Below are 72,089 nucleotides of genomic sequence, written 5' to 3' on the forward strand. Positions count from 1 at the left end.
GTCTTGTGACTGATTCAATACTTTAAAACAGAGGTCTCAAAAAATGTCCCACCACTTAATATCACCTTAAAATCTGCATATTTGTTTCAGCAGAGATTTGCTCTTCTTGACTCAACACCCTCCCATTTATCCAGGCTTGTGACCGGCACACGGAGTACACTGGATGTGCAGCGCCCCCTATGGCTGGGGTCAATTTAAAGTGTCCAATTAACAATGAGCAAAGGCGACCGGGTACCTGACTCAGGGGTTCCCCAGCCCTTGACCTGGCTTTGAGCTGTCCCTATGGATATTGCATCCATCTTCTATTGCTTTATCCTCCACATGAGGGTTGAGGGGGGCGCTGTGCCAATCTGAGCCGACATAGGGCGATAGGTGGGGTACACCCTGTTGAGATCGCCAGTCTTCAGGGCCACATAGAGACAAACAATCAATTTAGAGTGTGTGGGAGGAAGCTGGAGATCCCAGAGAAAACCCACGCACACACAGGGAGAACATGCAAACTCCATGCAGAAAGGCCCTTGTTCCGCCCGGGTCGCAAACCCCAGGTCTTCTTGCTGTAAATGCAAGAGCGCAAACCACTAACACCAAGGCCCACGATGGAATATCATGATATCATTTCAATATTCCCTCATTTGAATGTGAGACCCCTGCTTTAAAACCATTAATGCCGCACTGCTTACTTACAAACACATCACCAATCTGACTCAAAACCATTTTACTCTTTGAGAATACTCTGAACGACTGTCCGCACGCAGCTAAACACACCCAGACCCATCAAGCCGCGAGAACTTGACGAAACCAGTAACAGACATGACGAAGAACCGCGCGAAAAACGCCAACAGTCTGCCGCGTTGGGAGCCGTTTACCCAGCCGTGTCCACCCACAGACCACACCCACAACCCGAGACCGCCTTTCATACACAGTCTATACCAAGACCTACACCTAATGTACAGTCCAGAGAGAAATACCGTAGGACCGTGGCAGGAAACAGTACTACACTGCTTGAGCAACAACAATAATCATTTAAAATAAAAAAAAAGACAAAAAAACTTTCCTATGGAACAGTAAGTGCAATGTGCTTTGTTTTTATATATTGACTGAGAACAAATGATATATATTTTTAAAAAAAGAAACTAAACGTCACACTGAAAAGGTTTGCGGAACGAGCGAAAGGAGCAAAAGTTGAAAAAGATTTCAAAAAAAAAAAAACCATGAGCAGATTCATTCAGAAAATCCAAACAAGCATCGAGAGCTCTGATCTAGAAAATTTCCACGATCACTTCCTCAGCCCCGAATTCGTGCTCTGACCATGCAAGCTCAAACAAAGTGCATATTTGATGACTCAACCGAAAATTTGACGACCTCGAAAGGAATACTGTCTAATATATCATCAGTTTTAGCCCATGTCAACTTCAGATATCATTTTGCTTTCCTGTAATTTATTGATTTTATTTACATATCAAGACTCACTTGTTAAATTAGCGTATTTGTGTTGTTGATGTTGCCATAGAGAACACACATGGGTCAAAGATTATGTTTGGTTGCATTGATTGGGTACAGTTTGTTACTTTTCTTCCATTATTTAATTAGTTGCGGTTTTTACAGTGTATGCAGATTTTAGACTTAGTTAGACTCTTTTATTTTCAATCAAACTGTGTTCAATTGTGTTTGTAAAAGTCTGTGGTAGCTTTTGTTGCAACATAAAAATAATTTAAACAGAAAAAATTTCAAAATAGCGCCAACAAACTTGTATTATTTGGGCGACTTTAAGCTTGTAGTTTTAACTTATTGTTAACTTAAAAACTATTTATTATGATTATTATTATTATTGCCTCGTACAAAGTATGTTTTGTGTATATTTATGGTTTATTTCGTTATATTTGCAAGTTTAAAAGATTTTAAGTTTGCCAAAATTGTGGTTACACCATTTTTGTTTCTTAAAAAAGGGGGACAAATAGAAAAACAGCTTTAGAAGTACGATTTGGAAACGTTCTCCATAGTCAAAAGAATGCACTGCTATATTTAACTAATTGAAGTGTATAAACATACATGCTGTGTGCTAGATGTTATGCCTTTACTGCCTGTGTTCTGTTTGTCTTGTTAAATGAAAATCTTTTAATTATTTAATCTAATCACAGTCTTGTTTTTTCAACCACTCGGTGAACCCCTGACACGTGGGACAGTCTCCATCGCGAGGCACTGGTCCACGTAAAAGGTCCAGTATTCAGCCAGCGACAGAGATGTCCTGGGTTTGAAAATGCTCTCAAGATGCTTTCCTGTTTAAGCTGATGGGTTGAATTATTTAAAACATTTCTAAAAAAAAAAAAAAGGGTTCCGTTTGGGTAAAAGCTTTGCGATACTGACATCATCTGCATTAAAAATCGTTATCAATTTGAGCTCCTGAAACAAAAGATGTTATTGGAAACCCGGCCAAGAGCTCTGGCAAAGCATAACAGAGCTCAGAAAAAAAGAAGCTGCAGGAAGGTTTTCTTGGGAGTCTCTAGGGTAGTAAAGGGGTGAGTGGTCCTTCTGTTTCTCAACCAACTGTATTTTGTGTCTATTTATTTAGAAGAGGGGACGCAGTAACTTAGTGATGTTTTTCTTACATTTTCCTGGAATGGTAGAACAAATCAAAAGGTGAAAATGATCAAATCAGTCCTGCTGACGCCAGTTATCGGCGGGGGGAAAGAAATACAAAATCTCAAACTTCCAAACACGACCAAATGAACAATGTCAAAATTAAGCAAATGAAGAAAAAAAAAAAAAACCTTTCAGTTTAGTCTAGGATATTTATTACTGGGATTTCAGCCGAAGACGCTTGAAGACTTTTTCATGGAATTGTTTAATTATTTGTACTTTACATGCCAGAAAAAAATAAAAGTTACAAATATGAGTGACTGGATTTTTATTGAATGTCAAAGCAATATTACTGACAGTGTTTATCATTTTAATGTAGGCTGGTGTGAGGGCACTGGGTTACATGCAGAAAAGCTGCAACATTATATAATTGTGATTTATTTTCATATGTTTTAGTGTTATAATAATAACATTATACTATTATGAACATTGAATAAAATTATATTCAGTGTTGGAGATCAATAACATGTGCTAAATAATGCTGACTAAAGATGAATATAACTTTGTACAGGTTTGCTTTTGAAAACAGTTATATAAAACAGTTGGACTTAAAGGTGAAGTAAGTAGTTTATAGTGCCATCTAGAGGAGAGGCTGAAATTTACAACAAAGAACTGCTCCTCTGCTCACCCCCTCCCTTCCCTGAGCGATACGGTATCCTCAGCCGGTCAAATGTCGTCCTCGTCGTCTTTCTCCGTGTCAGCAGATGAGGTTCGTGAGGCGAGGGAGAGGGCGAGCTACGAAGCAGACGAAGCGGAGAGAGAGGAGGCGGGACTTCCGCCACAAGTAAAGCGACGCTTGTTTTGTTCTCTCGCGTTTGTCTATACAGGCTCCCGTAGAAACATGGCGTCGTGGCAATGCAACAGCGGCCGGCGACCATGTTATTTTACATGACTTTTTGAAACACCACGAAAATGAAACAAAAACTATTATACAGCGACTAGACAATGCAGGAGCACATATGTATAAAAAAAAGTGGATTTTGGGTCAAACCCATAAATACTACACAGTGTCCCTTTAAGCAATTGACCTGCCCTGAGATTTGAGCTAGCAAGCCCAATTCCTTTCCCCTTTCCCACGGTCTGCCCATTAACTACTTTACTCTTTCCATAATTTCTGCATTTATTCTTGATAAATCCCACACAATCCAAATTCTTGATAAACCTAATGTCTTATTTCACAATGTTAAAGCGCCAACAAACAACACACCTGGCAGTATCAAGACACTGCCAATATACTGTACTAGCAATAAAATACTTTAACGACAAGTATAAGGCGAAAAAGTGTGCAAAAAAAATGTACACGGTTATTTCCCGGGCCACTCCCCAACCTCTGCAAAAGTTACAAGACGGTTGGTTCAGAGGTTTTTTTGGTGTCAACAGACAACTGATAAATTAGTGAAATGAAAAGATATAAATGGTCAATAACTTGGAATATGATAAAAGAGCTTTATTTGAAAACAATGGAATGACAACAATTGACACATCAGGGAATCAACTGAACAGGTACAGCAGTGGAAGAGTTGAAGTGTTAACGCCGCATTGGAATTTCCATCACTTATTCTGGATCGTTAGCAGACACCGAGGTGGCGCCGCTCACATCATGGCAACCTGGCGTTGCTGCAGTGACTGTGTTGGTCCCTCGGGATTGACCTGTGAAAGAGAAAAGCAGGTCACGTAGTCACATTTCAGTGGCTTGTTTGCTCGAGTCGTGACTTACAAGTTGATTAATGTGAAGGACAATTTAGTTAGCGATTAATCCCCGGACGTTTAATGTCTGAAGAATAAGCACCAGTGATGGATTGACAGTCGCTTTTGAGGTCGGTGACAACTATGCTAAACTTCTTTAAATGGTTTTAAGTCAGTAACCGTCAGCGTTTTTCAGTATCACTATCAAACCTAAAAAAAACAAAAAAACCTCTGAAATAAATGAAGATTACATGATGAATACTGAGTTACAGGAGCCTTTGGTAATCTGGGTTGAAACTACATGTAATACAAACACATTCTGCAAAGAGTCTCACAGGAGAATATCAGACATACGCTGCCTCTAGACAAGCAATTTTTTGCATTATATTATGACATAAAGAGAAACATTCAAACATTTAAGATTTCAAAGGGTAAATAACAATTCTGTAATAATTCAACAACAATTTTATGATATACAAGATATACAATTTTATGATACAGTGGTATGCAAAAGTTTGGGCACCCCTGTAAATTTTCATGAGTTTCTTTTATAAACCATTGGTTGTTTGAATAAGACATTTTAGATAAATATATCGGAGACAAACACAGTGATATTTGAGAAGTGAAATAAAGTTTATATGATTTACAGAAAGTGTACAAGAATTATTTAAACAAAATTAGGCATGTGCATAAATTTAGGAAAATAAACATTTTGTGCAGGGGTTCTCAAAGTTTTGATACCCGAGGGCCAATTTAGGAACCCAACATTGGACTGAGGGCCGCCAAAGAAAAAATGACCAGATTGCAGTTCTACAGTTTAGCGTTAAGTAATATAAGCGTTAATATAATGTCATTTAAGCATTAATATAATGACGCTTTCTAATTTACTGGGTAATTACCTAGTATTTTGGCCATTGTTCTTACCTTCTAATTACAGGTTAATACCAAGTAACACATTTCTGTTAGCATATATTTACTGGGTAAATAGCTAGTAATTGGGGGCTGTAGCTACCTGCTTATTACCAGCTTATAACCCAATAATACACTAAAATTCACCATATAGAAACCAGGTAAATACCCAGTATTTTTTGTTTACACTTATTGGTCTGTATCCAGTAATGTCCAATAAACATTTAACAAGCTTAGTAGCTCCTGGATTAAAACTATCAACTGTAATTCATTGCGGGCCGCCAGAAATGTTTCTGCGGGCCACCATTGGCCCCCGGGCCGCACTTTGAGAACCAATGATTTTGTGTATCCTCCTTTTGCAGAAATAACAGCCTCTAAACGCTTCCTATAGCTTCCATTTAGAGTCTGTATTCTGGCTGAAGGTATTTTGGACCATTCTTCTTTACAAAACATCTCCAGTTCAGTCAGGTTTGATGGTTTCTGAACATGGACAGTCCGCTTTAAATCACACCACAAATGTTCAATAATATTCAGGTCTGGGGACTGAGATGGCCATTCCAGAATGTTGTATTTGTTCCTCTGCATCAATGCCTTAGTAGATTTTGAGCAGTGTTTAGGGTCGTTGTCTTGTTGAAAGATCCAGCCGTGATGGTCACGGCTGTGTGGACAGTGATCAAAATGCAGACATTTTTTTGTTTTGTCCTGGTTGACAGTGAGCGATATGTTGTCACTTTTCAGCACCTGTGTGGTGAACAGCGGCTTTTGCGTCTTTACGCACAGGATAAACTCTCTTCTGACTCTACCAACCAGGCTTGTTATCTTGGCTTGTGATGTTTTTGCCAACTCAAATTAAGTATAGAAGTTATGTCCCGGCCCTTTCCTGTGTAAGGCTCCACCATAAAATACCGACACCACACTGTCTGCGAGCTTCTGAAGATGTCTTCAGGCGGCGCAGAGTGGAAATGTTTTCTCTGATGATTACCGTGAGCGAGTCGCTGAAGACATCTCTGCGACAATTTACATTTTGGGGTCAGCTGCAGCACCCCCAGCACCCCTACTTCCCGCGGTACTGGCTATAACAGGTAAAAACAGCAATGAAATGCCAACAGTTTTCTTTTTGTTATTCTATAATTTCATAAATAAAACAAACTGTAGTTTGTTTACAGTGGATGATAAAAAAAACGTATATTGTATGACCTCCTTTTGCATTAAACATTTCCGTCAAACATACTAGAAATAAGCTTTTGGATAGATTCAAATCCCTCTGAATAAAGCATAACTATATATAAAACTATACACTGTGTTATCTTCATTTTAAGAATCAAATAGGTTTTGTGGCTCCATATGAATTTTATTTAGGGGAGAGGGGCCAAAAATGACTCGCTAGTAAAGGTTGCTGACCCCTACCCTAAAGCACAATGTTGAACAATAGTAGTTTTCAGGTCATTTGAGAGTTGTTTTGAGGCTCCCATGTTGCCACTCTTCAGAGAAGATGTAAAGAGGAGAAACACTTACAATTGACCTCCTTAAATACCCTTTCTTATGATTGGATTCACCTGTTTATGGAGGTCAAGGGTCACTGAGGTTACCAAACCAATTGTGAGTTCCATTAATTAGTGCTAAAGGTATTGAAATCAATAAAATGACAAGGGTGCCTACTTGTATGCACATGCCTAATTTTGTTTAAATAATTCTTGCACACTTTCTGTAAATCATATAAACCTTATATCACTTCTCAAATACATATATACGTATATATACACATACATACACACACACACATATAGACACATATATATATACACACACACGATTGGTTTTATAACTGCAGGCGCACCCGCTCGCAACAGCAGCAGCGTCCCGTGGTCTATTTGTGTCTCAGCCGCGAAGCTGCGCTCCTATGTTCAGTCTCGCTCTGTATTCCTCAACAGTTATCGTGCTGATATTACTACTTGACATAATACATTATTTTCAGATATCACGGGCTATAGTATTGCGCAGATGAACGTAATGCAAAACGCTGCAAAACGCTGTCAGAGCCGTCAGACTCGGTTCAACTTCAGCCACGGCTGCGGGTCTTTTCAAATTAAGAGCCGCAGCCGCACAGGTGCTTTGCGGGTGTGGCTCTTTTCAAATTAAAATAGCCGCACTCGCAAAGCACCCCCCCCCCTCCCTATTAGTCGATTTTTAGTCGAAATTTCAGGGCTTTAGTCGACCAAGAGTTTATTTGGTTGATTACAGCCCTACATACAGCCATAGTCATTTAATTTGAAATGTCACCAGTGGGTACCAGGTAATTTTCAATCATTCCAGGTAGAGCTGCAACAACGAATCTTTTAATCAGCCAAATTAACTGATTTTGCATCTTCTTAAATGAGAATATTTTCTGGTTTCTTTGCCCAATATAAATGAAGAAATCATTCAAATTAATTAATTTTTGGTTTGTGGATAAAACGTTGGGAAACATTATTATTGTATTACATTTTAGGGACCGAAACGACCTCACAATTCATTATGATTTTACATAAATTCTTGTTTATCATTTTAAAGTGGTCACTAAAACATGTGCATGAATCCCTAGTAACATTTGTTTTAATGCAAGTAGTGTTTTCTGTGAAGCAAGTAACACTGGATGTCCATATGTGTGCAGATTTCAAGAATACAAACAAATATACAATAATGTTATTAAGTATTGCAATAACATTGTGAATTGCAGTCATTTTTCAGAAAATGTTCATATGGTCCCATGCCTACACTGTTTTGGCGGCTGTTTTTTTCTTCTACATTCAAAAAATGTTGAATTTACTTAGTCAACTTCTGAAAATGTTAATAATGATAATTTTGATCATCCAGCCCTACTGCAAAACCCTTTTCTGATCCAAAGAAAAAAACCCTACAATTTAGAAGAGGCTCACCCATACTGAGTAAAAACTCCTCCATTCATCCATTAAATCTTAATCCTCTTAATTTAACAATTACGACAAACTCACATGAAGCGGTCATTACCTTGCTCTTGCTGCTGCCCTGCTCTTCTAAGTGAAGCTGTGTCTGCACATGGGATTTTCTTCTCAACAAAATGTTGAAACACTAAAGATTCACGTCATACAGCTCTGACTGTCCCCGTTTTCTTTTTCTTTTTTGGAAGTAAGCACCATGTAGAAAGGAAGATCAGGGATAATGGAGATAAACAATCTTGGCTGTTGGACCCATGTGATCATACAGAGTATAGTGTCCTGCAGAAGACATTATCACAGTGATTTGGCATCAAACGGAAGTCAAAGAGTTACTCACAGGAAAAATGGACTTAGAGCTCTTCATGCTCATGAGGACCCGAGTCCAGACTTGGAGGATCGTGACACACAGCAGGAGTGATGAACTCCATCAGGTACTCACAGCGACTGGGCTCTGACGTCGACGTCACAACCGTCTCCTTTCCACATATTAACTTAACCTGAGGGACAGATTATCATTGTTCTCTACAGTGTTGTCAACAGACGAGTGAAGTCGAGCACAGGAAGAGATTAGGTGGGGTGTGAGAGGTTGACACTCACCGTAGTGGACCTGTTTGGACCTTGCCAGCATCCTGTCCCGTGTTCGTACTTCATCAAAGCGTAAACGTCATTTTCGGGACCTGACCATTTCCCCCACAATCTACAGAGAAATGTGGAGAGCAGGATGAGATGCACACAAACATTGGCTCACGAATGACAACACATTTTCGATACTTGATGCAAAACAGTTCATAAATGATTTTCTCTTACCCCAGGTTCGTCTCAGATCCACCGTATTTGGGCTTCTGGGACACTCTGTTGAACGGGCAGAGCTTGTAGATGTATCTGAAAACAAGAGATGGAAATTTAACCTTCAGAAGAAGGAACTTATGCTTTTTAATATTCAGTAAATAACTGGCTGGTGAACACTTACTCGCTGGTAGATAACTCATAGCACTGGCTGTAGAAATAAGCAAATTCCCCACTGGGTCCAAAGTCAAAGGAAATCTCCTTCTCAAGGTTCCTGCAAAACCAAAAGCAAATCCAACATATAATCTATACGATACTGTACATATTTCATAACACACCGATTGTTCAAATGTTCAAAAAATGCATGTATTGTCAATCCAAAGAGATGGACGATTTGGCTACATTAAGATTCTGCCACATTGTATGATCTGATTCATTAGACATCAGATGTGTACATCATTTGTGTTTTTTCCTCTGAACATATACATACATGCATCAGGAGATATGGAAGATAAAATAAGATGTAACTTTAATGATCCCCCATAGGAGAAATTCAGAAATGGCTTACTGAGTGAGATATACTGATATATGTAGACCTTTCATAAGTGAGTTTTTTTTTTTTAATTAAAGGAGCCACGATGATGGGGAACTACCACAGCAGAGAAGGGGGAGGAGAAGGAGAACTGGAACTAAAAAACTTCTGGGCTCTGATATGACTCTTCTTGTTCATGTTTCATGGCCGCATATCGGATGTACTGTATATCTGGTCATATCGAATGTACTGTATATGTGGTCTAGTATACTTAACCAGATATACAGTACGTCCAATCAGTACATCAGTATACTAGACTTAAAATCTTGGTCCGTGATCAGATTTCTTTGTCTTTACAGCTCTAAAATAAACATTGCTCCTACTCACATCAACTGAAAACCCCCCCAAAAAAATCGACATTAAAGAAAATCACAGATGGTTTGTTGAAAATTAAAAGACCATAATTTTTTAGGGCCTTGGCCATTAAAGAAAGTACACACACACACATCAGTGTTTCAGCTCATGCCTTCATCTGGGTGTGAAGACAAAGAATTCAAAAGCAGTCATCAAAGTTGTTTATGCTGAGAGCGAGACAGCATGTGCGGTGACAAATACCAATTCCATTAACGGGAAAGATCCACATCCAGACTGGCTACTTACTTAATCTGATCGTCCACTTCCCGGAGAGCTCTCTCCGCCTCATCAAACTCATCTCTGACTTTTTGAGCAGCTGTAAATGAGATGAACAAAAATTTATTAATTTATGCTTTTATATTTAAAAAGGACAACCTCAGTCATGTAAAGCTATTCAACAAATTACATTTGCAGGCTTTACCGGAGAGAGAGGGGCATTTTTTTTTTAAGATTGTATATCACAGTATGACTCACTCCCTAAGTGCTGAGTCATTCGCTTTTATACACAGACACACACTTACAGTCAATGAGGTTCTGTGTTTCTTGGTTGTAAGGAGGCATAGTTCCCTCATCGTCGTCATCGCTCTTCTTTTCTGGAGTCATCACCGTGGGAGGGGTCTGCATTTAAAACACAGGTAGGAATGACTCACCAACATATACTTAGTCATACAGTGTCACGTTCATTATAAGAGTTACCTTATAGTCTGCGTCATCTTGGTCGTCATCTTCATCCTCTTCATCATCCTCCTCTTCCTCCTCAGGGATGTCGTCTTCAGAAAAGGACTCGGAGTCATTGTCAGAGACCGGTTCCCCCGTCTCCTCCTGTGGAGTCTCCACTGGTGCTGAAGTGTCAGTGGTGGCCTGTTGTTTTTAGGAAAAAAAATAAATAAATCACACAGAAAAGCAGCAAGAACTTACAAAAAATGTATTATAACCATATTCCTACCTCTGATTTGTATTTTTCTTTGATGTTACTCCAAATAGTCTCAAATACTACCGTGTCCACTTTGTCCACACCCCCCAATATCACCTGAAAAACCCAGACAAAAATCACATTGAGTTTTTTTTTTTCTTGTTTTTAAATAAAAGCCCTACCCCCCAAAAAAACAACTGTATTTAGTGTTTGTAGAACAAAACATATTTTACCTGAGCCTCTTCTTCAGTGAATGAACCATCTGAATCTGGATCCAGCTCAGAGTGGGACAGAAGCTCAGACATCGAGACACTGAGACAAATTAAGTTTCAATCACTATGTTATAACCAACTAAGGTATAAATAAGACAAATACAGATATTACAGAAATACAGGATTCCCACACAAATTTAAAAGACTTTTCAAAGACCAATTCCCTCAAATTCAAGATTCAAGGACCAATGTGCGAAGATTGGCAACTTTGTAAGAGCCGCTTCACACTCTGCATCTGGACAAGTGATTATCATTGGGATCTTGGTCAAATTTAGTCTTTGTAATTTTCTTTGGTGAGACTGAGAACTTGAAATTTGCATTTCCCAGGCATCGTGTAATATGCTCTCCCTTGCTTAACGCTACTTGCTCATTGTTCTGCATGGAATCTCAGGTCAACGGCAGAGAGAGAGAGAGAGAGAGAGAGAGAGAGAGAGAGAGAGAGAGAGAGAGAGAGAGAGAGAGAGAGAGAGAGAGAGAGAGAGAGAGAGAGAGAGAGAGAGAGAGAGTGGACAGCGTCCATAACACCTCTAGTAATTATGACTTGGAACAACTTACTTGGCACAAAATCTAAGCACTTTGAATGACCCATGTCTATTTAGGGCAATTTTCAAGGATTTTGAATGTCTTGTGCCAAATTCACAAACTTTCAAGGACCCATGGGAACCCTATTAATATATTAAGTGTCCGACATATTTTGCCTATAATCTTCCGTGAGACAACATTTTTGATTCCTAAAAATAAGTTAAAGCGGACATAGACCGGAAGTTCCAATTTACACTGCTTTTTAGTGTGTATCTGCGTCATTACCTCGTTTACGAAGCCCTGAAGTTTCGAAACGAACAGTTCAGCCATTGCTGAGAACGTTGTGTTTTATTCTAATCTCGGGCTCAGCGTGATCTCTGAAAAAAACCCTTCTGGTTACGTAAACAGCGGTTCTCCTGAACAGCAGATCGTCCTGCTCCGGGCACTAGTCCGGGCACATCCAGTTGCGTACATTGAACCGCAGAAGAATAATGTCCGTTGTGGAGGTGTTTCACGAGCGACAGTGTCTTCTGACTCTGGGTCTGACTCCGGGTCAAAGTCATAAAAGGGACTGCGGCGGGGAGTCGTGACAAAGCTATTTTTAAACATTGTTAAAACAATGTTTTGATAATGAGTAGCAGTGCATCCACCGTTCCAGAGGGGGGAGCTGCGCTTCTGAGAGCTGGTGTGCTGATTATGTCACTTCCAGGTATTGGCCAATCACAAGACAGTTGGGAAGGCTCTACGCTGGCTGGCCAATCACAACACAGTCTGTCTTCTGGGTGTGAGATTTCAGTCTGAAATCGCACGACTGACAACAGCGTCAGAAAAGAGAGTTTTCTATTGGCTCGTTTACAGCAACTAGGAGGTTTTTGACCATAAAAACAAGTCAATGTATGTAAGTAGACCTCCATAACTCACATATATGTGCAAGGGGACCACTCTATGTGAGCTTTAAACAACGGTTCCACAGTTTGAAATTCTGTTTTTTAAGCTTTTTTAATTTGTCTCAAACTGTAAGTTTTCCCCCCCATTATGGATGCTGATTACTCTGAAGGACTGATACTCACAATCCATCTGCGTCATCATCCAGCTCAAGAAACACCTCAGCCATTTTCCCCTTGTCCTTCTCCATACGAATGATAGCTTTTTGGTCTGAAACAAATGAGTCGCCAGTGAACAAACTTCTTAAAGAAAAATTGTAGAGGTTTTGAATTTATATTAGGGTGAATTCCAATTCCTTGATTAATCCTCAATCTTAACCCTCAATCTCAAAAATGCGCTCCCTCTAGTCCAAGTGCTGTCCCGATTCTCAGAAAAATTAAGTTGAGGGGCAAGTTTAAGGGCTGCATCGCCCTCAATATTGAGATTTTCCGACACCACCCTTGGGAGCAAGGGCTACCCAGAATGCATTTCGTTTTCTAACATAAGAAAGATGGCGTCAAAAGCAGCGAAGCGCGTGCGATACAAATTAAGTATTTTCTTTGTTAATGTAGATATAAAAATGATAAAAACCATTGTATTATATTAGTTTAGGCCCATATTATGGATTACTGACGTCATTGTTGCATAACATTTATTTTTATTTTACGATCTTTTGTCAATAGCCGGCCGGTGCGCACACGCGATCGTTCGCTATCGTTTACCCTTGAATAAGTCGGGGTGTGTGGTAACTGTCAGCTGAATATGTCCGTGGTTGTGGTATTTGTATGAGTATCATCTTATATCTAACTGACAACCTAATAACTTGACTGAAATAAAATAATAAATAAATATTCGTGGCGTAAATGTGTTCTTCTTCTTTTTTGGAGTTGACAGACTGGACGCAGCTTTCACGTTATTCTGCCCCCCACATTCTGAAGAGGAATCTACATTTAAGGGGTGTACCATTTCTAAGTGACAAAATAACCCTCAACACTTGGTTTTGAGGGCCAGTTAAGACAAGGGTTGAGCTTGAGGGTTAAGATTGAGGGTTAAGATAGGAATTGGAATTGGCCCTTAGTGTCTAATTAAAAAAAACAAAGACAATACTATCTCGTGTGTGATGCTTTGCACCATGTTTTTGTCATTTTGTAAATGGTGATGTACTTTACCTTCCCAGGCCTGTAGATGGCGGTCTTTAGCTTCCTTCTCTGGCTGCTCTGCAGTCTCTTTTACAATTCTCAGAGCTTCCACTCTGTCCTCCAGGTCCTTCTTACTCACCTGAACCACTTCAAGTTTGGTCTGTTGAGACAAATAAGTAAAAAAAATATAGGTGAACAAATAAACTGGAAAATATCTTTAGTTCTACAAACAATATGTAAAGAAGTATGGGATACAAAAAACAAACGTCAGATCCAAAAACAGCTCAAAATTAACTGTAGTGTACCGAGAATCAAAAAGGCAAGCAGCTGGAATAACAGCCGTGTTCTACCAATAACCTCATTATCAACATGGCAGATTTGTGATTCTATTATTAGCTGTTTTGTCATCTGTTTCTCAACATTTACGAATCTAGATGAGAATCAGGCCCATTTTTTTTAAGAGTGAGTAGGATGACAGAAGTTCATATGTTCACTCAAAAACTGCCTTTCTTTTCTAAACATAGGTGATGCAATACGATATAAAATATTTGAGGTGGATACTTTCACATGTCCTAAATGCCTTTTCTTGGAATTTACTATATACACAGAGCGTCTCTTACAACTCATCGGCCAGACAGTTCACTTCTGGTCAGTTGTCTCTAAAGGCAACTTGGACTTTGTTAGGAAATGTTAAGACTTGCAATCGTGGTTGCATGACCGAAGATGAAAAAGGCATACAGCCTCCACTAGATTCAATTCAGCCAACAGCTGACTCTTGGTAACCCCACAGACATTGACTGTACAACAGCTCTACATCTTTGGGTGGCAGCATTCTGGAAATAGTTAGAATGGTTAGCTAATTAAAAAGTGAGTGATTGTGTGCATGTACTGATTTCTGTTTCAGAGCTCTGGACAATAATTACTACACAAACAAACACCACAGGATTTGTTTTCATCACCTTCTTGTCCTCTATGTCTCTCTTGGATTCGTGGATAAGCTGCTGTTTTAGCAGAAATCCCTCTTTAGCTATCTCTGCCAACTTGCGCAGGCTCTCCTTCTCACTGCGTCCCAGCTCCCTGCAAATTACAATCATTAATAAAGTAAATTACACCACAAACCAACCAAATCCAATTTTCTGGTAAGTTAATGTGTAGCGGATGTTGAGTGTCTAAAGACATTGGAACTTGACTGTAAAATAAATAAATTATTCATTCAAAAACAAGCCCACCTGCATGTGTTCTGACATGCTGCACCGCTGTTGTACTCATCAGTTGTGTCACAGCAGTCTGTACAGCAAAAACAGACGTTACACAAACCCATAAGAGCAAAAACACTATAAAAAAATATAATAAGCAGTTTAAGATACATACCACAGATGCCATCATTAATGCGAGAGGATGGGATGAAGGCCGGTCGGAAACCGGCGTTGGTGCAGTGAAAACTGCCGTTGGGACAAGCAGAAGTGCCTGCAAATAAAAATGATATTAAACATGAAAACATACCTACGTATAAGAGTCCAGTGGTTCACTTGACAGGCTTCAAGCTTGGCAGGCTTCAAGCTAGGCAGGTGATATAAAAAGTCTACACACCCCTGTTCAAATGCCTGTTTTTTTTTCGTGATGTAAAAATATTACAGCAAGACAAATAATTTCACAACTTTTTCCACCTTTAATGTGACCTACAACCTGTACAATGCAATTGAAAAACACACTGAAACCTTTAAAGTTGAAAAATATAAAATAAAAAACTTAAAATGAGCTGGTAGCATAAATATGCACACCCTTAAACTAATGCTTTGTTGCAGCACCTTTGGCTTTTATTACAGCAGTCTTTAGCAGTAGGAGGCTATCAGTGTGGCACATCTTGATGTGGCAATGTTTGCCCACTCCTCTTTGCAAAACTGCTCCAAATCTGACAGATTGCGAGGGCATCTCCTGTGCACAGCCCCATTCAGATCACCCCACAGATGTTCAATGAGATTCGGGTCTGGACTCTGGCTGGGCCATTCCAAAGCCTCAATCTTATTCCGGTGGAGCCACGAAGCTCCTCTTCATCTTCAGCTTTCTAACAGAAGGCCGAAGGTTTTGTGCCAACACTGACTGGTATTTGGAACTGTTCATAATTCCCTCCACCCTGACTAAGGCTCCAGTTCCAGCTGAAGAAAAACCCCCAAAGCATGATGCTGCCACCACCCTGCTTCACTGTAGGTATGGTGTTCTTTTGGTGAAGTGCAGTGTTGTTTTTGCGCCAAATATACCTTTTGGAATTACTGTATGTCCAAAAAGTTCAACCTTTGTTTCATCAGACCAGAACACATTTTCCCACATGCGTTTGAGAGATTACAGATGTCTTTTAGCTTAATTAAGCCAGGCTTGGATGATTTTCTTTGTAAGTTAAGGCTTCCGTCTTGCCACCTTACCCCATAGCCCTGACATATGAAGAAGAAGGGAGATTGTTGTCCCATGTACTACACAGCCAGTACTTGGCAGAAATTCCTCCTTCAGTGTTGCTGTCGGCCTCTTGGCAGCCTCCCTGACTAGTTTTCTTCTCGTCTTATCATCAATTTTTGACGGACATCCTCTTCTTGGTAATGTCACTGTTGTGCCATATCTTATTCACTTGATGATGACGTTCACTTTGTTCCTTGTAATTTCCTTGGAAATTCTTTTGTAGCCTTCACTTTAATTGGTGGCAGGTGAGTTAACATGAGTTTGACCGTAATTGGTTAAATCTGAACACAGCCACATCCCCAGTTATAAAAGGGTGTGCACACTTTTTTATTTTTACTTCACTTCCCTGAAAGATTTCTGTTTGTTTTTCAATTGCATTATATAGGTTATAGGTCACATTAAAGGGGGAAAAAGTTATTATTATATTATATATATTTTCTTTTACATCACGAAAACCTGGCATTTGAACAGGGGTGTGTAGACTTCTTATATCCACTGTATATTATATATAAATTAATAATAAATTAGTATGTCAATTATGTACCATTTTTTTAATCCAATTGTTATGGCTGGGACTGTGTGTACTTACCTCAATAAAGTCAAGGTATAGCAATTATATAGATTAATATTCATGCTTCAAATAAATCAATTAAGGAACTATGAAAATATTTAGATCTTATCGAACATATCAGACAAAGAGGGTGCAGGCACCTCATCTGGTGCAGACATACACAAGCGTACAACGCATGGACAGCGCACGAGCGCAAAGCTCTTGCACTGTGCGCTTCTCCATTTCCAACATTAGACACATTTATCACTATGAGGAGCATTTCAACCAAAACAGGCCCATACTGAACAGGTACTAGTATCAGTGATTATTGTGTACTGTAGAACATGAATCTTCAGTCTGTACTAACCTGGCTCGTCTGTGCCGTCCTGGCAGTCGCAGTAATCGTCATTCACTCTGTCAAAGGGAATAGTGCGAGAGCCATCCAGGCAAGTAAAGGGTTTGCCTTCTTCATAGAACTCACGTTCTGTAGAGTGAATGTTAACAAAGAAACAAGTCACAATTGAACTCGTGCAAAACGAGAATGGAATGGAATTTTGTGTTTAAAGGTTTAATAGGGCTTGGGAGTTGTGACGTCATTACTTGGCGTGGCCGCCATGTTGGAGGCTTCTTTACTGCTATTCGGACCACTGCACAGTGTTTATAGACGATAGACATACTCTCTCTCAGTCATGTGTCTTAATTTGATTAATTTGTCATTACTATCTCAACCATGGTAAACCGTTGCTGTATTGTGGGGTGAAACAGCGCAACACATAATCACCATTGGGAAAAGATCGAAAATAGATTGAACTTTTTACCGCTTTCCTGCTTGGTGGGTGGCGCAACCACGATGACCACATATCCAAGATAACGAGAGTCGTCGGCTCGCTTGGATCGCCAAACGTAACCTTTCACAGTATCCCGATGCCGATGAGAGTGTTTAACTGATAACTGTGAGATTCCGGACAAACTGTTAACTGGGGATTTGGTGTTGGCTGATCGCGGCTTTCATACAGGACAGTGTGAGACTAAAGGCCACATTATACTTCTCCGACTGCGTAATGCGTTATTCGTCTGCGTCACCACGTAGACGCCTCGAGCCTTTATACTTCTGCGTCGTGGTGACGGACACGCGCTGCAATTTCCCGCCCGATCAGTAGGGGTCGCTGCGCAAGGTTGTTGTGCTTCTGGCTACAGTGAGCAATGGTGTCGAGAGAGAAAGACTGTTGTTGTTGAAACATTAGCCGTTTCTCACTTTTCTGTGTCACGGAACGCAGTTTTAAGATCATTTGAGGCGAGAAATTGGCCATTTAGAGTCTAAACATGTGCTGTGTGTGTTAAGATATGACATATTTATAGTTTGGCAGTGACGTTATCGGCGGGGATCAGCTCCGCCTCTGTGGGCGGTCGGGTGCCCACTGTGAGCCGGCACAGAGCAGCTTAGCTCGGCCTGTCCTGAGGACCAATCGCAGCTCTTGCCGTCTCCGTTGTCCCTTGACGGAGTGACGGACACTTAAAAAATATTTCGTACGTAGAGGCTCTTCGACAGGCTCTGCGTCGACACAGAGTCTCTGCGTAACCTACGCAGAGCACTTTACGCAGAAGTATAAATTGGGCTTTATGTGCGCTGAGGTAAAGATCCCTGCGTTCACAATAGGACACCGTCAGCTGGATGCAAGGGATGAGGAGAGCAATTGTCCACCTTGGAATTCATGTGGTAAGAGTGATTGGAACCGTCACTATTTTGTCAGATAAAGTACAGACTCACATGTTGCCATGCAAGGATGAAGACATGACATTCCTTGATAAGATTGTGTCTGTATGTTGTGCTCTGACAGACATGAGCCCTCGTGTTATGCTGAAATAAATGTGCATTAAATACAGTGTCTGTAGCACTGTGAGCTTCCCACTCACAGTTCGTTCTGGAAGGACGGAGATACGGTGTTGATTGCTAAATAGTCTGTTTATTGTCGGCAATAACGAAAACAAATGAACACTACCGCCTGCTCTGCTCCACTTGTCTCTCTCTCGGTCTCGCCACACATCCATACCCACAATCTTATAAATTCCCTCAATACTATAAATAAATAGGTATCTATACAACATATAATACATGTATTATGTATCTGTAGTACATGTGGGACTGTCACAGTGTTAGGAGATTTGACAGCCATAACTCTTGAGGGCTGCGGTGTGGAGGCATCTTGTCTTTAGTGGCGGCAAATAAGCTCAATCAGTGCCGATTTTGTCCACATACCGGTCCCTGGCTTCCCTATTTAACGCATCCCGGTAAATTCCACATCCTTTTCGGGATTAAATTTTTTTTCTTTCTTTCTCCCAACTCTGCTTCTCCTCGATCGACTTGCTGCATGTTCAACGCGGTGCCCGAGCCCTATTGTACTTATTTCTCCCACATCACACACTGTTTGAAGAATATAACGTGCGTCAATAATGTAAACTTGTGTGTTTCCTTGTCGATTATGAACACTTACTGGACAAAGGGACACCGCGGGGACGTAGTACTTCCACCGCAGAGACTCCCACACTCATCAGCATCAGCAGGAGGACGAGGAAGTGACGAGAGTGGCTGGACATTCTGATGTTGCTACTCCACACTGGGTTCACAAATAAGCGAATTTCAACTGCACCAGAACCGCCTGTGAACGGTATACATGATGTAAACATGTGTTCAGGAAACACTCCAGCAGAGACATGGCTCATATTAATACACAAAAACAACAACACGACACGAAACATGCAACGACTTCATGACAGTTAGCGCCAAGCTAACAAATGAATGCTAACTTGAGCTAAACACAAACAGCAGACCACAGACACACCACCGAAGCAACGAAACATTATTTTCACATACATTCATTAAGCAACAACAAAATTAACCGGGTGTTCACGTTTAACACAGCGGGAAAAGATACAAATAAAAAATAAAAAGACGTACGGAGATGACTAGTCTTTGGAGGAGGAAAAAGCTAACGGCCAAACCGGGTCACCAGATACTAGCAACACCTGCTTCCGCATCATTCTTTTCTTTTTTTTAGTTTTACGGCGGTTGGCATCCATCTATAGATGCATTACCGCCCCCTTCTGCTCTGGAGTGTGGACCACAGATAGGCCACCCTCACACCATACACTTGCATACATATTTCCCCAATTTTATCCTATCTTATACCCTATGAAATAGCCCCGTACCCCTTAAGAAATGTATTACTACCCTGAATTGTGCTTTCTCCCTCATTTCCATTACTCCCTTTAAGTTAAATTCTTGATCCCCTCATTTCCTTAGATTATTTTTCATCACCTCCCTGTGTGCCTCATATGCCCTACATCTCAAAAGTACATGTTCCACAGATTCTTCCTCTTCCTGACACCTCTCACACAATCCTGTCTGATGCTTCCCTACTAATCTAAGTGATTAATTCAGTGCACAGTGCCCTAAACTTAACCTCTATGAGGCGCCGATTGTAAAGTTGCGCATGCTAAAATAAACAGCAACTTTTTGCCACATTTAGCAAAAAAAATTATAAAATACATGTGAATTTTGTTAGTTTTGACCAGAATTACGGCAATATCTGTGAATTTTGTGATATTTACTTCTCTTGTGAAAATATAATTTCAATGTTTAATCTGAATTAAATTAATTAATGTAAATTTTAAATGTTAAATATAAATATAAATATAAAGGTTAAATCTAAATGCTAAATCTAAATTCAAATCTAAATGTTAAATCTAAATGCTAAATATAAATATAAATATAAATATAAATATAAATATAAATATAAATATAAATATAAATATAAATATAAATGTTAAATCGAAATGTTTGGTTTGAAACTAAATATTTAGCTCATATGCAAATTCACACTGTCTGTAAGCAGATGTACCAAAATAAAAGCTCGAGGAGGTCAGGCTGTCAAATAACGAATTAAAACCAACCGAGGGGGAAATCAACTTGAACATACTATTGCGAAACATGTTTTTTTGCTAAATGTGGCAAAAAGTTGCTGTTTATTTTAGCATACGCAACTTTACAATCGGCGCCTCATAAACCTCATCACCACAACGTCCTCTCTCCTGTGTCTCATACCTGCCCTGTTTACCATGATGCTGTTTTGTATTTGAGACAAATGCCTCCCTCTCTATCCCACCTCTCTTGCCACATGTTATTGATTTTTCCCCACATCAACTATTTCGATAATCAATTCTATTGGATTCAGTGTTTTGTTTTTTTTTTTAATAATTCAAACAAGCTCTCTGAGTTTTCAGCTCCTTACACATCAAATATTTTGTGGTTTATTTGCTCCATATAACAAAGACATTATGAAAACGGAATAATTTTAGTTTGAGGACAAAATTAGACATTTGAGAACATGATTATCTCAATGTTTGGGAAACACCAATCAACATTTTCTGACATTTTGTGGACCAAGCAAGTGGAAACTCCATTAATCGACAGATTGAAAATCATCTTCATCATCATCATCATCAATGTCAGGACAAATAACCTAATCAACATATTTACCTGCAATCCTGCCTACTGCAGATTTAATGCCAACGATACATACAGTCGATGAAGACAAAAAACTGTAATAACAGCCCACGTGTCATTTATTTAATATAAAAATCTTACTTTATTTGTATTTTAACACACTTTACAGTACTGAACAGTGAAATAAAAGAAAAATATACTGATATACTATAGTATTATTTTTTATATATAGATGTTTGCTTATTAAATGCATTTATTCACAAAATGACACCTCAGCTCTGTCAAGAGGAAAAACTCTCATAAAAATAATATAATAAAAAATAACTTGGACACATTTTACACATTACAGCAAGATCATTTACAAATATTACAATCATTTCATGTTGTCTTTTCCCTTGAATTATCTTTCTTCTTTGTGAACAAATACATGAATTAAAGCCCAGATCATTTTTCTCGGAGGGAGTCAGTCTGCGATAAGCTGACAGCGACCCCGATGGGAACCGGCGAGTTAGGCCACCATGGGACAGACATTGAGGCTCTCAGGCTAGTAATTAAAGTTACTAAGAAGAAACAGAGGAGGTGATAGTCCAAGAAATGGCCAATTAGATAAGGACACTGTTATTTTTTTATTTTTTTTTAGATCAGGCTAAATTCGACTTGATCATTCAAATAAGTTAAATCTCACATGGACATTTAATAGAGAATGACTTGTTTGTTAGATTATGCCTCTGGAAAAGGGGGTTGACGTTGACTGTTGCACAATGCGAGTTTGTGATTTTGTGATCACCAATGAACAAAATCACCATCGCAGACTGTTCACGACCTGAAAACATGCCCATTTGCCTCAAAAAACTGACGAAATAAAGTGCTGGTACAAATAGATTCAGTTACAACAATTTAAAACAAGTGACAGAAATGTTAACACGAGTGAGCAACAAATATAATGACTGTGAAAAAAAAGTGAGGATGTGGCCTGCGGTGCTTCAATGGTTCAGTTAGCAACCTCAAGTGGTCATTCGTCAATCATTACGACTCTGATAAATTTATAATTTACAATCCAATATTACATTATATACAAACGATGTAATGCTTATAGCTATATCATCAACACATGATTCATTTTCTAGACCGTCCACCAGAATGATATAAAAATAAACTGTACACACACTGTTCAAAGAAAACACTTCCCATGGTTTTCTTTTTTTTTTTATCATTTAAAAAGAAATGGCAGCAATTAATCAATTGAATAATCTTTTTTTTTTCTTAATAAGAAATAATTGCTACAGTATCGTGTTTGTATGGCAATCAAATATTAAAATCCTTATAGCTTATGACAGAACGAGAAGCCACAAAAACATCAAAGTAAAAGACTGATGCATATGGGAATCTTTTATTTAGGAAAACTGCAAGAATAGTCCTGGATTCCCGATGTTGGAAGCCTGTGTGGTGGCCCCGCAGCTCTGCTCCATCCTGTGACAGAGCAGGTCAAACACACAGGCTCCTGTTGCACGAGCTGTGGCGTCTTCACAGAAGCTCAGTTACTGACCTGCAGGAACTTGCTCATAAAAAGAGCCACACTCGTGTTCTTTTACGTAATATTTGTATACCCTGTGAAAAAACAAACACCTAAACAAGACCTGTTGAAGCTGTGCTGATCGGAAACACCATCGTTCGACGAGACGCACTGATGCCAGTGAGCGAACGTACACGACACACGTGACGACGACTTAGCTCCCCCCCCCCACCTCTTACTCACTCCCTAACGGCCGACTCACACGTGTGCGCCAGAGGCGTCGACTCAGACGCTCCTCATTCAAGCTTGAAAAATCTTGAAAAAATATCCCAACACCGCACAAACACGACGCAGTCCAAACGTAGGTCTCAGGCAGCCTGTGTCTGTCGTACGAAATGATCACAAAATGGCTGACATCACCAGCTCTTTAGCAACATTACCAACTCTTGCTCCGCAGTCAGCTGTGACAGACCCTGCTCTGCCAACCACCAGTCGCTGCCTGTCGCTACCAGATCCATCCAAAAAACACAAGTTCGAAGTATGGCTACTTCCTGTTGAAATAGGCTACTTCCTGTCAAAACAATTGACTAAATGCCCAGAGAGTCTTCTGATAAATATAAGCCAGCTCCTTTACTTTGTCCGGTCAGTCGTCCCTAATGGGAAACTTGGACTTTGTAAGGTAACGTTAATGATCAACTCAGGTTTCTGGGGGGGTCGTACCTATGTTCCCCGGGTCCTATGTTGTCCCGTTTTTCCCAAAAAAGGTCCTATGTTCCCCACTTTGTGGAAGCCTGGGTGTGGAGTTCCAGGGTAAATTGTTAGGGTTAGGGTTATTGTTAGGGTAAGGGTTAGGGTAAGGGGTAGGGTCCTATGTTCCCCAGGTCCTTTTGGGTGAACAGCGGGGAACATAGGACCCTTTTTTAGAGAAAGGGTCACATGCAAAGTGGGGAACATAGGACCCGGGGAACATAGATACGGTCCCGGTTTCCGGTACGGATCAGGTAGTGACACCGCATTTAGCAACAAGCATCAGGCCATGTGTGAGTCGGCTGTAACTCATGACGACACTATCATCCTCACAAAACACACACACACACACACACTCCATCATGTCAGCAAATCAATACCTGATCATATTCATTCTCTCCGCTCAGGAAGTCTTAACCTCACTTCCTCATTTTGCTCTGCATGCCTGCAGGTAGCTTAAATATCGTCATCCAGATTTTGGAACAAACAAAATAACAACACATTCTTTATGTTGATCCAAACACAGTTAACAACATAACGACTAAACTGGCAGCAATGTTCCCCTTCAAACCCTCCAAATGCAATGCTGCATACATTGTGTATAGATACACTGATACTCACAGAAATAAGCATACAGACGTGATATAAATATACTAGGATATCTATTATAAATCTACATACTGGGCAGGTATGTATCCTGCAGCTCACATTAAGGCAAAAGCATCTAACATAACAATGATGATTATGGACTGCCACTTTTCCTTTTGGCTGTGTCACGCTTCTTTCCCTGACATTCTGCCTCCCTGATTTTCATATTCTCAAGTCTGTTATTCCTTCAAATCACTTCAGCCGCTGTAAGGTTTTTTTTGTTGTTTAAAAAAAAAAAAAAAAAAAAAAAAGCCTTCACTTTGGTGAGAGTTGCCGAGTATGAGGAGACGCAAACACACAGTGCAAGTGGGTGCGAGAGATGGCGAGCGAAAACCTTGACCTGCTAATGAAATAATTCTGTATCCCTTCAACGTATTTAGCAACGGTTAAATATAAAAAAGGCGGAACTTATGCTTCAAAGCATCTCATGGCTTATTCTCGAAAAAAAGTAAAAAAAGAAATCATTGCAATAAGAAAGAACCATTAGCTTAAAAAAATCCACAGGTGGTTGTGGAGGTGGTAGTGATTGCTCTGCATCTAGAGTTCTGAGTTATTATATTACCAGAAAGAGCAAACAAAGGAAGACTTACAGCTTAAAAACATATCACCACAGAAACTGTACGTGTGAGATACACACCACGATACCATGAACGATAAAGAGAGAGCTTCAACAAGAGACAATCCAAAAAAGATAACGATAACAAAATCAGACACTCCTGTCCCACAATGCATTGCTTCACGACAGCTCCATTCAGGAAGCTGGTGTTTCAGAAAGGCACAGAGCCATCTTGCACCAGTTGCACTCTCCTCGTAAAGGGAAAAGGGGTATGGGACCCGGCGGCCCCTTCATCGCAGCATCTTTCTCGTCCTTCAGTTTTCATCCTAACTCCTCAAAACTCAGGATTTTTTTATTTTTCTTTCCGACAGAAATGGAAAAAAAAAGTCACTCGGACGTAGCTTTTGTGAGGAGAAGAGTTTCTGTTGAGATCCTAAAGAACATGAACGACTAATACTGACTGAACACTAGTTAATACTTCATTAAGAGATGGCTTTTTCCAAAGAGACTCATTACTGATCTGTGTCCCTCATGTTAATGCACTCATACAAACACACACATTCAAAGAGGGATACATATAGACTGCACCTGTACCGTCCTGCATGACCGTTGTAGACCCACTCCAGCTCCTGTTCCCAATGTGTTTGTGATTCACTTCCTGTGTGTTTGTGTGTGTGCATTTCAGTCCCCGGGTGCTACGCTGTCCTCAGTTGACCACCGTTAATGCTCTCCTAAATTCCACTCGGTCTTAAGTTCATCGTGAAATCAGCCGATGGACTTGTCGCCACTCCAAATCTACAGTTGCTGTGTAATTTACTTCTCTTTAAGTGTTTTTTTTTAATTATTATTTTTTTTATATTTCATTTATTCCCTTTTTGAAAAATATATTTAAAGGTCTGTATTGTCATTTGCAGTCTTATTTGTTCTTGGTTTGGCCATTGAAAGGATGAACAAGATAATGTGTGCAAGTGAGGAGGGGGATACAGGAGCAGAACTCATGTATCTTCAGCTTGTGAAGAAGAATCCTCCTCTTCCTCTACAGGACTTGTGTCAGAAAGTCTCTCCTTTTCAGATCTCACCACCAGCTGAGCTTTCACCTCCTCCTCCTGCTCCTCTTCCATCGCCACCTCATCTTCCTCTTCTATTATGTCCTCATTTTCTTCCTCGACCATGATGTCTTCCTCTTCATCCTTTTTATCCTCCTCCTCCTGACTGCAGTCCTGTGCCACATGGTTTGGCGTGGCTGTGTTGCTGTCATCTCCCTGATTTGTTTGAGAACTGTCGTCTAGGGTGAGCTCAAACTGAAACTTGTCCAAACAGGCGTTGAGTTCCTTGTCCTGGCCCACAGGCGGCGGTGACGGGCTTTGTGGGATAGTGCTCTGGTACCAGTCCCTGTTGTCCTCCAGAGTATCTAGGATCTCCTGGGCGTCAGGGTGCACCAGGTCGCCCCATGTCTCCCACAGCGGGTGGACTATGTAGTCAATAAAGCCCACCTGGATGAAGAGGAGAAGAGCATGATTGACATCTTATGGACTGGCACAGTGGTGTTTTCACTTTGCTTCAAATGCACATTACAAATGTATGAGATTACTGCTGTGATCAGTGATCACAGATGACAGATCGCTCTCTGTGCTGTAGTTATCACTCCACCTAACAGCATCGGCTGTTATCCACTCCTGTTCAATGTCATATCCATGCATGTGTGTGTGTGTGTACTTGCATTTGTTACCTATTTCCTGGCATAAACCTTTTCTAATGAGGCAGAACCTCATTTCTGATAAAAGTTTAGGGATATGATTTTAATTAATGTCAGGTTAAAGGGATAGTTCGGAATTTTGAACATAAGACCTATTTTCCAACTCAGCCGGTGTGATGGAGACGTCTGGAGACGTTTTCATGAAATTTCCTTCAGTTCTTCTAGTTGCCGAGTTCGCTGATGCTATGGCTAGCGCAAGTCAATGGTACCTGCTAGCATGGCATTAGAAACACTCATAGCGACTCCACAGTGCACCCGAGGCAATCAATTGTAACGGCAGACTATCGACGTACATATCTGTGTTGATAGAATGTTTGAAATAAAACCAACCTCACATCGCATGCATTTTTGAGGGATTACTTTCTCAGCAGCAGCGGAATCAGTCCGCCGCTGCCGGAAGTATGATGCGCTGCTGCTGCTGAGACATAAATCCTTCAAATTGCAAGGTTAGTTTTATTTCAAACAGAACTACTGAACTGAATGAAATTTCTTGAAAACGTCTCCAGACGTCTCCATCACACCGGCTGAGTTGGAAAATAGGTCTTATGTCCAAAATTCCGAACTATCCCGTTAAGGTTATACATGAACTGGTAATGTTAATGTTAGGGATAATGCTTTGGCTAGGCTGTCCAAAAGAATTGAAATCAATGCTGCGCAAACCTGTGTCTGTGTGTTTCAGTGCAGATCATTTACCTGGCTCTTTTCCACAGATGCGGTGTGTTTATCACACATAGGACTGATCTCCATCCCTCGCTCTCTCTCCTTGTCTCCCTGCCTGAAGAACTCCTCCATGATTCTCTCTGTCCATTGTCGATACACAGCCAGGGGTTTTGTAGGATTGCTCAGGTCTGCACAGTGCACCATGTTCCTTAACACCTGCAAAGACACGCACTCTGTTGTATGTACACTGTCCCCAACTGTAACTCTAGCTCCTCCATCTCCTCCTACCTTCCCAAAAGTGTGTATTTCATTGATTTATTGTTTATCACTTCATTCTCCACATGAGGGCCATGGGGGCTACTGGGACCAATTTCAGCTTACACAGGGTGAAAGGCGATTAACCTCTGTGGGGTCAAACTGGAGAACATGGGGAAAACCCATGTACACAGAGAGACAGAGAGAACATGCAAACTCCATACAGCCACGGTTGTATAATTTACTCAAAAATGACTGTGTTGAAATCACTAGTGTCTCTCTCCTTATTTACCACAATAATATGCTGATCGTTCAACATGGCAATGAATTGTGCTAGGTGTGACAAGCCATTTAGTCATCCCCTAAACAGTTTAAGCAACTCATATGTCCCCTAATGAAAACAACTTCATTAGTTTCCTGAGCGGTACAGTCATATGATTATCACCGAACAACATGTTGGAAAATCACACTGCTCTCTCACAGATTTATCACCTCTCTGTTCAGAAACTGAACAGGGGAGAAACATCCACCTCTTTAGTATTCAATGCTTGCTGGATTTCCTTGCTTTGCGTGAACCGTTGAAGGCGGGGGCTCCTGCTAATGTGGATGGAAATTAATCGAGTTACCCAGAATGACTCATGGGTCAAATCAGGTGAAATACAATCACTGCATTTCTAGACAACATCTCCAAGTACACCAGATCACTAAATTATCCCTCCACCTCAATCCTCTATCTTCACTGTCTTGGAACTTGGAACGTGGAACAGTTAGTTAAAGCTCACATAGAGTGGTCCTATCGCACATATATGTTAGTTATGGAGGTCTATTTACATACATTAACTTGTTTTTATGGTAAAAAACCTCCTAGTTGCTGTAAACGAGCCGATAGAAATCTCTCCTCACTGAAGCTCTCCTCAGCCGCGGTGTTTCAGACATAAATCTCACCCCCAGAGGACAGAACTGTGTTGTGATTGGCCAGCCAGCGAGAGCTTTCCCAACTGTCTTGTGATTGGCCAATACCTGGAAGTGATGTAATCAGCACACCAGCTCTCAGAAGCACAGCCCCCCCCCCCTTTTTTCAGAGATCTCGCTGAGCCTGAGATTATAATACAACACAACATTCTCAGCAATGGCTGAACGGTTTGTTTCGACCCTTCAGTGCTTCATGAACAAAGCAATGGTGCAGATGCACACCAAAAAAACAGCGTTAATCGGAACTTCTGGTCTAGGTCCGCTTTAAATCAGATCCAGTATACTGTAAGTCTTTGAAATGTTTGACTATCTGTAATCTCAGAAGCCTGATCCATGTTTTCCAAGCTGTCCCTGGATGTCACCACTTCTGAAAAGAAGATCTAAAAGGCAGCATCCTGTTGTGGCATGTGTGTTTAGCATAGCCTCTCCATGTCATGACCTTTTGAGGAGCGGCACAGAATTTATGACAAGGTCATATAAACCACATATGGAACTCATCCCCAAGAGTTGCCATGCTTTGACACAGAAGCATAAATGAGCCTTTGCCTGAGATGCGGTTTCTGCCCAGACCCCTACAATCATCATTTGATGCTGTTTACAAGGGGCATTGCAACAGGACAGGGTTCTCAAGCTTTGAAGTGCACCCTTATTTTGTTAGTCCACAGCAATGACAATTTTGTGAAAATGCTTCTGAATCAGTTCTAGCTTGCTTTGGTTCCCTTGTTCCTGGGAGGACCAAAGTCTTTTGAGACACCCAAGCTGATTAGATATCCTCAACTGAAACCTCCTGCCAAACTTTCGCCGTAAACTTTATGCTTTTTTTTATTAGTCTGAATTGACGGAACATACCCTTTCAGTGCTTTCAATTGGAAATGAGACACGGGGAACTACATCAGCGTCACTGAGGCTCTGGCAGCTAACAGCAGTTAGCATTTGGAAAAGCAATAATTTGCGGCACATTGCCGTAATATATAAAATGCATCCTCTGAATGGATAAAACCTCTGAGGCTGGAAGTTTGTGTAGAACTCTGTGCTGCACTGTGCAGCCAAGAATAGAACACTTTGCGGACTTCTGCTATTCCGGATACTATTGCCCTCGCCTGCACTCTCGCATTTTTAGGGACAAGCAGAGCTCTGCGAGACATTAATTCCAGGAATGCGTCATTGTGAAGTCAAAATGAGCACAGAAGTCAACATCGCATGTTTTATCTCCTGTACATAGACTGAGACCACAAAAACATGAGTGAGTCATCTCTTTTCACACTTTGCCGACTCATAGGGCTTCCATAGTCCCAAATATAAATATTGTATGTATTAAAATGAGTATTAAAGTGATTAAAAAGTGAATTTTGCATAAAATATCTCCTTTAATAAATTGAAGATGCCATCTCACCTGTATCCGATCAGTGTAGTGGTCCAGCAGCAGTACTCCAGAACTAGTCACCTTTTTGGTTTCCACCATAGTCTTGAGATCTGCCAGCAAACTCATGTGTTTTGACATATCTGTTGCTAAAACCTGTGGGAATCAATATGAATGCATTAACAAAGTGAATAGAAATGTGGTAAATAAAAGAGAGCTAATGGCAGATTCATATTGTCCAGCTCTGTGAGTCTGTAGAGTTCTGCTATGGTCCCTGTGATATAAATCAATTACATGCCATTCCATGTCCACAATGGAGAACTTATATGAGCACCCCAACATCAAACTCGTTTGAACTGATCTGCAGTTCAGCATTGTTTGATTCCCTGAGTCACATTTTAGTATCGACTCGCTTAGAACCTTGCCAGAGCAGGTACCATTAAAAGCTGCAGGTACCAGTTACCATCACTAATAGAAAAGCAAAAAAAACAGGTAGAGTGGAGCCGAGCCGTGCTAGAACTGTATCATGGAAAAGCGCCATGTGTGTTGATGACACTCACCATATCAATGACAAGTTTTCTCAGGCTCTGTCGCTGCCTCTTGCTGAGGTTCTGGAAGATGTCACAGTTGTCCTCGTGAAGCAACTTGAAGCCCACAGCTAAGTGATGGTTCTCCAACACAGACTCATCATTATACATCAGGGCTAACTCTGAGTCTGATGGGAGGCACAGTTCAACACATACGGGTCAAAAACACTTACAGTAATCGAATCACTCCATCAGTTGCATCATCAGCATCACAACAGATTAAAAATGTGAAGATGAAAGATGAGGATGACAGCAGCGTCAAAGACAGTCATGAAGAAATGATTCAGTTCAACTGAAAGAGCTTGTATTGTCTCTACTTTTTCAAGTACTTTATGTTTGTGTGTTTTTTTTAATGTTCTTAGGACTCACTGGTGTTTATGAGGAATTGGTTGGACACTCCTGGATGGTCCACATCATGGATGGCAGCTGCAAATAACGCAGCTAGAATCTCTAGATCGGTGAACACAGCCTGGCAAAGATAGTTGAGAGAGAAGAGAACAAAGTTAAAAAATCTCAGATTATAGTCAAAGTGGTACTTTGCTAGGCCAGGTATTTTGTGATAGTTTGTTAGGTCAGGATATTGGCAAGAGGTAGATGTATTTACATCTAGAGCTGGTGTTGATAGCAGTACATGAGTAGACTGAGTGACATCTGCAGCGTGAAGGCTGTTATGGTAGGCCACATTGGCATGGTAATGGTCCTCCAGGGTCATTACATAGGTGACAAATGTGTCCATGGGTATCCGAAATGTCTTCAGTAGATCTCTTTCCTGCAGCAGGGGAGGTCCAGAGGGATCATGGTCACAAATACAAATCACAAGCTACTGTGTAAACTGCTGTCCAAGCCCCTGAAGAACTCACCTGGAAGATGGCAAACATAATACAGCTGAGGGGTCGGTTATTAGAGAACTCTGCCACACGAAAGATATTAAGGCCCCACATGTTCAAGTCGTTCAGCTCCTGAAGATACAACGGGCAAAAATATTTCACATCAATCCAAAACTCCCTCCGTTTCTGTTGAATTTGATTAGATTTTTTAAACTTAAATAGCATACAAAACATTAATTCCATGTTGTATATGGAAAGATGAATCTAATTCTGATGTAACAATATCAAACACATTTTGTGATGTTTTAGGTTGTGCAAAAATGTTGAGTTGCATTTTCCCCACGCATGGGAAACCACAATCATCCTTCCACTTCCGAAAGAGTCTGTTCTTTGGGAATCTTTTGTGTTCTTTCTATGTGACTTTTTACACATGTGCTTATAATAATTTGCATTAAGTGGGGTGCTTTCCATTTACCCTGGCTAATGCGTCCTCATGTTCAGTCTTCACGCCGAAACGAGGCATGGCGGAGTTGGGAAGGCTGGAACTGTGTGTGAGCTTCTTCACCCCACTGATGTGACACATGGGCTTCTCCCTCTCTCTCAAGGTTGGGGATGGGATCTCCACCTCGTTCTGCTTATCTGGAAGGACAAAATTCAGAGGTCAGCCGGGATGGAGAATTATGGAGGGTTGTGCTTGACCTAGGGTCAAAGCTATAGTGGACGAGCAATAAAGATGTAGCACAAGTGGATGACAGGTTTCATTTACCTAGAAAGGTCGTGGAGATGTATTCTGACACCTGGTTCCCTGAGCGACTCATCTCTGACAAATGGGACAGCTCCCTGTTCAACATTCTCTTGAACTGGGGAGAGGAAAGAACCAGCGAGTTAGAAACATGCTGATACGTTCAGAATTTTTCACATTGCACTTTGGATTTGTCCTAATACATAACAATAAAACATCCCTGTGACTCAAATGAGAAAATAAATTATCACTCTCAATCTGGCTTCATTCACTAAAAGGTGAGAAAATTGAGTATGAATCATGCCTCCTCTTTGTCTGAGATGAGAACATAATGTACAATACCCCCGATACAGTGTGCTTACATTTTGATTTTTATGTAGTGATAAAGTATGATTACATCCATTGTTCTTCATACACCTACAGTGGTAATCATGACCATCTTTTCTGTAGATCCTTCCGTACAGATGTGAGGAAGTGAATGCATTATCCCCACTGACATAAAAACAGTGTTCCTGAATGTTCTCTCCGATTTTGTGTTCTGTTTTTGATAAACACTGGTGCGTGCAGATATCCATAGCTGCCTGTCACGCTAGTCATGCAAAGGTAACGATGCAATTCGGACAAGACCCCTCTGTCTGTGTCCTACTGACTGATCTTTCATACATAACCATCTCCACGGCAACCAGAGCAGTTGTCATGGCAACTGCCTCCTCACAGTCAGTCCTTTAGCTTGATGTGAGAACAGTGGCTGCTTGGGTGACACTCTGAGGGAGTAGGCAGGTATCTCTGACCTTTGCCAAGGTCAGCCCTCCCCTCCACCACTCAACCACTGTCTTCCTGTTGCTTATATCTGCTCCTCCCACCCTCTCAAGGTAAACATCACTCTGCTTCTGCCCCCACCGTCCCAAAGTCCACCCATGTCATTGGGTCGACTTTGTCTTCCTGTCATCACAGGGACTTCACTCCTTTCCTCTCAGCCCTAGTGGCCACAGGTAGGGGATTTTGGAAAACAAAGGTTTTCCTTTCTTGTTTGTAAAATCATTATTATTATTAAATTATTAAAAATAGTTGTGTCTTTGTCCATATGAAAATGCAAAAACCCACAGTCAAGTGCTGTCAAAAGCATGACCAATCAACAGGTGGCGATGTAAACGGAACAGTAAACTTGTCCAATTAGAAAAACAGCCAGAGAAAACATCACTGCTTCTTCCAGTAGGTAGACAAAAATGGGAAGAAAAATTAGAAACTACACAGACATACACAGACTTTTCCATTTTGTTTTCTACGCTGGCGGTGGGGACTATTTATTATTTTATTATGGGAAGAGGATTGTGTGGCACGAGTGTGATGAGTCAGCAGTTGCAACACCATGGTCAATAAGAACCAATCAGGAAGTGAACGTAGATAACTGTATGTAGTCCAAAAACAGATCCAGCAGCAGTTTTGAACTTCTCAAATGTTGGGGTTCCAAAACACAGATGTAATGTGCATACAGAAATCCAGAGCAGGATTTCTGTTTAACCAACAGAGCCGTGTGAATCTAGCATCATTTATTGCTAATGTTTTTCCAGAACATCCTACCTAGACAGGCACTTGTGCCTCACAGCAATATCGTAGAAGCACTCAGGCAGAATCAGTCATCAGGAGCCAGGAAAGCCAAGTCAAGGCCAGTGGGACACATAGGCAGTAGACTCAGCCTAGACCTCCTCTCTCTTTCTCGCTCTCTTTTGTCCTTTCCTAATACTATAATGCTGAGTCATAGCTGCCGACCAACACTTCCATCGTGCCAGTCCGAGTGTCAGGACAAACAACACTCTGCTCCTGACACTGACTAATGAGGCAAACATGCAAACACTAAGCGAACATGACCATTGACTCTCCCACATATACACCTGTAAATGAGAGGGAAGGATGGAGAGCTCTGCCTGTCTGGGAATATCAGGCAAATACACACAGGTTGTTGTGACCTTCCCCTGGTCCAAAAAAAACACCATTAGCCCAATGTAATACAAAAGACTTTGTTTTAGTGGCTCAGTGGCAGGAAACAACATTAGAAGCAAAGCTGATGTAGCTAATAAACTTCCATAATATCTGTTTTCATACACTTGAACGAGGATGTTTCGTACACCTAAATGGAACTGGGCACAAAATGAAACACAGACTCATTCCTGTGACACTAAGTATCGTCCTTCACTGACAACACACTCTGCTTCCTCTTGTCTGTATTGAGGCCAGCCTCCAGGGGTAGAACGAGAGAGAGAGAGAGAAGGATGTGGGACACAGGTGTGTTAGATGGAAACAGGCATTATGTGACACTGCAACACACCTGCAGTAAAAAATGGCTGAACTACTTCATCACAAAGTCCCACAGCTTTTCCGTAGATGATTATAAGCAGCTCTATGTTTCCCACAAAGGACAAAAATGTAAACAAGAAGTGAGGACTGAGTCTGATATTGTATTTTTTGTTTGCAAGTGCTGCTTGCAATATAGAAGCACAGCGTGGGTTTTAATAAAGTATGTGCCTTCATCACTGTTCACATACACACACAATATCCTGCCTCTCAGACTCACTGTCAGACACGGAAAATCTTTTTTTGTCACCATATAAATTCAGCTTATAGTGAAGATTCTGCCTCATAAACACTCACACACTCACACTATCACACATGGGGTAAACACAGTTAGCAAAGATGTTAATGTATGCATAGATGTAGCTGTAACACACAAAAGTCCATAGGATCTATCCAAGATGGCCACTGACAGGCCTTGTTTGCACTCTGCAAGCCCATCTGAGCCCTACCTGGTCCCACCAGCCGATGAGCCAGGGCCTGGAGCAGGTCTCACAGAACAGGTCCACTAAGGGCGTCCTGCGCTCTGCTGCTGTCCCACCCGCCTCCAGAACCCCCCCAGCAGCTGCACCGAGGTCCAGCTCTGCCCCTGCCCTCCCCTGCAGCGGGCTGTAGCTGGAGGAGCGGGGCAGCCTGTAGCCCCCCGGCACAGGTGAGGGGCAGGAGGATGGCACGGGTTCAATGGCCTCCACCACACCCATGTTGAGGGTGACGGGAGGTTTGGGCCGATGGCACAGGCAGGAGGTGCGGTAGTGGAGCGGGGCAGGGGCGCTGCAGTTGCCCCAGTGGCATGAGGGCGTCGTCCGGGTGTGTGGGGAGAGGCCACAGCCAGTCAAGCCGGGACACTCCAGAGTGACGGCTGCCCCGAGAAGGGGCGAAGCAGCAGGGGAAGGGGGCGAGGATAGGGGCTGCTGATGCAGACTGTCCTCGTCTACATGCAGCAACCCAAAGCAGGCCACCCAGTCAGTACAGAGTCAGGCTCCAGCCTTAGTGTGGTCCAAAGATGAGGGTCCCCCGATGGGCAGACCAGGAACCCCCTGGAACCGGCTGCTGTGGAGACTACATCCTATCCCATTTGCTGAGCAGACTGACCCAAATCCACAGTCACTGCAGGGTCGAGGTGAAAGGAGGTCGATGGAGGAAATTTGAAGGAAAACAGAGGGGGAGAGGGAGCGAGGGACCGTCTGAAGGGCACAGAGAAGCAACGATAGAGGAGATGAGTGGCAATGCGAGAAAGATGTAAACGGAAAGATGACACTGTGGGAGCTGAGCTGCTTGACAAACAACAATAAGGAAATTCAGATGATGGAGGTGAGCGGAATCAGGAGATGGTGGTGTATGTAGAGCATGAAGATGACTGAAGTATGAAATGATGGAGGTGAAGTGAGCTCGGGTGGCAGCAGGAACATGCGGGAGAGGGAAACAGATGACAGGAAAAGAGGAAAACAAGGATAGAGAGGGAGACAGAGAGAGAGAGAGAGACAGAAGGGGATGCAGGCAGGCCTGTAGCTGACGGTCAGGCTGAAGAATCTGGTCTGGAAAAACACACACTCCCTCTCCCTGCGTCGTCTGCCCCTCCCCCACGGTTCTGATCCAGAGGCCCGGCCCAGTCCTACCCGTGCATCAACCCCATTTCAGCACCGCACAGGCAGCCACCACAGTCAGCCAGGCTGTGCCTCCCTGATAGTTCTGTAGCCAAGCGCCTCGGCTCCAAATCAGTCCATGCATCAGCTGGCCAAAAAAAGCCAGAGGTCTAATCCTGCCGCTTCAGGCTGCTCTGCCTCCTCCAATGCTCTGCCTCTTGCGCCATTTCCCTGGATGCTGTAGACAGCTCTCGCAAGCTAATCAGGCAGTGTGGCTGCAGGCGCATGCATGCATGCGTGCGTGTGTGTGTGTGTGTGTGTGTGCTCGCCTCTGCTCGGAGCCCTGAGTGCGCATGTGCGACAAGACAGCATGTACGTCTGTCGAAAATATGTGTGTGAGTGAGAGTGTGAGTAAGAGTGAGAGACTGAGTGGGAATATTCATGTGTGTACCTCCATGTTGGCAACAGTGCATAGACTTTCTGCAGCTTAGTTGTGGCTGCGAACAGGCAGCGACATATTCACAGAGACTCAGTTTACCCCAGGAGACATTACACACACGCGTACACACACACACTCTCTCCCTCTCTCTCTCACACACACACACACACACACACACACACACACACACACACACACACACACACACACACACACACACACACACACACACACACACACACACACACACACATTATGTCCTTTCCTCTGTCCTGTCACCAAAAAACCTGACCTGATTATAAACACAAACCATTGTTAAGTGCAAGTGCAGGCACAGGTATGATTTCAACAATAAAGCAAACAAGGCACACGGAGCTGTCTCTTTAAAAATTTAACACAACTAAAGAAGCATTGCCTCCATTTCATTGGCTGCTGCCTGAACCACATGGCTCGTGGTCAGAGTGGGAAGCCAATGACGAGGAGGGAAGGGCAGACCCTGCTGCTGCTCGATAGCAACCAAGGTTACAGCAGAGACATCAGCATCAGGACCCGTCACCCCCCAACTCATGTCCTCCCCACCCACAGACTGTCTCCCTCCCTCTCTCTCTACCTCTCTCCCATTTCTCCACAGATACTGTACAAACACATGCTGACAAAGCCTGCCCATGTGCACACTTACACACATGCAGATGTAGCAATGCATCGAAAAAAGATGTCCAGTGTGACCTCGCTGCACGTCTTGCCGTCATAAAAACAAATGTTTAACCACAGTAATCAATAATTATTTTGTTAATTTAGTTAAACAAAAGCCGCACAACGTGGTTTGACCACATATTATAACACGGTACAAATAACATTAATTATTATCAATATGACAAGGCTGCAGATAAACCTAGAAAACCTGCAAGAACATGGATGCGCACAGATAGGTGGCGCTCAAACACCGAACTCTGTCCCTCTGACCAGGTAAGGGTCATTTTTTTATTTTATAATTAATATAATTAATAATTGTATTCATTTATTATTTCCTTTAAAATCACATACTTTGCATTTTCAATGCACTTTGGTCTCGAGTGTTTGTCAAGGAAAAACAAATGCAAGACCAATCCTTTTAGTCTGGCTCTTAACTTATTTATTTATTTATTTACTTATTTGTATTTTGTCAGTTTATTATCCGTCGCTGGTCTCCAGATTCTGTCTCTGTGGTCTGTTTTTAAATCGTCTTTGATTCATATTATCTCCCTTTAATACTTTGCATTAATCTTAATCTCTTTTGAGAATTTATTTAAGCTACTTTTTATTTGTGACGTCTTTTTTTTTTTTTTTTTTTTTTTTTTTTGCACTGTGCTCCAGTTTTCTGTTTTGAAAAAGTCCGATTCTTTAAGTAGTTGAACAATGGATGCCACCGTTACACCAGAAATGCTTACCATCCAGAAGACACCTTTAACCAACCAACTGAACAAACAAAACAGCACCAAGGTCATTATAGTAAATGAAAACTAGCAAAACAACAAAAAAAATAACATTTAAATAAACATGAAAACTAGAGTTAAAAAAAAACAACTAACTGAAACTGAATTGTGTGTTTATAAAATTGTAGCGAAAATGTGTTTTGTTTTGGTCTCACTTTTCTCTCTTTAAATTAATGTGTGTTTATTATTTTCTCTGCTGGCAATTTTTAAAACGTTTTATTTGAGACAATGTTGTTTTGTTCATGTGTCTTTAGTCTATTGGCTATATGTTTTCCAACCTCAACACTATGATGCACCTATAAATCACCTGCCAAGTTTGAAGCCTGTCAAGCGAAATGTTGGACAGTTATGCGTCCAACAGACAAACAGATATTTAACAGGGACATGAGTTGGTTAGTGCTCCCTCCCCAAAGAGATTTCAGGTAATTGGTAAGTATTTCAAATGAAAATGTTTTACACGCGACCCATGCTGGGTTATTTTTACTTCACTGTGATAAATGATTGTGGTGGCGCAGCACAGTTTGTGTTCCCCAAAGAGTGGAAGCTGGTAATAAGGACGCAGCTGCATCCCATTTTAAAGCTGGTGAGGTAGTCACGTAAGTATTGAGTTCATGAGTGAACCGTCCCAGTGGAAGGACAGCGATAATTTGCAGTTGTGGTGTGGGGACAGTGGTGTGTGCACCTTGTTGGAGGCCATCTCGCTGACGGAGCGATGTGTCTGAATGGTCTCCAGCTGGTCCAGACACCAGTCAAGCTCCTCCAAAGTCTCCCGAGCCATCTGCTGGTACGTCTCCTCTGAGAGGGACACAAACACAAACACAGAGACAACACTGTCTTTATACATGAATCAGGACACAACAAAAATTAAAATAGACGTAAACTGACGCACACTCATGTAAACTGAACTACACTGACGTAACGTGATATAAACTGACTAAACTAAAGTAAACTGAAGCTAACTGAAGTAAATTGACGTAAACTGAAGCAAATTGATGTAAACTGAGATAAACTGAATTGAACTGATATAATCTGAAGCAAACTGAACTCAACTGAGGCAAACTGACGGAAACTGAAATACAACAGACGTAAACTGATGCAAACTGATGTAAACTGAAGTAAACTGAAGTAAACTAAGGTAAACTGAGGTAAACTGATATAAACTGAAACAAACTGAAGTAAACTGAAGCAAACTGACGTAAACCAAAGGAAACTGACATAAACTGACGTAAACTGACGCAAACTGACATAAACTGTCATAAACGGAAGCAAACTGAAGGAAACTGAAGCAAACTGATGTAAACTGATATAAACTGAGGTAAACTGATATATACTGAAGCAAACTGAAGTAAACTGAAGGAAACTGACGTAAACCGAAGCTAACTGATGTAAATTGTAGTAAACTGAAGCAAACTGATGTAAACTGACGTACACTGAAGCAAACTGATGCAAACTCATGTAAACTGAAGCAAACTGAAGAAAACTGATGTAAACTGAAGCAAACTGACGTAAACTGCAATACTCTTGACGTAAACTGAAGCAAACTGATGGAAACTGAAAACTGAAGCAAACTGACGTAAAGTGAAATACACCTGATGGAAACTGAAGAAAACTGATGCAAACTGAAGTAAACAGACGTAAACTGACACAAACTGTTGTAAACTCAAGTAAACTGAAGCAAACTGACGTAAAGTGAAGCAAACTGACGTAAAATGACGTACACTGAAGCAAACTCATGTAAACTGAAGCAAACTGAAGAAAACTGATGTAAACTGAAGCAAACTGACATAAACTGCAATACACTTGACTTAAACTGAAGCAAACTAATGGAAACTGAAGTAAACTGAAGCAAACTGACGTAAAGTGAAATACCCCTGACGGAAACTGAAGAAAACTGATGCAAACTGAAGTAAACAGACGTAAACTGACACAAACTGTTGTAAACTCAAGTAAACTGAAGCAAACTGACGTAAAGTGAAGCAAACTGACGTAAACTGGCGCAAACTCATGTAAACTGACGCACACTCATGTAAACTGAACTACATTGACATAACCTGACATAAACTGACTAAACTAAACTAAACTGAAGCAAACTGAAGTAAATTGACGTAAACTGACGCAAACTGATGTAAACTGACGTAAATTGAAGCAAATTGATGTAAACTGTGGAAAACTGAATTGAACTGATATAAACTGAAGCAAACTGAAGTAAACTGAAGTAAACTGAGGCAAACTGAAGTAAACTGAGGCAAACTGACGTAAACTGATGCAAATTGATGTAAACCGAACTAAACTGAGGCAAACTGACGCAAATTTATGTAAACTGAAGTAAACTGAGGCAAACTGAAGTAAACTGAAGCAAACTGAAATAAACTGAGGCAAACTGATGTAACCTGAAATATACCTGACGTTAACTGAAGGAAACTGATGTAAACTTAAGCAAACTGATGTAAAGTGACGTAAACTGATACAAACTGATGTAAACTGAAGTAAACTGAAGCAAACTGAAGCAAAGTGAGGCAAACTGACACAAACTGCAGCAAACTGATGCAAACTGATGTAAACTGAAGCAAACTGAAGCAAACTGAAGTAAAATGAAGCAAACTGACGGAAACTGAAGCAAATTGATGTTAACTGATGTAAACTGAGGCAAACTGACGTAAACTGAAATACACCTGACGTAAACTAAAGCAAACTGACGTAAACTGACATAAACAGTCGTAAACTGAAGCAAAGTGACGTAAACTGAAGCAAACTGAAGCAAACTGAAGTAAACTGAAGCAAAGTGACGTAAACAGAAGCAAACTGAAGCAAACTGAAGCAAACTGAAGTAAACTGAGGCAAACTGAAGTAAACTGAAGCAAACTGAAATAAACTGAGGCAAACTGATGTAACCTGAAATATACCTGACGTTAACTGAAGGAAACTGATGTAAACTTAAGCAAACTGATGTAAAGTGACGTAAACTGATGCAAACTGATGTAAACTGAAGTAAACTGAAGTAAACTGAAGCAAACTGAAGCAAAGTGAGGCAAACTGGCACAAACTGCAGCAAACTGATGCAAACTGATGTAAACTGAAGCAAACTGAAGTAAAATGAAACAAACTGACGGAAACTGAAGCAAATTGATGTTAACTGATGTAAACTGAGGCAAACTGACGTAAACTGAAATACACCTGACGTAAATTAAAGCAAACTGACGTAAACTGACATAAACAGTCGTAAACTGAAGCAAAGTGACGTAAACAGAAGCAAACTGAAGCAAACTGAAGTAAACTGAAGGAAACTGATGTAAACAGAAGTAAACTGAAGCAAACTGAAGGTAACTGAAGCAAACTGATGTAAACCGATATAAACTGAGGTAAACTGTCGTAAACTGAAGCAAACTGACGTAAACTGACGTAAACTGAAGCAAACTGATGTAAACTGACGTAAACCAAAGCAAACTGATGTAAACTGTCGTAAACTGAAGCAAACTGACGTAAACTGAAGCAAACTGATGTAAACTGAAGGAAACTGAAGGAAACTGATGGAAACTAATGGAAACTGAAGCAAACTGATGTAAACTGCAATACACGACGTAAACTGAAGCAAATTGATGGAAACTGACATAAAGTGAAATACACCTGACGGAAACTGAAGAAAACTGATGTAAAATGAAGTAAACAGACGTAAGCTGACAAAAATTGTTGTAAACTCAAGTAAACTGAATCAAATTGACATAAACTGAAATACACCTGACGTAAAGTGAAGCAAACTGACGTAAAATGAAGCAAACTGATGTAAACTGAAGTTAACTGATGTAAACTGAAGTTAACTGATGTAAATTGAAGCAAACTGAAGTAAACTGACACAAACTGATGTAAACTGGCGCAAACTCATGTAAACTGACGCACACTCATGTAAACTGAACTACACTGACATAATGTGACATATACTGACTAAACTAAAGTAAACTGAAGCAAACTGAAGTAAATTGACATAAACTGAAGCAAACTGAGGTAAACTGAAGCAAACTGAGGTAAACTGAAGCAAACTGATGTAAACTGACGCAAACTGACGCAAACTGATGTAAACTGATGTTAACTGACACAAACTGACGTAAAAACTGAAGCAAATTGATGTAGACTGAGGTAAACTGAATTGAACTGATATAAACTAAAGCAAACTGAAGTAAACTGAGGCAAACTGAAGTAAATTGAGGCAAACTGACGTAAACTGAAGCAAATTGGTGTAAACTGAAGTAAACTGAAGCAAACTGAAGTAAACTGAGGCAAACTGAGGTAAACTGACGTAAACTGAAATACACCTTACGTAAACTGAAGGAAACTGATATAAACTGAAGCAAACTGATGTAAACTGACGTGAAATTAAGCAAACTGATGTAAACTGAAATACACCTAACGTAAACTGAAATACACCTGACGTAAACTGAAATACACCTGACGTAAACTGAAGGAAACTGATGTAAATTGAAGCAAACTGAAGCAAACTGATGGAAATTGAAGCAAACTGATGGAAACTGAAGCAAACTGACGTAAACTGATATATAACTGAAGCAAACTGAAGAAACTGAAGTAAACTGAAGTAAACTGAAGCAAACTGATGTAAACTGAAATACACCTGACGTAAACTGACATAAACTGTCGTAAACTCAAGTAAACTGAAGCAAATTGACATTTACTGAAATACACCTGACGTAAACTGAAGTAAACTGATGTAAACTGACGTAAATTGACGTAAACTGAGACAAACTGAAGCAAACTGACGCAAACTGCAGCAAACAGATGCAAACTGACGTAAACTGAAGCAAACTGAAGTAAAATGAAGCAAACTGAAGTAAACTGATGTAAACTGACGTAAACTGAAGCAAACTGATGTAAATTTAAACAATTGAAGAAAAATTATGTAAACTGATGCAAACTGACGCAAACTGGTGTAAACTGAAGCAAACTGATGTAAACTGATGTAAACGGAAGTAACCTGAAGTAAACTGAAGCAAACTGGTCCCTATAAGATAAATGATTACATTTTAAGGTGAAGACATGTTTTAAACAGTTTTGTAACAGTACTTTGTTATTACAAATACAAAATTCATGTATCTGTACTTTGTTATTTATACACTGAACAAAAATATAATTTTTTTTCAAATATTGTTCTAAATCTGTGTTAGTGAGCACTTCTCCTTTGCCGAGATAATCCATCCCATCTCACAGGTGTGGCTTATCAAAATGGTGATTAGACAGCATGAATATTGCAGAGGAGTGCATTAGGCTGGCCACAAAAAAAGGCCACTCTGAAATGTGCAGTTTTGCTTTATTGGGGGGTCTGGGGGGGGGGGGGAATCAGTCAGTATCTGGTGTGACCAGCATTTGCCTCACGCAGTGCAACACATCTCCTGGCAGGAACTGGAACATGGTGTCATATACAGCAATCCACCGGGATTCATCCATGAAGAGAACACCTCTCCAACGTGCCAGACGCCATCGAATGTGAGCATTTGCCCACTCAAGTCAGTTATGGCGACGAAATGCAGTCAGGGCGAGACCCCGATAAGGACGACAAGCATGCGAAGGAGCTTCCCTGAGATGGTTTCTGACAGTTTGTGCAGAAATTCTATGGTTTTCAAACCGATTGTTGCAGCAGCTGTCTGGGTGGCTGGTCTCAGACGATCTTGGAGGTGAACATGCTGGATACAGAGGTCCTGGGCTTGTGTGGTTACACGCAGTCTGCGGTTGTGAGGCCAGTTGGATGTACTGCCAAATTGTCTTTGGAGACGGCTTATGGTAGAGAAATGAACATTAAATTCACGAGCAACAGCTCTGGTGGACATTCCTGCAGTCCCTCAAAACCTACAACATCTGTGTTATTGTGCTGTGTGATAAAACACATTTCAGAGTGGCCTTTTATTGTGGCCAGCCTAAGGCACTCCTATGCAATATTCATACTGTCATTATCTCGACAAAGGAGAAGTGCTCACTAACACAGATTTAGACAGATTTGTGAACAATATTTGAGAGAAATGGTGATTTTGTGTATATAGAAAATGTTTTCGAGCTTTGAGTAAAAACAAAAGTGTTCCATTTCAATTTTTTTAAGGGTATTTCTAGATACTTTTACTTTGACTCCTCATTTCCTCTAACTGTCTTTGTTACTCGTTAAGGAGTTTAGTTGTTGACAACATACCAGAGAGTGTGGCTTGGGGAACAGTGGATTGGCTTGTCACTGGTGACCTCCTGTGGACAAACACCTCGTTACAGCAGGAGAACAACAACAACACGCCGCTGCCCCCTGCTGGGGTTCAACACATATTCAACATTGCAGGATGAAGCAAAAAGAAAAAAGACTGGGCTCTCTCACAGAGGGGGAGAAAATCCACAGTTGCTTTTACGTGAAATATATAAAATATTGAAGTTTCCAGAAACAGTCAGAGACACAGAAAGCCTGAGCTCAAACAACAGCCTTCACAATTATGTGGTGAGTGAGGCATTTTCAGGGCATAACACTGCATAATTACAGATGCTGATAATTCTGTGGTTCATAATACATATACAGTGCTGTGCAGAAGTCTTAGGCCACCATTAGATGTGTTGTTTTAGCAATGCTATAACGAAAATAAAGGATCATTATTTCTAAATCACTTTATTGGAACACATCCAGAAAATATGTATGCACTTTTTTGTCGTTTAAAAAAAAAAATCAGAATGTTGATTAATGTTACTGGTAAATCCTGTGTTTGTCCTACTATTTCATTTGAAGAAATATCTGCTGTAAAAAACATCTATTACGGCAGGTTTATTCAAGACTTGCTTGAGCATTACATACACACACGTTGCATGAGTTAAACTCATTGACAGCTCGCTAATATATAAGAGCAGCTTTAAGTCGCAACACTTCATTCCAAATTCACACGATCACAGGATTTGACAGACAGAAAAAAACAACAGAGCTGGTGGTGCCTGAAACTTTTGCACAGTACTGTATATATATATATATATATATATATATATATATATATATATATATATATATATATAAATATTATTGATGCAGTGCTTAAAGCCCTGCCAACTCCAGCTCCTACTCTCCACTACATTACAAAGGAAATCAATTTTAGTCTTATTGAGCGTCTGCATATCGTCTGGGTAAAGTCAGGGCCGTTTTGGCTGAGGTGCGGAGTTTCTCTGCACCTCAGCGAGAGTTGGAGAGAGGCCAAAACGATGCAGATCATATTTTCCTTGAGCGTATGGTCGTCAGATAGTGATAAACTGGGTAATCTTGACGGTAAATGTGTTTTTTTCCCCACGAGAGCAAGGATACAGAGTAAACACACACTTACATATATATGCACATACACTGCACACAAAGCAGGCAGACGTGACGAGCATGAGTCGAGGGAAGGGGGGGAAGCGTGTGTTTGACAGCATGATACTGACTTGTTAGTGGGTGTTGTGACATTGGCGAGGATGGTGAAGTTGCTTCTTACAGTTCGTAGGCTGGCCAACACCTGGGGCACGGACGGACAGCGTAGGAAGGAGAGAAGGAGGTAGGGAGAGAAGAGGAGAGGGAGGGAGTGGGGAGGAAGAAATTCACTGCACTAATTAACGACCCTTCTCTAGTCATTTGCAGCAATTAGACGTATCAGATGAGATGCTTGAGGCATACCTGAGCGAAAGGGGTGACGATCATGTCTTCAGCGTGCCTGCAGGGGAATGTTTGAGAAAGACAAGAGAAAAGAAAAAGGAGAATGCCCTCAGTGTTTATATGTGTTTATAAATTAGTCTGTGAGCTGCATGTTTACAAAGACCCATGTGACCCATCTAAACAGGGAAATGATCCTGACACACGTTCAGACCTGGTTTTAACATCCGTTCCTCAGTGAGCTCGTCACACATAGGACCGTACACTCCTGGCTAGGGTTGCAAAATTCTGGAAATTTCCAAAGCTGGAAACTTTCCATGGGAATTTGTGGGAATTAATGGAAATTATTCAAGTTGAAAGTTGGGAACATAAGTATAGTTGGTAAAAAACAAAAAATCTACACATCTACATTCTACATATCTGCAGTCTCCTGCCTCTTGAGAGCTACGGACACCTGTTTTCACTTCAATGCAGGGGTGGACGGTGTATAGGGACGATTTGGGCGACACCCTCCCAACTAAGTGGAGAAAGATTATTTTTTTTCCTCAGCAATTCCAAAGATCCTTAGTACTAATATTCCTTTCAGTCGTCTCTGCCAGCAAAGGTAGTTATTATCAGTGTTCTAGACATATTATCTGTCATTGTCCAATCAGAATCGTCAGATTCCAGTCACGTTTTATGGTTCCGCCTCTTCTGGGGCGATTTGATAGATGTGGAGAATCGCCCGAAAATTCTCCAATTGACTGTCATGTTAAAACATTTTTTTTTTCGAAAAACATACCCTCCATACCCTCCAGCAAAGAGAGGAGGGAATAACTTCTCTTCACTCGTTTATTCGGTCCCAGCACGAACTGATAAGTACATGTAGTTTGACCAGTGCCACAGAGTTCACGCTTTCATACGTGTTAGCTGTTTATAGCTCATAGCAGCGGACATCAGTCATTTGAAGCTACGTTCGTTAGCTTGTTTGCTAACATTGTTGATGTTTTAATCGCTCAGGGTTTAACTGCAGATTAAACTTCACGCAAATCAGACAATCGGACTGTTTTGTGTAAGAGAGTATTGTAAGATGCATTTATCAACACATCTAAAGATCCAATTCTGCATTTTCCTTTACACTTAATGAATAATTTGACTGCACTATCTTCATATATATCATCATATGTTTGTTGTATGTATCTGGTAAAGGTTGTGAAAGCTCTTGATCCTTGGTCAGTGAATAAATACTTGACTTAATATGCTGCCCCTGTCTTTATGTGGTTGTGCTTTAGCTGTTTTACATCATACATTAGATTCATGTAAATAATATTTGTTTATCAAGTTGCCATCTAGTGGACACAAGGAGGACTGTTAATCACCCAACAACACATTGATACTGTCTTGCTTTATGCACCTATTAAATGGGTCACCTTAATCATTATCAGAAAAAAATGCCCCCCCTGAAATTTTCTTCAAGAGCCGCCACTGCTTAAATTAAGTATTGTTTTTAGTGACTGTGTGTCTGTCTGTTCATTTGTTTGTGCTTCCACACTTGCACTTGCCAATATGAACAACAGAGGCTTGTTGCGTGAAGTCTGTCATCTCTGATTGCCTTGTTTTTTTCTGTGATCATATTTAGGAGCGTTCAGACTCCATGGAGTCACGAGATCGGATGTTAATATCAGCTCAGAAAGACAACAGCAGATAATTAATCACGATGTCATTAGCATTTTGTTTGCATAATTACAGTTGTGGTGCGACTGTGTTGATTACGATGATGTGGAGTCTGTGTGTGTGTGTGTGTGTGTGTGTGTGTGTGTGTGTGTGTGTGTGTGTGGGTGTGTGTGTGTGTGTGTGTGTGTTTGTGTGTGTGTGTGTCTGCTGAGTGATGGATCCACGTTGATGGCTTCATTCTTACCCCTCACTGTTGACAGAGGAGTTGCGTGACATGGTTTTGGGTGACGTGTCGTAGTCAGAGTCAGAGCGGTACAGGAAGGACTCCCTGCGCTGACTCTGGGGGAAAGACGGGTGCAGCACCACCCCAGGACTCGCCTGCGAATCCATGGGACTGCGGCCTGGTGAGGGACCATTCTCCGAATCGAAGCTGAAGGGTCAGACAAGACAGAGAGAGGAAAATTCTGTTTATGTCTGTTACATTTTCAATCTAAGTGTTTGTTTTTCGCCGCTGCTCTTATCTGATCTGGAGGAAAAAACAAACAAACACCGAACACAATCATCTGACACCGTCCTCCTTTCGTGTTTCTCGTTTGCTGAGCGGGGAAGTTGTAGAGAGAGAAATATGTGACAAATGCCGCAGCATTAAAGCCATACAGCTGCAACTCTGCAGTGCTGTTAAACCGGCAGACTGCCACCGTTGGCCCCGTGAGAGTCACACTGTAGTGATAAGTCGTCTTCTGGAGCCACTTACGAGAGCAAAATGAACCAAATCACCCTTGTGTGGAGGACGAGCGTGATGGAGAGATGTGATGATTGAGATGTTTCTCAAACCCAAAGGAAACATATTGTTAACAAATGTATCTGCTATCACAAAAAAATGGATATTCATTTACAGACAGTGGCTGTGATTAAAGTAAGTAAGTTGTACTTTAATTGTACACATGAAGTGAATTTTGGACTGTAGCCATTAATATGTGATCATTAATATTTATCATATTTTTAGGACTCTGATATGGTAGGTTTGCCAAATGATCTTCCTTTTCTGAAACAGGCTCTTTATGCAGCATCTTTCATACAACATGTTCTGCTCAAGGACACAGAGACAGGAATTGAACCAACAACCTTCCAGTTGAAAGACAACTGCCCTCAGGGCCTGATTGCAGCCATTAACCCTTTTTTTTTGCCACCAGCAGAGTCGCCACCTGGTGGTTAATTGCTATCTCTTCACTTTCTTTTCAAACCAGAAGATTGTCTGTGGCAGTGGCCAGCAATTGTTGGCCTGTGGGTCCAAACTGGCCTGGCAGCATCAGTATCTGGCCCAGCAGATGATTTAACAAATCTGATTTTAAATGATTTTCTTATCTTCACACAAAAAAAATTAAATTGCATATGGATATGAAAAAAACAAAAAACATAAACATATTCAAATAGATTCGGTTGCTAGAATTGACAGTTAAAACTAAATATTTGGTTTGAAAAATACAAATATAAACACTGCTCTTGTCATGAAGACAGCAATGCTTGGAGAGTAAATGTCTGTAAAATAACTAATATCATATGTTATTGTTCTGTAGAAGCAACAGTAATTCTTAAAACTGCAACAATGCACAGTAAATATTAACAGTACATATCTCACACGCTTTTGTCTTAGTAACAAGCTGCTGATGGAAAACAACATCCACCTTATTGTTAGGTTAAGGCAGCAAATGTGACTTTTTGTTTCTGACTGAAGACGTTTTAAGGCACCATGTGATGGACAGCTAGTGCCATGCAATAGGTGCTTGGTTGCAGGTGTAGGTTGCAGCTCCACCCCTCTCCCACCCCTGTGCTCTTCCAGATATGGTATCTCCTGGTTTCAATTCACACTGTTGCACTGACCAGAATACATGGCCTTGACAACGGATGATGTCATGGTGAGTTTACACATGGACCCTAGTAGAGACAACAACAAACTTCTCGGGTTACTCTTTTTTTCTCCAACATCTGCAGTTTGAAACTTTAAACTTCTCCACAGCAGCCTTTAGTAAAAGAAACAACAACAACCTCAGATTAAGTTTTCCTGAAAGGAAAAAAGATTCAGGAATTAAGTTACTACTTATTTAACAAGGAGTTTGGTGTCATAGAGAGAAGTACACTGCTGAATTATTTTTCCCACCAAAACAGCAACAAGACTTCTGCACACAAAGATAAATCAAAATATGTGACTGCAGCCAGTCACACGTCAGCATAAGTAAACACATAGTGAAGCAGACTGCGGTGTCGCTGCGGCGTCTATTTTTAAAGTGGAGCAACTTTTATCTCGACGACGCCTCCCAAACTTTTGTCATCAACATGGGTTATGGACGCCTTTCACTTTAACTTCCAAAACTGAGAGTGAAGTGCGGATATTTTTAGATGTTACACACAAAAAATTGGCCAATTAGGAGCCATTCCTGTCCTGTCCCCAGAAGGCCTTGCGACAACAGGTGACATTATCATTTAATGAGTAATGAAAAGCACAAATGCCTGCACTAATCCCTGTTTTTATTTATTTATATCCCTCAGAGTAATTATGATACTGGTGTTTCTAAAATCATGCACGTTGCCCCAAATCTAACCCATCTGACAAATGTTACTGCAGTGTGGGCAGGGAGGAATTATTTACTTTGTGAGTCATTTCACAGACACAAACACAAATATCTTCACACAGACACACACACACACATATATATATGTGTGTGTGTGTGTGTGTGTGAACATATATAGATGGGTTAGTAAGGGTTGAGCGGAAAAGTATAGGTCAGTGGCTTGGATGCAGAACTGTACCTGCAGAAATAGTGAGACGAGCGACTGTGCTCCTGAATACTGCGGTTCAGTTTCATTCGGCGAAACAGAGCAGAGCCCCCGTGTTCTCGAGACTGATCGAGCGGTGACAGAGGTGAGGTGAGAGGGGGCGCCGGAGCCAGACCCTCAGGACTCTCGCACAACCTCAGCTGTCGTGTCAGCTTCCTCTGACTCATCGCTGCCCACTCTGGCCCTGCCGGAGCCGCAAACTCCCCCAGCCTCGACTGGATATTGGCCGCCTCGCTCTCTGAATGGCCTGTAGCTCGTCCCTCGTCCCTCCCTCCCACGTCGTACCACTCAAACCACCACCCTCGTCTATTTTTTTTAGCACATTGGCTCAAGTCTCAGGCAAAACTGTCCTCAGTGCAACACAGGATCCAATAACAGCCCGATCCTCCCTTTAGTCCGGCCCCCCCCACACGTTTCATGCCAGCGGAGTCAAAGTGCATCAGCATGCATATCCAGTGCTGTTGATCCTCAGAGGCCTGGATGCTTAAGCTCCAGTTTCCCCAGTTAGTTTGTTCTAAGGATTTATGCAGGTCTTAATCCTTGCCCGTGCAGGTTTGAGATGTGTCTGTCCCTCAGCCTCAGAAGGAGTTCCCTCAGATTGAGGCCATTTCACCTCTGCAGCTCCCGCTGCTGGAGTCCTGGAATGACCTCTGTGCACGACCTAATTAACCAGACTTTTTGCCCTTCAGGTTGTCGCCTGTCTGTTACTCGTCTCTCTGTCTCTCTCTCTGTCTCCCCCCCCCCCCCCCCCAATAATGTGCTCTCACGCTCCTTATCTCACTGTTCACAGTTGCTCTGCAGCAACAGGAAGGCTGATCAGTGAAAGAGCAACAGAAAAACACACACATTGAAAGAAGAGATTGAGAACAACCCCTGAAAGAGGAGGAGAGTAGGGTTTGGAGAAGAAGAAAAAAACGGGTTGACTCATACCCCCTGTGTAAATGTTTACATGTTCTGCTAAAGTGTGTGCAAGGTTGACGCCCAAAACATGTTGTATTTTGACACCAATAGCCTTGCTCAGCAGCAGCAGCAGAGCTCACCTTGGCCTTTTGCCGGCCACAGACACTGTGGCGCATTAATATTCTCCATGAACAACAATTAGACCATGAAACAGCTTTCAAACAAGGTGCATGAGGTCAGTCTGAATGAATGTGGCCATGTCAGACACTTTTTTTTTTACACGTTTAATGGCTGCACTCTGCAGCTCAGAATTCAGATATACTATACTGCAGCATTAATAATTTAGGAGAAAAAAAAGAAGCAATGTTGGACCTGTGGAACAAAGGTTTGCTGTTGCTAATGTTTTTTTGATTACTTTCATAACAGGAGGTATTGATTAATCGCTTTGTTACAACCTCATTAACTTTGCAAAACAGTTGTTTTGGTGTGTTTTTTCGAAACAGCAGATTGTGGAAAGGGAAGGAAACCAGTGGTTGGCAACTTCTCTGTTTTGCAAAAATGTACTGTATGAACTACAGTATAAACACTGATACTCTCATAGATGAGTCATTAAAACTCAAGTGTGTCCTAGTGAGAAGTCGTTAAGATCACATCTGAATCAGTGACGTGCAGTCAGGGTAGGCAGTGCCAACCCTAGGCAGTGCCATTGCGTTGTATTACAGACCAAAGGCAAAGACCTCCGATAGCTACGCCGCCTTTTGACGTAACTGTACTGTGTTTGTGCTGCATTTACGTTCACATTGCTTTTGTGAATTGTCAACACACCGTCACGCCCTCTCGCTGTTTTGCGTCCAGCAATTTAGCGGGAGGTGTAATGATGGCTCTACAAGAGAGGCTTAAACATTTCTTAAGGCTGGCATTTGATGAAAAACGGAAGCTTTTATTAGAGAGGAGACCCACGCCTGAGCTACCGGACCTTCTCCAAAGGAAGGGACAGACAGTTATATGTACTTTTTAAAAAGAGTGAAATAAGAAAAAGGACAGAGCAACTGTAAACTCTGTAGACTGAAGACCAAAGAGACTTTTATAACTCTGTCATCGACAACTTTGGGAAGAAGGAACGGCGCATGGACTTTATCTTCAAATGAACTAAGGAAGTCTGAACTAACTCTCTCTCTCTACCGCCCTCCCTCTCTTTAACACGCAACGCACATGTGCACGCACACACACACACAGTTTAAGTTTCTGTTATAGTACAGTACTACAATCTTGATATTCTCAGATTGCATGGTGCACTGACTGCAACGTATGAAACACTAATTTAGTGTGTGTACGTCTTGGTCTGTGACTGCCTACCTACCCTAGAGCTCACCACACGTCACTGATCTGAATTCAGTTCCAAGATGGAATCCAGTGCTCCAAGAAGAGCTGATGTACAGGAACAACATACAGAACGACCATGTTCACTACTTTATTTTTACCAGCACCAAGGAGGTTGTTTTCATTGGTTTGTCCTGTTATTAACTTCCTGTCTACAGTTTTTTTTTTACAGATTAATCTGATTTTTGTGTGAAGAGTGTCACAAGACAAGTATGCACATGATGAATTGTATTATATTTAATTCGTGTTTTTAATGAAAATGACCTATGGAAACCCATTTCCCCCACATGTAAGAAAACAAAAAGGGGGGGGGGGTGCATTCCCAAGTGATACTAAGTCATAATAATGAGATGTGATGTCATAATAATGAGATATGATAGAACAATCTCCTACTCCTACTACAAGAAAGAACATTTTGAACACAGCAATAAATCCAGTAGATACCTAGCAAAGCAACTTAAACTAAATAAAGAAAAAAAACCTATTCATTCCATAAAAATTAAATCAACCCATAAATTAACCTGGTAAATTAACCCATGCACTGGAAGAATTTTTTAGAGAATTCTATAAAAACTTATATTCATCAAACAATAACTCATCTAGTACAGACATTTTTAAACTCCATAGAGCTACCAAAACTTAATAATGAGCAGGTCAAGTCTATGGAGTCCCATATCACAATAGCTGAAATGAATGAAGCCCCACATCATATGCCAAACAGGAAAGCCCCAGGACCAGATGGATTCCCAGTGGAATTCTACAAAACATTTTGGCCTACACTAGCACCAACATTCTATAAAATGGTCATAGAAACTAAGGAAAGTGGCAGTCTTCCCCCACACATAAACACAGCACATATCTGTCTCCACCTCAAACCAGAGAAAGACCCCTCACTCTCATCCAGCTATCGTCCAATCTCACTCATAAACGCAAAGCCCTAGCAAGGAGATTGGAAAAAATCATCCCCTTCATAATCCACCCAGACCAGACAGGATTCATTAAGGATAGACATTCAACTACTAATACACACAGACTAGTAAATATTATAGACTACTGCACAATCAATAAACTTAAAGCAACAGTGGTCTCACTAGATGCAGAAAAAGCATTTGACAAAGTAAACTGGGAATTCCTTCTTGTTACAATGCAACAATTTGGATTCAGAGAAAACTTTATCTCCTGGATCAAAATTGTGAACAGTTCACCCAGCGCCTCTGTCCGGACAAATGATCAAACTTCTCCAAGTTTCACCCTCCAGAGGTGCAACAGACAAAGTTGCCCACTCTCTCCGTCACTGTTTGCCGTCTTTATTGAACCACTCGCAGCAGCAATCCGTGCAAACAAAAATATTAAAGGAATTCAAACAACAAAAATACATCACAAAATAAGCCTCTATGCTGATGATGTGTTGCTTTTCCTTCAAAACTCACAAAGCTCTCTCTCCGAAACCATTTCACTTATTAATACATTTTCAGCCATATCAGATTACTCAATAAACTGGACAAAATCAATTATCCTACCTATTAATTATAGCTTCAAACCATCACCATCAAGCCCTCTGAAGTCAGGAAACATCAGATATCTGGGTATACATGTTTCCTCCAGGCTGCCAGAACTAACACAATAAACTATACTCCACTACTTAAATCAATAGAGGATGACCTCCTATGATGGAATTCTCTACCTATATCACTTATGGGAAGAGTTGCCACTATAAAAATTAAGATTTTACCAAAAATCAATTACCTCTTCTTAAGATCCCCACCCAACCTTCACCAATCTGGTTTAAATCACTAGACTCTGCCACAACTAAATTCCTCTGGAAAAACAAACCAGCACGCATTAGCTTAAAAACCCTCCAAAAAACACAAGCCTATTCTTCTGAACTCCCACAATTACTTTCTAGCAAATAAGCTTCAGCATGTCCAAAAATTGATTAAACCCAACCCACTGCACAGCCTGTGGCTTGACATAGAAGAAACACTGCAAATAAATCAAAATCTGCCATTTATAGGCAAAACCATCAAACGGCATCAGTGCTTTAAAAGCCTAAATATAAATACTTCCCTGTCAGCCTGGTGGGAATACACACATGCTCATGCTCACACACAAGCACACACCCCACTACAATATAAGATCAAACTGAACTGATATAGCTGTTGTAAACCTGGTTACCCTCACTTCATATGGTCGTTAACGGTTACTAGAAACCATACCTGTTAACAAATAAATGTCAGTCAAAATCTGTTTATGTTCTGTTCTGTGAAGTTCTGTCTGCTTTGTATCAATTTATTTAGACACTGTCATTGTTATTGTTGCCTGTGCATCTCTCCCTCTCTTCCTCTGTACCCAACCCCCCCTACTAAGTCATAATTATAAGATACTAAGTCATAATAAAGGTATACTAAGTCATAATTGTAAGATACTAAGTCATAATAAAGGTATACTAAGTCATAATTATACGATAATAAGTCATACTTCTGAGATAGTAAGTCATAATAAAGGTATACTAAGTCATATAGTAAGTCATGATTCTGAGATAGTAAGTCATAATGAGATACTATTTTTATAGTAATAGTATACTAAGTCATAATAATGATAATATTATACTAAGTCACAATTATAAGATACTAAGCCATCATAATAATATAGTAAGTCACAATAATAAGAAAGTAAGTCATAATTAGATGCTATATCATAATAAAGAGATATTAAGTAATAATCATTACTAATGAGATATTAAGTCACTAGACCACTGAGTGTAACCAGAAACAGGCAGTATTACCGTTGCCAAAAAGTGATCTGTGGCTTCTACAGCTTGTGGCTGAAGGGTTTCATTAAGGAGCCCATTCAGCTTCACATGTACAGGTGTTTAACAGATAAAGTCTTAAGGACCCAAATCAGTTTCTGGCACTGATTTTGACATTGAATTTTAAAGCCTCTGCTTTAATTCTGTTATCTCAAGAGCACAGAATAATCTTATTTCATGACCGCGGGATAACATGGCCAGTTGTCTCATGATGACGAGATAACAAAAGTTAAAAAGGTTCTTCTTCCCTCTTTACTAATCATTTCTTTATTTATCAGAGTTGGGGAAGTGAAGCGCCAGCAGCAGCTCGGAGGCTCTGACAGCTGAAAATGTCACAAAACGAAGAATCTATTGATGTTCAGTCTAACCTGTGTGTGTGTGTGTGTGTGTGTGTGTGTGTGTGTGTGTGTGTCTGTCAGTTTTCATCTTAGGAGAAGCTTTACAGACAATCACACCATCCTGCTCGTCATGTGATGAACACATGAATTAACTCGTCATCACTCGGGGAAACGAGATCTATTATCCTGAAATAACACATTAATTTATCTCATTATCATGAGATCCCAGGCCATTATCCCCTGATAACAAAGATGATTGTTTTGTGATGTTCAGATAACACACACACACACACACACACACACACACACACACACACACACACACACACACACACACACACACACACACACACACACACACACACACACACACACACACACACACACAAACACCACATTGATATAAGCAGTGTACAATTAGTGTAATACCTAATCCATCCATCCATTTTACCACTCTATCCTCACGGGGGGGTTAGGGTTAGAGACAAAGTCATTTTACTTTCAATTTAGAGTGACCAATTTAACTAATCCCTATATTTCATGTTTTTGGACTGGGGAGGAAGAGAAAAGCCACGCACACATGTAGAGAACATACAATAAGGCACTGTGGCACGTTTCTATGAGTATTATTAAAAGTGCATTATGTAATAAATCTAAAGCAACTGGCCATAAAATCCTCCTAATATGTCACAGAGACTCAGGAATAATGTTCATATAACAAACTGAACTCAACAACAACAACAGTACAGACAAAATATTTGCATTAAAGAAAATATTTTTCAGACTGCAAATCATGTTTATATTTTGAAATCATGTTTTGGCATGTGGCGCCACCTACCACCATCTACCAATCATTGCAGCCAGTAGAGTCTCAGCTGCCGAGCAACCACGGGTTGCCAGTTACGTCAGAAAACGAAACCTAAAAGGCATATGGCACCTTTAAATCTTTTACTCAGTGATTAGAAATAAGATTATGTTACTCATCTGTTACAAAATTATTGCTATGGCTGTATTGTACTGTAATTTAAAATATTACAGTTTTTACATTAAATCAACAGGGACTAGAGTAGAGTCTGAAAAAATTGTTTCAGCAGGGGTCAAGGGGTCGAACTTTCAAACTTCTTTTTGAGAAAAAATCAAGGTCAAAATAGATTCATGATACAGTACATCTTTTAGGATCTGTTCAACATCATTTCTATCTCACTCAGGTGACCCATCCGGGGTTGATCAAGTCCCGGATTATTTTCTAGCAGCACCAATTTACGGGCTCGCCCTCTTTATCCAAATCCACATAATCCACTTTATCCACAATCCACATAAGCAAAAAAAAAATACAATTATAACTTGATATTATGAGCTCTGCGTCATATGCTGTTGAGTCCTGATTAAATTTAGTTTTTGAATTTTGAATTTTTCTCACCACACACAGGGACTCGTGCTGACTTGTTGGCAGCAGAGCTAACCTTTAGTCAGTGTTTAGAATACAGATTGGACAGCTGCGAGCCAGCGAGTGCTGCCTGTTTGACATTCCTCATTTGTGCGCTTATTATTCGCCGATGAGACACAAAGGGAACAGATATTCACAGTTTGAAGATTTGCTACCAGATGACACGACTCGTGAATAGTATCTGTTTTTTTTTTTCCTTCTGCCTTTTTTTTCCTCCTCCATCGAGAGCAGAAAGGAAAACAAAAAAAAAGAGAGAGGCAAAGAAACCTGCTGCATGAATTCAATGTTCCACCTTTCAGGGAGTAGCTTAAATCCAGAGCACTGTGAAGAACACAGTGAAGATAAGATGCCCTGTCAAGTTGTTTCCTCCTCCACGCTCCACTTCCACTTCCATTCCAAGTCCCGTATTCTTTTTATTTTTCTTTCTTTCCCCCCTCTCTGCCTCCTCCTTCTCCTGGTGGAGAGTATCTACCATTTGTTTATGATGCACTGGGGGATGGATGATGGAGCTCATCCCAGAAAGTCACCGGTGAAAAGGCCTCACGTCGACGCAGCGTCTTTGAACATCGATTTTTCAAAGGCAAAGTTTGGCAAAATGTCGTGAATTCTAATGCACATGACAGTTTACTATTGTGATCTCAGGGGGAGCTGATGATGAAGAGACCATTATTCCATCTCCTGTTTAATACAGAGCTCAATATAGCTGGTGAAGCCTCTCAGAGTGACTCACTCATGCACACAGAGAGAGAGAGAGTTAATGTTTAACATGGCTGAGTCTGTCACGCACACACACACACACACGCACACAAACACACACTGGCAAAACACACCCCCATGTAGCACTTAAGCGATCACACACAGATGAGCATTAACACTGAAGCTCTTTTGTTTTCACTCAAACACTATAAAAAGGCAAAACACACACACACACACACGCAAATGTTTGTTTTTCTATCTTAGTGAGGACACATCATAGACATAATGCATTGCCTATTTATCCAGTTTTTATTTACAAAAAAACAATCAAACAAACAAACAAAGCACAACATGGTTACAGACAAACAGTCAGCAGCCACACATATGCATATATAAAAACATTATTTAAGCAAGGCAATCAGAGATGGCAGACACTTGACCCCATTCACGCATCAAGCATCTGACGCCCGCTGTTGGTCATAGAGGCAAGTGCGGAAAGACAAACAAACAAACAAACAAACAGACAGACACAGAGCCGCCAAAAACAATACTTCACTCCCAATCCGTGGGGTGAAGTAAAAAGAAACCTAATAAGCAATTTTCAGTATCACAACCATAATCAATAAAACCCATCTCCAAAGATGTGTCTGCCTCCGGTCCAGCATTATCCTGAAAACATCCCGTTTCAAATCTTTCTGCAGATCATTCCAGGAAAACAAACAAACAAACAAACAAAAGCCTTTTTCCCAATTCAGTGCTGACCTTTGGGACAGACATAACCTTAATCCAATTCTTACCCTAAAGCCAGGTCTTCACCCTGAAAAAAGCCCTTTCGTTAAAGTTGTGGGGCCCAGACAAAATGTCCCCACAAGGTTTAGTTTTCCCGTCATTTACTTGACCAGGCTCACTTCCTGTTCCTGTTGTTTTCAGCATTCATCACATTTCCCTGCCAGGTTGTCTTTGTTTCCTGAGTGTGCATTTCTCTGTCATGTTTTTATAGTGTTATACTGTTAATCTTTCACCCGTGCTCGTATTTTTGGTTTTTGGATTTGTGCCTCGTCCTTGTCTGATTTGTTTGCCTTTGTTTGGTTTGGACTGATTTCCTGTGTATGACTTTGGCTTCCACTGGATTAAAGTGTTTTTGTGTTAAAGTGTGATTTTTTTGACTGGACCATAGCTGTTTCACCTCACCTGCATCTCAGTCCTCTGTCTTACTGTGTACATTGCACAAAAAGCTTTCTAAAGTGAGTGGTGAGGACCACCCAAGAATGTCCTCACAACTGTAGAGAGACACGCACACACGCAGTGCACACACGGTGATTATGAAGTCAGGCTGTGGGCAGCTCTCTTGGGTTCATTATGGGAAAGCAGTTTCCCCGGAGCGCTTCACTGTCGTCAACGACGTGATGATCAGAGGTTTTCAGAGAGAAGAGGATTTGTGCCAGCTGAGTGAATCCTTCTCATACAAAAGACAACAAACCCTCTCTGTCCAGATGGAGAGAGAGATGCACATTAAAGCTGTCATCTTTCATGTAGCTCCTGTTTACCTGAGCTGCCTTTCCACGCTTAAATCCTCAGAGACAGACCTGTGTTAGGCTGAGTCACTGTTGTAGGCTGTGGATATAAGCCTGCCATTGGCTGTTCATCTCACACAGCGTCCTCCTCCTCTTCCATTTACTGCCTATTATTGTTTCCTAAATCCTAACAACAACCTCTGAGGTACCAAAGTATAACCATGTTTCCAAACCACTGACAATGTAGACTTTATGAAGCACTATTGCCTTTGCAGCAAGAAGACCTGGGTTCGTGACCCGGTTAGAACAAGGACCTTTGATGTTGTTGTTTTGGAAAAATTTTAATTTTAGGAGTAGTTTTATTGCAATATATGTTTACTTTTACTCGAGTATATGTTACTTATATATACTTATTTATACTTTATATACTTTTACGGCGTTCCATTTGGCTAAGTATCGGTTGTTACTTCTACTTCTCCCGGAACGTCTTCAGCCAACATTTCTATAACGTGTCTATTTAGCTGATAAAATCTTCCCAATCAAATGCAGCCAACTGGCTGTCAGCTGAGCGGCCAACCAATACTTATACTTGGTTACCGTGCCGATGTATCCAAATTGGATAATCCTAATTTATTATACTTTTAGTTATGTAAGGGTGATGTATTTAATTTTTCAAATAATTAATTTATTATTGTTATTCATTTATTTTTTATATTATTATTTATATTTCATTATTTCAACAGTTATTTCTTTTATTTTAAAGACATTATTTATTGTTTCATTTAAATTATTATTAATATTATCTTAATTTCATCATTGCTGTTTTATATTATGTTTTGTCTATTTTGTACGGTGGCCCTGAGGTGCAAAACACAAACGCAAATCAAAAAACACAAAGACAAAAAGCAGCAAACACAAAAACATTAACTCAAAACGGAAAAGCTATCTGCTCTCGACCAGGGTCGTTGCTCATTGGACAGACACACAGTCCGTGTTTTTAACATCCATAGGTGTACGCTTGGTACAACGTGTCAGTACTTCAGGTTCAGGGTTGCTGTTGAATATGGGGCTTTTTTCAGTCTCCGTCCCCAGAGAAACCTTTTTTACTCTTACTCGAGTAATTATTTTCATGAGTACTTTTACTTCTACTAAATGAATACTTATTATCTTAAAGTAAGACTTGAGTAAATTTTTTGGCTAATCTACCCACCACTGTTTCCAACCATGTTCCAATCACCAACCGGCAATATTACAGCATACTTCTTCTTTTGCGTCTTTCACAAGTGAATAACAGTGGTGGCCTGGTGGTTAAGTAAGGGGGACTTGTGTCCAGAAGTTTGCAGGATTGATTCCACCAGCTCAGCTATATTTTTTTAAAGTACTATTATTGTATGGAGTATTAAGCAAATATATAATTCATTATAAGCTTGGGATGCATAAAATATTACTATAAATAAATCTATTGGGTGTGTGGTGATAACCTTGACTGGAGCAGCCATATATATGCCCTGCACGCCACAAAGTCTCACTCCAAGGTTTTCTCACATGTTGGCAACCACACCTACCAAGTAAAGGTACTGATCTCAGTCTAAACGCAAGCCTAACCAAGTAATTTACCATTGCGTACTGTACCAAACCGAACTGGCAGGTTTCTCGTTGGTATTACTCAAGTGTACAATTGTAAAGACGGTGGAGAAAACATTAGTGCTACATGTTACAGTTGACGTTAATGCCAACGGTAAAAATTAAGCTTGAAGGGTAGAGAAATATGCAACTGTGTGTACAACGAACCGTTTTTGTGACCGGTTTACATGTAGTAGCCCCGGAACACGGCTGCAACTATATCTCACTTTTGTGGCAGTGTGATGTCACCTGTCTTTATATACAGTATTTGACTGATGGTAAAGAAAATGGTAAAAATCATCCATTATAATGAGAATCACCTCTCCAGCTGAAAATGATCCCTCCGACATTATGTTGCAGGGGAATTATTGTTGCAGTCTGAGTCCAGCACTGTCCAGGACGCAGGGTAGGAATATGTTTAAAGCGGACCTAGACCGGAAGTTCCAATTAACTCTGTTTTTTAGTGTGTATCTGCGTCATTACCTTGTTTATGAAGCCCTGAAGTTTCTAAAGAAACAGTTCAGCCACTGCTGAGAACGCTGTGTTTTATTGTAATCTCAGGCTCAGCGAGATCTCTGAAAAAACCCGGTCCGGTTACGTAAACACTGGTTCTCCTGAAGAGCAGATCCTCCTGCTCCGGGCACTAGTCCGGGCACATCCGGTTGCGTACATTGAAACGCAGAAGAAGAATAACGTCCGTTGTGGAGGTGTTTCATGACTCTGGGTCTGACTCTGGGTCAAAGGTCGTCAAAGGGACTGCGGCGGGGAGTCGTGAAGAAGCTATTTTTAAACATTGTTAAAACAATGTTTTGATAATGAGTAGCAGTGCATCCACCGTTCCAGAGGGGGGAGCTGCGCCTCTGAGAGCGGGTGTGCCGAATATGTCACTTCCGGGTACTGGCCAATCACAAGACTCTGTCTTTTGGGTGAGAGAGTTGAGTCTCAAATCTCGCGGCTGGGAAACAGCGTCAGAAAAGAGGATTTCTATCGGCTCATTTACATCAACTAGGAGGTTTTTGACCATAAAAACAAGTTAATGTATGTAAGTAGACCTCCATAACTAACATATATGTGCAACAGGACCACTCTATGTGAGCTTTAAAGAATTACACACAAGCCAAATTGTTTTTATTTCCCTCTGTAGCTGAATGACAATAGGTGCAGCCAGACCATTCTGAGGCACTGACACAGGGTATATGTTAACATCAGGACTGTGATTCATTTTGCACGACTCAGAGTTCCAGCCGCTGACTTGGAAATGTAAAGCTCATTTATTGCATGTGCAGCCACTGTGTAACATCCAGCTGAATTGTGTTTTGGCTGAGAGATTGTGTACACAGGTATTATTGCATTTTCTATGACTGGGGTTATTAAATTAACACTGTGCATCATCTAAAAGAGAATCCCTGTGTGCAGACTGTTCTTGCAGCAGCACTTCATTTTCTCTCTTTGCCGGAACACATTTGTGCAACAAAAGAGTGAGAGAGAGAGACCGATTTCAAGTCATTAATACAGCAAGCTTCAAAGAGCTTTGGAATCAGTGTGTGATTAGTTTAATTAAACCTTAAAGTCTGAACAAGAGTGTAGAGGAGATTGGCATACATTTCCCCGCAGTGACCGACTCTTGCCATCGATTATTCATTAACAGTCATCACAACAACGACCCTGTCTGAGGGAAATGCTGCTGCCACATCAGCTGTTTTGTTGTGTGTGTGTGTGTGTGTGTGTGTGTGTGTGTGTGTGTGTGTGTGTGTGTGTGTTTTTCGCCCTAGAGCCAGCTCTCCTTTCCTTCCACGTCACTGTAGTAATCAGGCTTTTCTGAGGGAACGAGCCAACACATTCATTTAACTGACTTTTATAAAAAAAAAAAAAAAAACTCTCCCAGCCATTTGCCCACACATACAGTACACACACTCCTTTTTCTTTATTCTCTTCAGTTCACTAAGTTAATGATTAACCTGCCTGTGTCAATCGGCCTCTCTCCCAATGCAAGACACACACACACACACACCCCCCCACACACACACACACACACACACACACACACACACACACACATGCGTACACAGTCCTCTGCCTTAGTGGAGAATGACAGTAATTTGCTTCCCCCGCTTCCTCCTCTGCCAAGCAACCACAGATGCTTATTTCCACGTGCAACTTCAAACCTCCCCTCATTCCCCTTCCACCCTGAGCCCACCAATACTAACCCCCCCCCCCCCACCAACCAACCAACCATGAGCTGTGCCTCACCCAAGCATTTAGCACCTGCCTGATTGCTACCAGTGTGGGGGTGGCATTACGGGGAGATGAAAGGAAAGAGGACTTGCAAACTGCAGAGAGGGTGCTACTTTTATTAGCTGACCATATTATCACAGCTGCACTCTACCGCTACGGGTTGACTCATCGAGCACAGTGGCATTTATTATGAAGCACTCTCAGGCAGGGGCATGCTCTCAGGGCAACATGCCCCGTAACTGACACATCTCAAATGACATGTCCAGAGACAGCCCTGCCTTCTCCACTTGCCTTGGCTTGCTTTGTTTGTCAGGCAATCACAGAGGGAAAAACAGAGGCACGCTCGAGCTCGCTTGCATTTTAATGTTGACATTTATAGTGCGTTGCACGAGAGAGGCTGCGATCTGAGGGCAAGGCATTGGCGCCACGCCACATGGGCAAAGAGAGGGCATTTGGCCACTGGAGTTGCACAGAGTGAGGATAAGAATAAAGCAGCAATGACACACGGAAGAGGAGAAAATAGAAGACGAGGCATGGGAGACTGAAAAGTACATGAGCATTTACAGCAATCACAGCCGCACTCACATTTCAGGATTTGTAATAAAGCTTTGTGACTTCTTTTGACCTGGCTGCTGAACTCTTATTAAACCTGTCAAGTTAAGTGAGTTAAGCAACATCATTATCATATTAGCATATGTACATTGTATTCAAATTAAAGCTCTTCACAAAAGCTTTCCGTCATTCAGTGCATGACAGCAGCTTGTTATGAGCCTTTTCATGCGTGTCTCTTGGATGAGTCAGATATTTTCCAAGATAAAGATGAAAACATGGCTGATGGAAATTCAAATCCAGCCCCCATCCCCCACTCCTCTCCCAACAATCTTTGTTCACCAGAGTGACACTGACATCCACAAATCCACAAGTCTACTGAACTGAACTTGGAATGTACTCTATATTTAAGTGGAGAGCACTTAACTATTTGTTTGTGTTTTTATCTTAGCACAACAGCTGTTGGCTACTACTCTAGCTGCTAACTCACACTCCAGCTGCTATAGCTGCTATTCTAGCGGCTAAATCCTGCCATAGATGCTACTCTAGCTACAAGTAGCAAATTCCCACTCCAGCTGCTATTCTAGCCGTTAACACCTACCATAGGTACCTGCTCTAGCTGCTAGCTGCTACTGTAGCTGCTGACTTCTACTGTAGCTGCTAACTCAAGAACTCCCACTATAATTGAAGGGCAGAGCCAACTGCTAGCTGAATGAATTAAGTTTGATTGGTGCCTAGGATAAAACTAAAATCTACATTCATGTTGTTCAGTACTTCATCTTCATTATTAAAGTGCATTATTACTAAAATGACTAATGCTGGCAAGCATATCTGACTTGACTAAAATGTCTGTTGTTTCTGGCTCTTTTTTTCAGGTCTTATCTGCTTATACATAAAAGCAGTTTGGTAATTCATGTTTTTAAGCTGAATCACAGTTACAATGACCTTGACCCCTTTAAGCCCATGCCCTGTTTGCAACTGCCCCTGCTATGACTGTCCACTCCAGCCATAGCTTCTGCCACCAATGCAACTCACAGCTACTATGTGGTGAGATCACAGACAGAGAGATTACAGCAGATTATTCTGCCCAGAGGATCACCAACCCCACTCTGGGTGGCCGAACACAGAACATGAGATGCAGCCTCTGAAAATACACAACACGCCCTTCAGTGAGTGAGCAATCACTTGGCAAATGTCATTGAAAATGGATGTTATGGTTTGACAGGTTAAAAGATGAACCTATCAATTTATTAATGCACTTGACAATAAATTGTGCCCAGAGTTAATGGTTCATACCAGACACACACACACACACGTGCCTGGCTCTTAGTGCACTGTTTTACTCTTCCACCTGACATTCTGGGCTCCTTTGCTGTGAGGATTCTTCAAAACCCACCACAGGCATCCATCACTTCATCTCCATCTCCATCAGATGATCTCTGAACTCACAGGAAACTCTCTTCTGGTGAAGAACGACTCATTCTGTCACTCCTGTGTTGGATTCAAAAGTTTCATTTCTTGTTTAGACGTAATTTTCTGATGTGGCCTTTATCAGCACAGCAGAACCGTTGTTGTGGGTTCACGGACTGCTTTCAAATAATTGACGTAGTCTCAAAGGGTGCAGAGTGGAGCCAGTGTGAATGTCCTACAGAGCTTACACTGCCATGTTGGCAGGAAAACCTTCTGGGAAAAATGAACGGCAGTGCGAGCTTTCACTACATACATTAAATCTACAGAGATCAAGCAATAAACCACAGAACCTGACAGACAGAATAGTCGAGTTGACATTTTTACAGACATCTTCAACTTTTGATAAACTTTCCCTCATTCTACTCCAGAAAACACTTACAAATCACAATGAAAGCTGATAAAATATACAAGATATTTAACCCATTGACGCCGGGAGAGCGGCTGCGCGTTTTATTCTACCAGACGTCGGTAAAGCGGATACGTCAATTTTCGGGGGTATCAGGGTTCCTCGCGACATTGTTTTGAAATTACTTCTCACAAACATGGAGGACTTTGACAGCGGAGAGATTTCTGAAGGCAGTGATTTTGAGGAGTTTCGTCTTCGATGACGTCCTCGCTGATAACTTCGAACGCGCTGAACAAATCGACCGGGATTTATGGTTAAGACATAATTATGTTTGAAGACGAGGAGGTCGGAGATAATGACGATAAATACCACCGTAATCGGGAGTGTTTACAAACGTGCACCAGGGCTGACAGTGGATTTACTTGCAGATGCCACAGCGCTGTAAACATCATCACCGTCACATGTGAAGCAGACTGTTACAGTCATTACATGCTGTTCTTGTTCTTCACTCCATCAGGACTAAATCAAGGCACTGACACAAGTTAATATTACTTTATTTTCTCACTGTTTTTAATTAATAATAGTTATTCACTTTTTACATTTTTGTATCTAAATAAACTAAATTTCACAGCAAAGCCACAGGTGTGAGCTCTCAAATACTTATGTATATAAGAATAATATGAATTGTGTTCCTATATCTGCTGCAGAGGCTGAGACATCAGTCATTTAGTAGACATTGAAGCTCAAGTTTTAGAGACATTTTTTCCAGGCGCTTCAGGCCTTAATGGGTTAATACAGTGTTTTTCAACCAGTGTGCCATCAGGTGTGCTGTGGGAAATTATCCAATTTCACCTAATTGGTCTAAAAACATTTTGTGAAAACAAAATTAATTATCTGCAAATAATATGGATATAAATATTCAATTCAAGACAAAAGAACTACTAAATTGTTAATATAGGCTACAGAGTATCATTTTTTAAACATGTTTGTTTGGTGGTGTGCCTCGTGATTTTTGAAATTTTTTTATCTTGGCTCAAAAAAGGTGGAAAAACACTGGGTTAATAAATGATGGAGTTGCAACTTCCCAATCGTAAATGAAACTTAACTTATAATGATTGTGCCCAGTGTCAGGTACTGCCTTGAATGAAGCTCACCAACACACCCAGAAACACAAGCCAGATCAGGGTTTATATTTCCACACTGTATTGTTAAATGAACACTGGTTAAATGAACTGGGATAAAAAAAAAAAAAATCAACATTTTGCATCTTAGATGTTATAATGATGAGCTCGTATATCAACTATGACATCAAGTAAGTAGTTGAAGTACATAATATCTGTAAATGTTCAGAGCAACATTCAGAACAATTCAGCAAGTTAAGATGAATAATATTCTATATTTGCTAGTAAATCCTTTGCACACACACACACACACACACACTCTCACAGATGATGTTCTGCCAGGCCTGTGCCGCAGCCATGGTGCTTGTTTTGTAGCCCTTTAGTCGTCAGTCTGTTCTTCAGGAAGTGAACCACATGCTCAGTTGCACTGAGGTAAAATGGCTGGCTTGGCCGGTCAAGAATAATCTTCTGGTAAGGCATTTAAAAAAAACAACTAAAAATACATGGTTGTCTTTCCTCTATGTTTAGCGCTGTTTTTCCATAGCTGTGTTTGAGGGACTTTATATGAAAATGCTATCAAAGACAAATAAAGCTGATGGTCAGAGCTTCAAACTCAAAGTCATATGTTTCTAGTAACGCTGAAGGAATGACAGATTGCTGCTGATTGAGGGACAGATTTCTGATCTGAGACTGAGCTTCTGATCCAACTATGCTGTTGTTTTTGTCCTTCACTTTGAAACAAGAAGCAACAAGGTCAGAACAGCACCGCAGTAAAGTTGTTTTTCTTTCTGTTTCTTTCTTTTTTGTGTAATTTTTCTGTCCTTCCATTCAGAGCCTTTATATCATTTGTTTCTCTGGCCACATACAAAACATTAATGTGGCAGTTCAGGTTATTGAAGTGTGTGCACTGACTGGCACTGTTTTTGCTTTTCCATTAGTGGTAATACCTCGTACCTGGTGCTTTTTTTGGTACCTGCTCTGGCAAAGTTCCAAGCAATCTGAGCCAATACTAAAATGTGATGTCAACAGACTGCCGGCCACTGATTGGTCAGAGAGTGCCGTCACTGGAAGAGTCACGAGGGTGACGTCAGACACAGGAATCAAACCGAACAATGCCAAAGTGTAGATCAGTTAAAAAGACTTAAAAATCCTGAAAACATGCGTTAATCTCCAACATTTAGCAAGGAAAATGTTTAAAATGTCAATATTTAACAGAGGAGTCTGGTGTATACAGAGACAGCACTGCTGAAAGCCGACGGTCTTGAGCCCAAACACGACCCGTTCAAGCGTATCTCAGCAGTGACTGTGTCAGAGGGAGTCTGGCTCCAGTCATGCAGGAAGTAGTGTGAACAAATCCTTTTAATAAATGGATTTCAATGATTCAGTTACACGGAAACAGCTGCTTTGCCCGTAACTAGTTGTGAGTCGAGTAGTGCTAGAACCGCAAAATAGAAAAGTGCCAATAGTCACCTCAGTTCAGCCCCTGCATCAACAACCAGCCCCAGAAACGAGGACCAAGGACGTGCAGTCAGGGTAGGCAGTGCCTATACCCGAGGCTGTGCCCAGTGTTGTTTTCGTCAACGATGACGATGACGAAATAATTTCGTTGACGCCACTTTTTTTCAAGACGATAACGAGACGGTGACGAGATAAACATGGCTCTTTGATGACTAAAACATGACGAGACTTTTGTGAGTTTTCGTTGACGAGACGAGAATGGACGAAAATGTTAGTGGGTGGTCTGTCAGACGTTTAAAACGCATGACATTTCTGCTTATTGTGCGTGTCAATTTCCTAGTTAGGGTGTGGTGATCTCACATTCCAGAGCTTTTGTTGTTTTTCCGGCCAATCATCTGACGGTCACGGAGAAAGCACATGGCTACTTAATATGCACGTACCCAGCTGCTGCTTCTGCAGTGTGTGTGTGTGTGTTCACAGTTGAATGAAGATGGATGAGGAACCACACAGAAGGACTGAACTGTGGCTGTACTTCTTAACAAAGACAGAGACAGACACAGACTCTTCTGCTCGGTGAGTGGACTCGTTAGCATTTTAAGATAGCGATCTTTATGTTAACGTGTTAGCAAACAACAAACAGATGGATTATTTAGCGGCAGAAAGAAAGCAGGACATGACAATAACTGGACACAGTAGTTAGTAGTAGTGGCTAAAGTTAGCTTCTGTTACGCTAACATCAATTCATTATGTGTGGGTTTCTTTAGCAGCATGTTTAGCCATGTTTACATTCTGTGACGGTGTGGTCATCTCTTTGTGTGTAATAATAGCCAATCTGCAAGCTCACAATGTGTGCAGTGTGTTGAACTTATAGATCTGCTGCTATTTTCACAACTTATGTGCAACACTGCCCAGCAACAATCTCCAATACTTATTGACCTAACTACAATTGTTAATGGACTTCTTTTTTGACAAAAACTAGACTAAAACATTTTTGAGTTTTCGTCGACTAAAACTGGACTAAAAAACGATCACATATAGAAGTGACTAAAATGTGACTAAAACTAATAAGCATTTTAGTCCAAAATACTGAGGGCGCTTTCACACCACTAGTTCGATTATTTGATCCGCACCAGGCAATACAATTGTTATTATGTAACATATGACTCCAGTGTGGTCCGCTTTCACACCAGCAAACGAACCAAAATTGGACCGATTGACGTTTCATCAATGTGTTTATATCTTCCGGTAGAAAAGCGCCACTTTTGACTCACTATGGAGCAACACGTTCGCACATTGCTACTTGCTCTGATCTCCGTTTATTACATTTTCTGTATTGGCCATTTATGGCAAAATATCCAATTTGAGAATGAGTCGCGGCTGCGTCTGGAGAACAATCTGCTGATGCACTGGAGTCGGCGAAAACGTATAGTGCGTCATTTCAGGCTTCGCTGCTTTCGATGCCATCTTTCTTATGTGAAAACACGCAATGCATTCTGGGTAGTCCTTGCTCCCAAGGGAGGTCTCGGAAAATCTCAATATTGAGGGCGATACAGCCCTTAAACTTGCCCCTCAACTTAATTTTTCTGAGAATCGGGACAGCACTTGCACTAGAGGGAGCGCGCATTTTTGAGATTGAGGGTTAAGATTGAGGATTAAGCAAGGAATTGGAATTCACCCAAAATCTAAGATGGTTGTCAATAACAACACTGGCTGTGCCATAGCGATGTATGGCAAAGGCACAGACCTCCTCTGCCTTTCTTTCTCATTGGCGTGAATGTGACTGTTTGTGCATGCGCAGTCAGTTTCCCGTACAGTTCAAATGTACGTAAAAAAGCAGATCGATATGCTGCCTTTTGACGTAACTGTACTATGTTTGTGCTGCATTTACGTTCACATTGCTTTTGTTAATTGTCAACACATCGCCACGCCCTCTCGCTGTTTTGCGTCCAGCAATTTAGTGGGAGGTGTAATGATGGCTCTACAAGAGAGGCTTAAACATTTCTTAAGGCTGGCATTTGATGAAAAACGGAAGCTTTTATTAGTGGGAGACCCACACCTGAGCTACAGGACAGAGCAACTGTAAACTCTGTAGACTCTGTAAACTGAAGACCAAGTCAGGATAACTCTGTGAAGAAGGAACGGCACATGGACTTCATCTTCAAATGAACTAAGCAAGTTTTAACGCACTCTCTCTATCTCCCTCCCTCTCTTTCTTTAACACACACACACACAGTTTAAGTTTCTGTTATAGTACAGTACTACAATCTTGATATTGTCAGATTGCATGGTGCACTGTCTGCAACGTATGAAATACTAATTTAGTGTGTGTCCGTCTTGGTCTGTAACTGCCTGCCTACCCTAGAGCTCACCGCACGTCACTGACGAGGACTCTCACTGGAAACTTATGCTTGTAAACTGCTCACTCTTTTACACCAAAGTTGATAAAGAACATTTAGCTCACTGGGACAGTTGTTGCTGGTCTCCTGCTGCCGTGTCTGCCAAGTTTGCATTATTTAGATCAGTGTTTTTCAACCAGTGTGCCATGAGAGATCGTCAGGTGTGCTGTGGGAAATTATCCAATTTCACCTAATTGGTCTAAAAACATTTTGTGAAAACAAAAATTAATTTTCTGCAAATAACATGGATATAAATATTCAAAACACTTTGATAAGAATTACTAAATTGTTAATATAGGCTACAGAGTATCATTTTTTAAACATTTTTGTTTGGTGGTGTGCCGCGTGATTTTTTCAATGAAAAAAATGTACCTTGGCTCAAAAAAGGTTGAAAAACACTGATTTAGATAAATGAAAATGAACATTTCAGACACCAAAGTCACCAAATAAGACGTTTGACCTGACTGGTGGAGGCAGCTGTGGATCAACAACTCCTCTGTGCAACGTTGATGCAGTTACTAAGCAAAGAACATATTAATAAAGCGGAACTAGACCGGAAGTTCCAATTAACGCTGTTTTTTAGTGTGTATCTGCGTCATTACCTTGTTTATGAAACCCTGAAGTTTAAAACAAACAGTTCAGCCACTGCTGAGAATGATGTGTTTTATTGTAATCTCGGGGCTTAACGAGATCACTGAAAATCCCATAATAGTTACGTAAGCAGAGGTTCTCCTGAACAGCAGATCCTCCTGCTCCGGGCACTAGTCCGGGCATATCTGGTTGCGTACATTGAACCGCAGAAGAAGAATAACGTCCGTTGTGGAGGTGTTTCACGAGCGACAGTGTCTTCTGACTCTGGGTCTGACTCCGGGTCAAAGTCATAAAAGGGACTGCGGCGGGGAGTCGTGAAGAAGCTATTTTTAAACACTGTTAAAACAATGTTTTGATAATGAGGAGGGGGTCGTACCAATGTTCCCCATTTTCCTAAAAAAGGTCCTATGTTCCCCACTTTGTATGTGACAGGGGAACATGGGACCCTTTTTTTTGAAAAAGGGTAGGGTTAGGGTTAGGGTTAGGGTTAGAGAAAGGGTCCTATGTTCCCCGGTCACATACAAAGCGGGGAACATAGGACCCGGGGAACATAGATACGGTCCCATGAGGAGCAGTGCATCCACCGTTCCAGAGGGGGGAGCTGTGCTTCTGAGAGCTGGTGTGCCGAATGTCACTTCCGGATACTGGCCAATCACAACACAGTCTGTCTTCTCAGGCGAGATTTATGTCTGAAATAGCGCGGCTGACAAGTGCTTCAAAAAGGACAGATTTCTATCAGCTCGTTTCCAGCAACTAGGAGGTTTTTGACCATAAAAACAAGTTAATGTATGTACGTAGACCTCCATAACTAACATATATGTGCTCACTATGTGAGCTTTACTACTATCGTAGACAAAAGCAGGGATATAATTGTATTAGGTTAGTGTTTTGGTTTAGTGGCTAAAATCTCTTTTTCCTTGCATCACCACTGATAGCCTTGGTTTCAGTGAGTGCGAGCCTCCCTGTTTAGTTCATGTGTCCTCGACATTTTGCTAAGCAGGACCCATATATGCTCAAATGTTACATGTGCGTTCAGGAGCAGCCGCTGCCAACAGACACTCATCCCTCTCCTGCTTCTTCCACTTTCCTCACATTTCATCCTCCTTTTACATGCAAATCCCCTCTACAACCCTGGAGGCCGTTCAGAGTGAAAGGTAAGCATACAAGAATCGTGACTCCCAACAACTAGCTGTTCACAACCAGCCTTCCGATTCCCGACTATCTGGGGAGGAAGCAGGGAAGCTGTTTGTTTAAGCATTGTTCCTTTCAAAAAGCACCATGTAGGATTAAGTTTGCTGGAGTGTGTTTCTCCTCCTCCTCTCTGCTGTTGGGGTTTCTGAGCTAAAAAGGATGGATCTGCTAACGCAGAGAAGCATCCTGAGAGATGACAGATGGAGAGACATGTTCTCTCAGTGCCCTGTCTTGCTCCC

At 41.1% G+C, this 72,089-nt stretch overlaps 2 protein-coding genes across 5 annotated transcripts; both read right to left on the reverse strand.

The window, feature by feature from the left end:
- Positions 1-4,170: 4,170 nt before the first annotated feature.
- On the reverse strand, positions 4,171-19,687 carry prkcsh (PRKCSH beta subunit of glucosidase II). The gene is made up of 18 exons (XM_083896970.1): positions 19,646-19,687; positions 19,182-19,346; positions 17,057-17,173; positions 15,060-15,155; positions 14,918-14,975; positions 14,648-14,765; positions 13,719-13,848; positions 12,696-12,780; positions 11,065-11,143; positions 10,865-10,948; positions 10,615-10,779; positions 10,440-10,536; positions 10,165-10,234; positions 9,157-9,246; positions 8,994-9,068; positions 8,784-8,883; positions 8,524-8,683; positions 4,171-4,287 (listed from the first exon to the last, which is right to left on the reverse strand). The coding sequence occupies exons 2-17, from the start codon at positions 19,282-19,284 to the stop codon at positions 8,537-8,539; spliced, it is 1,614 nt and encodes a 537-aa protein (XP_083753096.1). The 5' UTR covers positions 19,285-19,346; positions 19,646-19,687; the 3' UTR covers positions 4,171-4,287; positions 8,524-8,536.
- A 1,311-nt stretch (positions 19,688-20,998) lies between these two features.
- On the reverse strand, positions 20,999-50,024 carry pde4a (phosphodiesterase 4A, cAMP-specific). Of its 4 annotated transcripts, XM_083896755.1 has the most exons (15): positions 49,760-50,024; positions 47,196-47,381; positions 45,323-45,359; positions 45,094-45,164; positions 43,844-43,893; positions 38,342-38,454; positions 31,841-31,934; positions 31,550-31,713; positions 31,108-31,206; positions 30,852-31,016; positions 30,617-30,716; positions 30,221-30,375; positions 29,694-29,816; positions 27,107-27,289; positions 20,999-26,150 (listed from the first exon to the last, which is right to left on the reverse strand). In XM_083896755.1, the coding sequence occupies exons 1-15, from the start codon at positions 49,951-49,953 to the stop codon at positions 25,653-25,655; spliced, it is 2,232 nt and encodes a 743-aa protein (XP_083752881.1). In that variant the 5' UTR covers positions 49,954-50,024; the 3' UTR covers positions 20,999-25,652. The 4 variants fall into 4 exon arrangements, with proteins under 4 accessions (XP_083752881.1, XP_083752882.1, XP_083752883.1 ...); XM_083896756.1 differs by lacking the exons at positions 47,196-47,381; positions 49,760-50,024 and having other exon boundaries at positions 45,144-45,164; positions 45,323-45,355; XM_083896757.1 differs by lacking the exons at positions 45,323-45,359; positions 47,196-47,381; positions 49,760-50,024 and having other exon boundaries at positions 38,342-38,452; positions 45,094-45,127.
- Positions 50,025-72,089: the final 22,065 nt, after the last annotated feature.

Source organism: Microchirus variegatus (assembly GCF_963457635.1).
Source record: "Microchirus variegatus genome assembly, chromosome: 10".
In the NCBI taxonomy this organism is placed as follows: domain Eukaryota; kingdom Metazoa; phylum Chordata; class Actinopteri; order Pleuronectiformes; family Soleidae; genus Microchirus; species Microchirus variegatus.

Excerpts from the sequence above, each read along its gene's own strand:
- prkcsh (XM_083896970.1), bottom strand. The coding sequence starts at position 19,284 with ATGTCCAGCCACTCTCGTCACTTCCTCGTCCTCCTGCTGATGCTGATG. Across the intron at positions 11,144-12,695 it reads GATGATGACGCAGATGGATT|TGTCTCGATGTCTGAGCTTC; the intron begins GTGAGTATCAGT and ends AATTTGTCTCAG. Across the intron at positions 10,235-10,439 it reads AACACAGAACCTCATTGACT|CTGCTCAAAAAGTCAGAGAT; the intron begins GTAAGTGTGTGT and ends TCTCATTTACAG.
- pde4a (XM_083896755.1), bottom strand. The coding sequence starts at position 49,953 with ATGAGTCAGAGGAAGCTGACACGACAGCTGAGGTTGTGCGAGAGTCCT. Across the intron at positions 31,017-31,107 it reads TTATGTTTGCCATCTTCCAG|GAAAGAGATCTACTGAAGAC; the intron begins GTGAGTTCTTCA and ends CCCCTGCTGCAG. Across the intron at positions 27,290-29,693 it reads ACTACACTGATCGGATACAG|GTGTTAAGGAACATGGTGCA; the intron begins GTGAGATGGCAT and ends GTGTCTTTGCAG.